We start from the raw sequence: 72,089 nt of genomic DNA on the forward strand, positions 1-72,089 counted from the left end.
TTTGTTCTTAAGTTGCATTTTAAGATACTACCTAAGGATACTAATCTTATGAAACAAAAAAATACTTTGGGCGCAACTTTTGAATTATAAGGAATTAATTACCATGATTATTACCATTCTTAAATGGCAATGCCATTGATTTTTTTTTCTTAAGTTGCATTATTGTGCTTTACTATGTGTTTCTGTTATGTATGCATAGTTTTGTGAGTGGGCGTAGAAGTTTGAATTATAAGGAATTTAAGGGCCCCCTTTTAAGGGTCCCTTTTCCAAACCCCAGGAATGCGAAACTTAAGAAATCCCTCTTAGACATTTCTATTGTATGTACAGTCGGGTAAACCAGTCAAACCTTTTGGGCGCAACTTTTGAATTAAACTTCAATGGGCTCCTGAACTATAAGCATCGCTAAGGTTACGCCCTTTAACCCATAAGCGTCGGGCTAGAGGACTATTGTCGTCCTCGCACCGCGCGGGCGGTGCTGATAGATTTTGTAAAATAGGTGTCTTTCATCAATGCCCCGTGTGGCAATTTCAAACGAAAATATAATAATTTATATTGTTTTTTCATCGCCAATCCTTCCTCTCCACGATTAAATAAATTTGAAGTGTCTACGTCGCAGCTCGGCATAGATATGATGTTGGGAAGAGGTGCTATTTTTGGCCAAGCCGTGCGCGTCGGATGGCGGGAACTCCCGCCACCCGACGCTTTCCGCCCGAGCGGGAATTCCCGTCACCCGACGCACACGGGTTAAACACACCCGAGAATTGCTGACGTCACTACTTTTCCCCTAGATCTTACCCCCCCTCGTGCTGGTTGAAAGGGACAGATTAACGGATTAACTCAGTACACTAGCCGGCGAGACGAGATGTGGATGTTGCGCTCTCAAGCGTTGATGAGTACCGGCGTGACCGACCGTCATCTGTAGTGTCGGCCGCAGAGGGAGAATCGAATTCCTTTAAGTGTCGTGAAAAATCTGGAAGCGAAAATTCCAACACGTGCAGATCATGGAACGATAATTCAAAGCCGCGGCTGACATGTGACGAGGCGGGCGACGGGCTGGCATGAGTGATGACCATCATTATTTACGTACGTATGTTTAATTATTCATTCATTTTACGATACAAGACACGAAAAATACTTCATGAAACACACGTTGATTGGATTTGACATTTATGATTTTCCGTACGTGTTTTTGTGTTTGTGGATGAGGGGAGGCATGTGTGTGTGTGTGTGTGTGTGTGTGTGTGTGTGTGTGTGTGTGTGTGTGTGTGTGTGTGTGTGTGTGTGTGTGTGTGTGTGTGTGGTGGTGGTGGTGGTGGTGTGTGTGTGTGTGTGTGTGTGTGTGTGTGTGTGTGTGTGTGTGTGTGTGTGTGTGTGTGGGTGGTGGTGTGTGTGTGTGTGTGTGTGTGTGTGTGTGTGTGTGTGTGTGTGTGTGTGTGTGTGTGTGTGTGTGTGTGTGTGTGTGTGTGTGTGTGTGTGTGTGTGTGTGTGTGTGTGTGTGTGTGTGTGTGTGTGTGTGTGTGTGTGTGTGTGTGTTTGTGTGTGTATGGTCTGCTGCGGGTCTCTATCGAGACAGCCAGCCGTTCCCCTACGGAAGAGCACAAAGCTCGTAGTATCGATCTTTGGGTAGGACTGAGACCACTCACACACAACACCGCATTTGGTCACAACTCCTCGCCTTACGTCGCGTACCTACTCACTGCTAGGTGAACAGGGGATACACGTGAAAGAAGATAAACCCAACTTATCTTCACCCGGCCGGTTCTTCTGGTTGTGAGGCAGACGCTCTGTCCACTGAGCTACCGGGCCGTGTGTGTGTGTGTGTGTGTGTGTGTGTGTGTGTGTGTGTGTGTGTGTGTGTGTGTGTGTGTGTGTGTGTGTGTGTGTGTGTGTGTATAAGCTAGCTAATAAATATATAAACAAAAATGATGTTTATGAGACTACAGTTTGTGTGGCTTCAACGTAATGTGCTCTTTTTTACCCACATTTTTTCTTTTTTTCTCCTCTCACTTTCCTCTCCTTATGTCATCTTCTCTCTCTCTCTCTCTCTCTCTCTCTCTCTCTCTCTCTCTCTCTCTCTCTCTCTCTCTCTCTCTCTCCATCCGGCAAAATCTTTGGAATAACGTTATGTTTAGGAGCGCCAGGTAATCAGGTTACGGGACACTGCTTTGAAGATGGGTTGTGATATGAACGGCGAAACCCTCTCTCTCTCTCTCTCTCTCTCTCTCTCTCTCTCTCTCTCTCTCTCTCTCTCTCTCTCTCTCTCTCTCTCGTGGTGGCAAGCAAGAGATGCTGTACCTGTTAAAACTTGACTGGGTGACGCGACCAAGGGCAGGGTGGGGAGGAAGGGCATCACGTGCATGTAACAAACAAAACATTGACGTAAAAAGTCGTAAATAGATGTAAAATGACTTAAATTGTATAAGGGACGTAAAGTGTAAGCTTACTGATATCAGACATTCTCGTCCCTGGTTCTAAACACATCTTATGAACGTAGTCTGATGTGAGTCTTTCAATGAGTTTCAGACAATTGCTGAACTGTAAACAAACGCACGTGCTAAGAGAGTGGCAGGCGAAGGTCACGCGAACAGTGCCAACAACATGAATGATGAAGGGAAGAGGAGGGAGGGCTCAAGGGAAGAGGAGGGAGGGCTCAAGGGAAGAGGAGGGAGGGCTCAAGGGAAGAAGAGGGATGAAGGGAAGATGAGGGAGTGATGAAAGGGAGAGGAGTACAAAGGAAAAGCAAACAGCAACAGACCTCTTGGTCCTTATAAGGCGGAGGGAGGGATGAAGGGAAGAGGAGGAAGGGATAAAAGGAAGAGGAGGGAGATATGAAGGGAACAGGAGGGAATGATGAAGGGAAGGGAAAGAGATGAAGGGAAGAGGAGGGATGAAGGGAAGAAAGAAGAAAAATATATAAAGTGTGAAATGATGTTTGTCGTTTTTAGTGACGTACGCAACACATCCTTGACTTGACGCCACGTGGACATTTTCTCTCGGTTGTTGGCGGATGTGATGTCATAGCGCTCACTGACGGTCCGCCACTCACGAGGCTGCGAGTGTTTCCCCGCGGGCCACGGTCTCCATTGCCTTGCTGTCCCACGCCAACACATCCCGTGGAGATTCGAGCAGGACACTCATGGCTCATAGATAGCGACATTTTCCCCATGACCTTTGATGGTGAAGTGCCTCGTAAATAATCTATAAATAGGAACGTTGAGTGCTCACGAATACATCTTGTTGTTAGTTCCGTCTCGATATATATAACTTGTCTGTGTTTAAGAAAGAAAAATATACAGGTTTGACACGTAGCAGGGAGTATAGTTCGATAATTTCCGGTTCAGAAAAAAAAGAGATACAGGCAGTTTCTGGAAGTGACCAATTACCAGTTAGATAATTTAAGCTTTAGAAGTAAAAGATTCAGCCATTGTTTCATTAACAGAATAGCGTAGTAATATAGTGCTGCAAACTAGTCCTGCGTATGTTAGTGTCTACCAGGGAGCGCTTCACAGGGAGGCCAGGTACGGGAGTGTTCTACGGGAATATCTATCTGTCTCTATCTATCTTTGTGTCAGTACCACTCAGAGGACCGAAGGAAGGTTAGATACGGGCGTGTTAGTGTCAGTAGGCCAAGGAGAGGATCACAGGGAAGGCGTGTTAGTGTTAGTAATAGCACTGAGAATAAGACAGGGAGGTTAGTTACGGGGTTGTGAGTGTCTTCACCACTCACGGGATCAAAGAGAGGTCAGGTAGAGGCCTGGCTGGGGATGGCAGGCCGAGATTAAAGGTTCCGAGGCACAGTCCGTCGTGTGTTTATCAACAGAACAGTGATCGAATGTTGCAAGATTAATCGTGTATATATTTTAGCAACCAATCATAATAGTCGTGTTTCAGCAATAGAACATTGGTCGAATGTTACAAGATTAATCGTGTATATATTTTAGCAACCAATCATAATAGTCGTGTTTCAGCAATAGAACATTGGTCGAATGTTACAAGATTAATCGTGTATATATTTTAGCAACCAATCATAATAGTCGTATTTCAGCAATAGAACAGTGGTCGAATGTTGCAAGATTAATCGTGTATATATTTTAGCAACCAATCATAATAGTCGTGTTTCAGCAATAGAACAGTGGTCGAATGTTACAAGATTAATCGTGTATTTCAGCAACCAATCATAATAGATGTTTCAGCAATAGAACAGTGGTCGAGTGTTGCAAAATTAGTAGTACTGCCCATGTTATTGTCTACCACTGAGCGTTTCACAGGGAGGTTTGTTACGGGTTGTCAGTACCACTCAGAGGACCAGAGAGAGGTAAGGTAAAGGCCTGTGTGTGTATGACAGACCCAAGCAGACCCGGATCAAAGGCTCCGAGGCACAGGCCGTCGTGTTTGCCGAGCGGCTGATCCGCGCCAAGGACCCTCGTCGCCCGTGTGCTCGCGTCCTTTGGGGTCCGGTTCGACATGTGCCACAACCCTCGGGGCGTCGGGCCGCCAGTGACATTCGGGTTACTGCCAATTTACTTTCGCTGGCTGCCTCGTGCGTCCATTTATCGACAGAACCATAAGACCGGACGAACAGCTCATGGGCGGGCGCTGTGCCGATTGCTTCTGCCGGGACAAGGACGAAGGAGGGAGGAGGCCGTGGAAGTGTAGCTTGTATACAAGTCATAAGTCCATTGCGTAACGTGAGGGAAAGAAGACCTGCCCAAGTAATAACATTCTCTCATAGTCAAGGAAGCAGCTCAAGGGCAAAGTAAAGTTTAAAGAAAAAGAACTTGGCGCTGCTCCTGCAAATAAGAGAAGGTCAGAATCAGATGGAGAGGCTTCTTGATATTTCCCGTTTGTATGCGTGAAGTCGTAGGCAGAAGGAAATACACACAAAAGAAGGCGAGTGACAGTGGCTAAGGGTCGGAGCCCAAGCACACATATTGACAAGTCTTTCGTAGGAGTTGCGGGCTTTTCCATGGATAGTTTTATGACTCTAGTGGTAGTTTGATGAGGTTTCTTTACTATGAACCAAAAAAATAACAGTCATAGTACCCCACTGATCTCCTTTTCGGCCTTTGGAAATAGATGATTTGAGAGAGGCGGAAGCGTCTGAGAATACCGACCCTTCCCTTTCCGTGGCCAGTTATCGTCGCTCCATCACTTCGGTAACGCTGTGAGGGGAACGCTTCAACACAACATATGCCGCGACACACGCACTTGTGGCTCCATCACATATGGGGGGGAGAGCAGCCTTGGTCCGGGGTCCTCAGTCTGTCCCAGCAAGTGCCCGATGAGTTATCAGTCCATCGATCGGTACGCCATTAGTCTGAATAGGAAATTGTCTCATATCAAAACAGATTCAATGTACACCACGGAGCTACTTCAAAGGCTGCTATTACGGGGTTGAAATTATGAGGACTATATTGAACCTTGTCATTACAGCAACTCAGTGATATTGCTCAGGAATGAAGCTGCAATTCCTTTATAAAGAGAATAGATTTATGACAGCCATTTAAGTAATCCCTGGAAACGCCGAGATAAGAACATTAGGGGTCATATTCTTAAACATTTCGACGCCCCAGCTCACACTTGACAAGGCTTTCGCAGGAGTTGTAGGCATTTCCAGGGGTAGTTTTATGACCCTGGTGGTAGTATGGCTGTTCTTCTGTACTGTGAACCGAGAACAGCGCTCATGAGAACCCGATTGATCTCTTTTCTGGCTTTTGGAAATAGTTGATGTGATAGGCGGAAGAGTCTGCAAGAGGCCGGTTGGTCTATACAAGGCAGCTCCTGTGTACCTAACCTCAATATCCACGAATTTATCTAACCTTGAATCTATCTATCGTATTAGCACTCACCACATGATTACTAAGCCTACTCCACTCATCCACCACTCTACTGATAAACTTCTATGTTTTTGTTGAATCTAAATTTATCCCGCTGGACACGACTTTCCACTCTTGCTGATCGGTATGCTATCTAAATCCCTTATGCAAGAGTTAACCAGCATCTTCACTCTTTTATCCCTTCCGCTGGTAAACTCTGGAACAGCCTTTCTTCACCTGTATTTCCTCCTGCCTACGACTTGAACTCATTAAAGAGAGTATAAAGACACCTCTCCTCTGACCTCTCGTTCTGTCTTCTTTTGTTGGAGCAGCGTCTAGCCGGCCTTTTCTGTTCCTTTTTTTTTTTTTTTTGCCTTGTGCTGCCTCCCTTGTTGTAATAAATGAATAAATACACCCATTGCCACGCGTCTGAAGGGAGTGTGGTGGTGTGGTCCAGGCAGCTGATCGGGCGCCCTCACAGTAACTCTCCTGCTTATGTCACGGACGAGTCTTTGGCTTGATTACATTTGTGATGCGCCGGGGAAGGTATTTGCTGGCGTGGGAGCGAGAGTTGTGGTTGTGTTGTGGTGCTGAATAACTCACTCTTTCCTTGATTCAGTACTGTCACAGGGGTCGTCACTATTACTACTATTGCTAATATCACATACTATTCATTCATTTATAATACTATCACAAGCTATTCATTCACTACTATTACTACTATCACAATTCAGTTTTCCTATACGTTACTACTACTACTACTACTACTACTACTACTACTACTACTACTACTACTACTACTACTACTACTACTACTACTACTGCTACTACTACTACTATTTCTATTAACTTTGGGGTCTTCACTAACTACCGTCACTACTATTATTATTTCATTAGTCTTTCTAATACTACTTTCTATTTCTAATACTATTCCTAATACTATATTTTATGAAGTCACTTTAGGTGTGGCTGGCGGGATCAGCGGACATGACATTCTCTCTCTCTCTCTCTCTCTCTCTCTCTCTCTCTCTCTCTCTCTCTCTCTCTCTCTCTCTCACACACACACACACACACACACACACACACTCATCGTTACACACATCGTTAACTATGAGCTATTTCTAAATAAGTCTCGAACACTGTATACATTTAAACATAATGATAGACCACATAATTCTACCCAAGATTCGTTTTCTGAGGACAAAACAACGAGTCTACCCGTCCTACGTTGTGGCAGCGTGGCCGGCCTGTGCGACTCTGCCAAGCAGAAGCATGAGAAGGACACCGCGCCGGGCAACTCTTACCTCATGTTGGTGAGGTATGAGATATTATAATAGGAAAAATGTTGAGAGAAAGAGGAAAATGGGAGAAAGGATAGAGTGGAAGAGGAAATTGGAAGCTGAGCGTTAGGAGGAATAAAAGAGAAGAGGAAGAGGAGAGGAGAGAAAGAAGAAAGCAGCGAGGGATCGGATAATGAAAGGCGGAGGATGCGACAAGTAAAATGTGATGTCCGGGATAAGAAGAAAAGAAACGGAGGAGAAAAGAAAATGAGGCGAAGAGAGAGAGAGAGAGAGAGAGAGAGAGAGAGAGAGAGAGTAGGGCGGGATGGAGGGGAAGTGAGTGAGAGGTGGGGTGAAGTGGCAACACAGCAAGCTTGAGGCAGCATCACTGTCGGCCACACCTCAAGTGACTCGCTAAAATGGAAAGACTACAGCGCCTTCCTTCACTACTATCTACTGTTACTATCTTACAGGCGTCTTCATTAACTCCTATCACTATCTTACAGGTGTCTTCATTCACTATCACAGGTGGATTCGTTTAGTACTTTTACAGCTGTTTCATCACCCAGCCCTAGTTAGGTGTGGGGTGATACTTGGGATGCAAAGGTGTGTGTGTGTGTGTGTGTGTGTGTGTGTGTGTGTGTGTGTGTGTGTGTGTGTGTGTGTGTGTGTTCAATTCCTTCCTTTCTTTTCTTTTTCTTTTTCTTATTCATAATCTAGATACTGTTTGTGAATAAAACTTTAATCAGTCTCTCTCTTTCTTCCTTCCCTCCTTCCTTCCTTCCTTCCTTCCTTCCTTCCTTCCTTTCCTCCCCTCTTTCTTCTTTTTTTCACACACACACACACACACACACACACACACACACACACCTAACCCCCCCAACCCCCCATCCCCCCAATACACAAATTCCAGCTCCCGGGGACGTGTGGCCAAAAAATGCGAGTTATTATTTTCCGGGAGTAATAATAAACGTTTGCCGATGGATTACCGCTGATCTACTTGTGTTTGTGTAAATATTGGAAAGCTGTTTATCGCCGGGCCCGACCAGTACGAGAGAGAGAGAGAGAGGAACAAGATATTTTCCGCACGTTCTTACTTTCACATGAATATTACGACCTACTACTACTACTACTACTACCACTACTTTAACAAACAGCTGCTATTACACAACCTCTACTGCTGTTTATGTTAGTACTACCACCATCACCACCACCACCTACTACTACTACTACTACTACTACTACTACTACTACTACTACTACTACTACTACTACTACTACTACTATTACTTTTCCTCCTCCTTTTTACCTTCCCTCTCCCCTTCCTGTGATCTCTTCCTCCTCCTCCTCTTCCTCATCTGAACATCATCTCCCTCCTATTTTCGTATATATTTGTGCCCCTCCTTCATTCCTCCCTTAAGCTCTCGACTTCCCGTTATCTCTTTCCTCCCTCTCTCTAAGTAGCACTCTTCCAAAACTCTCTTTCTCCTCCTCCTCCTCCTCCTTCTCTTCGCTATATCGTTATCTTCTCCCGTTTTTGTTTTCTTTCCTCATTTTTCTCCTTTCTGTAATCTCTTTCCTCTCTCACTACGGTACTCTTAACCTCCTCCTCCTCCTCCTCCTCCTTCTCCTCTTCTTATCTATACCATTATCTCCTTTCCTCCCTTCTTTCCTTCCCCTCTCTCTTGCCTTTGCTCTCTCCCTTCCTCTCTCTCTAAGCTTTACTCTACTCCTCCTCCTCCTCTCCCTTCTCCATTATCTCCTTTTCCTCTCTTTAAATATTAGTACCTCTCCTTCCTGTCCTCTTCCTCTTAATAAACAGCGCTCTCCCTCCATTTATCATTTCTCCTCCTTTCCTTCCGTCACGTAAAGTAGCTTTCTTTCCTTCCTTCCTTCCTTCCTTCCTTCCTTGCACTTAAGTCTGACGGCCACTTCCGTCCCCCTCTCCTACCCTCGCTGCATCATTGGGTTCTGTCTCTATCCCTCTGTCACCCTGCAAAACTATCTCCGCTGCTTCCCATACCACGCATCTCTATATATGCAACAACATCCTGCCAGCCGCTACCACTATCTTCTTTGTCTTCCTGTTGCATCATACATACTTCTGCTGCTAATACTTATATTGCTACTATTCTCCAACTTATTCTTATTCTTATACTACTACTACTACTACTACTACTACTACTACTACTACTACTATTATTATTACTACCACCACCACCACCATCTCCTCTATCATCTCTTTACTTTTGCCGCTAATAACCTGTTGACAGTCTGAAGAAGCACTTAAGGCTAAGCTCACAAAAGACGTTTAGTTACTTTTGGCCCCCGAGAGAGACGGAACAGTGAAGCTCTTTGCTCACCCATCGGCGCCTCGAGGTGTGTGTGTGTGTGTGTGTGTGTGTGTGTGTGTGTGTGTGTGTGTGTGTGTATAATTAGTCTTCTCTTGAGGGATCCCGCAAACAAGGCCGTCTTTCAATCTCGAAGATCAGCAGCTCCGTGTCATGATAATTTTTAATTAGCCATAACCCTGAAATTTAAATGCAGATGTTTGTTGTACAGACGTTTACAGAATTAATATGTAAGACACTTACATTTTCAATATACATTAATTGAAAGTTCATAAGATGGTAAATATAGTGCATACCAGCTTTTCCAATGATGCTAAGTGGTCGCGTGCCTTTCCTCCCAGTGTTGAGACAATTATCCCTCGCCGCACGCCATAAACACCGCATGTGTGAACGCGCCCATAGCAACACATGACCACCGAAACCGCTGTGCGGCATTTCTGCCGCTGCGGTCTTGCTGGCAGTCCGGCAGGGTGCGGTTGCCGGAGCGGCAGTCCTGCCGCTCCGGCTTCGTGTGAACGCACTCACAGGAGTCAATGTAAAGCTAAACCGTCCGGCACGTGCCGCAGCGGGAGAAGCCACTCGTGTGAAAGGGGCCTAAGTGTGTGTCAAGGGTTCTTTCACTCGCCTTCTCTCTCCCTCGCTTTATCTAGATGCCACGAGACAAAAGCCTGTATTCATAAATGTATCGGCGCCTCACTTTGCCTGCTTGAAAAGCCTCTCGTAGAAGTTGCTGGGCTTTTCATGGACTGTTTTGTGATGCTTGAAAAGCCTCTCGTAGAAGTTGTTGGGCTTTTCATGGACTGTTTTGTGATGTTTGAAAAGCCTCTCGTAGAAGTTGCTGGGGTTTTCATTTATTGTTTTGTGATCCTGGTGATAGTTTACTCGGCTTCTGCATCTTGAACTGGAATAATCACCATGAAAACCCGGTAACTCATTTCTGTGGCCCTGGGAAATGGTCGTAATGGGAGGAGGAAGGAAGGAATAATACGAGCAATAGGAGTAGGAAGGAATAGGAAGAAAAATAATGGACCTCTCTCTCCCTCTTTCTCTCCCCTCTCTAGACGCCGTGAGACAAAGCCAAGCGTGTTTTCTTTATGAGTTCAGTGCTGACTGTTTTCAGCGCTGATATAATAGTTGGTGACGGTGTTAGTTATGGCTTGTTCGGGTTACCTCACTGCTCAGGAAGACACTAGAGTTAATGCACTTCACTATAGGAGGATTTTACTTTCTCTCTCTCGCTCTCTCTCTCTCTCTCTCTCTCTCTCTCTCTCTCTCTCTCTCTCTCTCTCTCTCTCTCTCTCTCTCTCTGATATGGAGAAATCGGGCGTCGTAGGTTTTGCCAATACAACAAAGGCTTATATATGTAAATGTATGTGTGTTTGTTTGTTTGTTTGTTTGTGTGGGAGAGATGGTGTGGGGGGAGAGATATGGTGTGTGTGTGTGTGTGTGTGTGTGTGTGCTGGTGTGGGTGTGAGTGGGTGGGTGTGTGTGTGTGGGTGCGGGTGTGTGTGGGTGGATGGTCGAGAGAGAGTAACACTTCAAATAGGATCGTAGGCCTTTAAGAGATCTATTAGTTAAGTGGTCCCCAAAGTGGGCGGTATTACACACCTGGGGGCGCTGGAAAGGTCTGGGAGACGGTGAGGAAAACAGGCGCGGATGGGGGGCGGCAGGGTGGCATTAGCAGTAATTAACCCAAGTAGCAAACAGGACACAGAAAACACACGCACAGCTTAACACATACGTAATAGGACACGCAATCTACGCTGTCACTATGCAAACCACCTAGACGTCCACCAACCTCTTCTACAACTAAGTGAACGAACTAAGTGATGAGTGGAGCCAAAAATAATTGATAATCTTTTGTTTTTACGAAATCTGAAACACGAAATCTGCCACAGTCACCAAGGCCAAGAGAGGAGAAGGCTGAGTGGAGACGCTGATGTCCTTCTCTTTTGGCCACTCTTATAAGCTTCTTTTTTTTATAGAGGCAGTTCTCTTCCTCCTCCTCTTGCTCTGCCTGTCTTCGTTTCATCTTCCTTCGCCTGCAATTTCTACTCCTGTTCCTCTTTCTCTTTCTCCTCCTCCTCATCTTCCTTTTTCTTTCTCTTTCTTTTCCTCCTCCTTCTCCTCCTCCTCTTCCTCATTGATTTTTTTTTTTTACCCTTAAGCTGTTTCCTTACTTACTTCCATGATAACTGTGAAGAGAATAAACTTTGGTAACTTGTGAGATGTTGTTTTACCTTCCATGTTGCAGAAACAACTAATACTAATAAAGAAATTGGGTTACTAAAGCATTTTTTATTTGTGAAACTCATGGTTGTGTTTAATCTTGTTTCCAATTTCCTGCATACTAAATACCGAGAAAGAGGTGTGTGTTCGCATGTGTGTGTCGTGTGTGTGTAGTGGTGGTGGTGGTGGGGGGGGGGGGGCGCTAAGAAATCGCCTGGAAAAGTTTAGGAACTGTTGTGTTAGATAATCCGTCATGTGTACGTAAATATAAACAGGATCAGTATACAAGGCGATCCCACTCACTCACGGCGGGGAAGCTGGGCCGTGTTATTATACCCTCCGGAGCCCAAGCAATTCCATTAGGCTTTCGTGAGAGTTGTGGGCATTTCCATGTGTAGTTTAATGAGCCTGGTGGTAGTTCGACCCTTCTTCTGTGCCATAAACGTTAACAAACACTCATGAGGACGCGTTCAACCTTTTTTTAGTCCTTTAGAAATGATTGATGTAAGATAAGGAAGTTCTTACTCTAAGAATACCAGCCAATGCGTCCCGAGTCCTCCCCGGGCGCGGTGCAGCACATTCCCGTGACGGGCGTCACCGCGCCGGGCCGCCGCTGCGAGTACTTACTAAGCCTGAACTTGCCGATTAGCCCAGCCGTCTGTTTTATGGGGCACATTTATTTAGCAAGCTGGCCACTGACGATGTGTATGTGTGTGTGTAATTCACCACCCCCACGGCCTGATCACGAGTTGGACTCGCAATCGTCAGCAAGTACCCTCCCGATATGAGCAAGATCATACTCACTATAGTCGATCTCTGGGTACTGCCAGGGCCTCTCACACCACACACCCCATTCCCCTTGCTCAAGGGGGGGAAGATACCACTCCTTGCCAGCGGAAAGATTCCGGCCTGAGCGGGGCTCGAACTGCCGCCTATCAGGCCGAGTGGCCTACACATTGCAGCTCCAGAAATCCTGGCAGCGCAGGGCTCTAACCGACTGAGTTACGGAGCGGTGTGTGTGTGTGTGTGTGTGTGTGTGTGTGTGTGTGTGTGTGTGTGTGTGTGTGTCTCTCTCTCTCTCTCTCTCTCTCTCTCTCTCTCTCTCTCTCTCTCTCTCTCTCTCTCTCTCTCTCTCTCTCTCTCTCTCTCTCTCTCTCTCTCTCTCTCTCTCTCTCTCTCTCTCTCTCTCACACACACACACACATACACATACATATATATATATATATATATATATATATATATATATATATATATATATATATATATATATATATATCTTTATTTGCCAGAGAGAGTAATCCACGTTCATAAGGCAGGGATATGTATCTATCTATCTTTGTGTATTTATCTATCTATATATCTACCTATCTCTCTAGGATAGGATCGCAGCAAGGGAAAAAAGTAAAAAATAAAGGCCCCTCACATATCCCTGTTTCTGGGGGTCCTGCAACACAGTCCAATTATTTCCCCCGGTGAGTTTTCGAGGAACTTGTCAAAGGCAGTCCAGCCGGCGCAGTCCTCGGGTCGTGACTGGCCTGACGGAGTTATCGGAAAGGCCGCGACTACAAAGGAAAGCCACCGACTGTTTGATGTGATGTTTTCCAATGGTGGGTAAGAGTGGGGGCGAATGTGGATCAAGAAATGTGTGTGTGTGTGTGTTTGTGTGTGTGTGTGTGTGTGTGTGTGTGTGTGTGTGTGTGTGTGTGTGTGTGTGTGTGTGTGTGTGTGTGTGTGTGTGTGTGTGTGTGTGTGTGTGTGTGTGTGTTTTCGGCGTGGTATTTTTGTATTAAGTGAGTTTTGGGGCTAATGTCGGTTTTTTGTTACGCCTCCTATTTTTTTGCTATTTCATCTTTTTCATATTTTTTTCTTTTCTTGATTGTTTTTTGTTTTTGTTCTTGTTTTTTCTTCTTATCCTCCTCCACGTCGTCGTCTTCTTCGTCCATCTCTTCTTCGTCCCTTTCCTTATCTTCCTTTTCTTCTTTTTCTAGTTTTTCGTCTTGTATAGTTTTTTTGTTTTTCTTTTTAATGTTATTATTATTGTTGTTGTTGTTGTTGTTGTTGTTGTTCTGCGTTTTCTTCTACTTCTTCGTATTTCTATTATTATCATTATTATTATTATTATTATTATTATTATTATTATTATTAGTAGTAGTAGTAGTAGTAGTAGTAGTAGTAGTAGTAGTAGTAGTAGTAGAAGTAGTAGTAGTAGTAGTAGTGGGACGCGTGGTCGTGGATGTTGCCGGAAACACTCGGTCTTGGCCACTCACCGAAGCTCCTGTCAGGGGGCCACGTATAAGGGTGTGGGAGAGGGCAGGGGAGGGAGACTCACGTAACTCAAGCCCTGGATGTCGGCCAACGCTCTGCACCTCAGCCTCGCCCCTCCGTGACCCCACCCCCCGCCCCTTCTTCCCTCACACATACCTGTGGCGGGTTAAGTCATCTCGGCAGCTTTAGGCCTCAGATCAGATGAAGGGTGTCCGGTATAGCTTTTCAACAGCACGGATAAAAAATGATAACGATATTCCTTTAATTCTTTGGTGCAGTGGTTCGCGTGGCTAGCTAGGAATCCGCGGGCTTGACTTTGAATCCCGCCCCGGGCAGTCGGCGTACAGGTCACCCAGCAGTTCATACTTCCTTTCGGGCTGGTGGATAAATGGGTACCTGGGGAAGCCTGGGGAAGGTAAACTGTGGTAACCCTGATGTTACACTGATCCTGAGTCTCGGGGTAATGGGTTAATGCGACGGAGATGAGCACCAAGGCCACGCGCTCCAGCTTTAACTGATCTTTTTTTTGCTCTTTCTAATCTAACTCTCCTCTTCCATAGGCAGAGAATAAGTTCCTTGAATTTTTCTGTATATCCACTTTTCTCAAATATCCAGAGTCTATTACATGTAAATTTTCATCACAAAACTACTTCCTTATTTTCGCTAATGTTTTGTACGCCTCCAGAAAATTGTCCAAACTTTCCTCTGTTCCTGTCCCGATCTTGTGTGTGTGTGTATGTGTGTGTGTGTGTGTGTGTGTGTGTGTGTGTGTGTGTGTGTGTGTGTGTGTGTGTGTATGGGTGGGTGTGTGGGAGTGGCCGCCGTGGCCCATTGCTAACCTGTGTTTAGCAACGTGATTACCGCCCACACCTTGCCGAGTAGTTGTTTGTCACGTCACCTCTCTCTACCTGTCCTGTAAATACCAAGGGATGCGTCAAGGGATGCGTCAAGTTCTTTCTCATGTGTTGGTACTTGTTAAGCAGTTCCCAGACGTGTCATGATTACTGCCTCCCTCGTTGTCTCGTGGTGTGCATCCCTCTCTCTCTCCACCTGTCCTGTGCATACTAATCAGAACACCTCCCGAGGGATGCGTCAAGGTCTTTCTCTTTCATGTGTTGGTATTTGTTTTGCCGTTCCCAGACTTGTTTTTATCACAACCTCCACCTGGCAAGTAGTAGTATGTCACGTGACCTCTTTACCTGTTCTGTACATACTAATCAGAAGACCTACCTAGGGATGCTTTAATGTCTTTCTCTCTCATGTATTGGTATTTAACACGTGTTGTTAGTGCGTCCTTTCCCAGCCCCGCAGCGTTAGTGGCGACGCTTTGCTCTGTGGTGGCAATTTTGACGTTTACTTCTACGACAAAAGTAAACGACACAATATGGAAAGAAAACTCAGGGACATCAGTCTAGTATCCTAATCCATGGTGAACGCGACGATTGTGAACCTAATTCCTTACATTGGCACAATCTATAGGGAGGTGAACCAGGCAACCAGGCAGTGATTAGCGGGCTTTATTTTTCTTCCATTATGGTTTATTTTTTTCCCTTGAACTGCTTCCTTTGATGTAAAACAAATAAATTAGCACTTCAAGCCCGCGGAGATTGAGTGACGCCAAATATCGGAGGGGAAGGGAAGAGAAAGAAAACTTATATTACTGCATAAAAAAGAAGTGCAGAGAGTAGAGTAGAGTAGAGAGTAGATTAGAGAGTCCTTAGTCTGCGCAGGTTTGAGGTGGTGGTGGTGGTGATTGGGGGGGGGGAGGGGTACCTGGTTCATCGCCCTATAGCCTATCTTCAACCTCCTCTGTCCTCCGGCAACTCATCTTAGTATTTTGCAGCATATTCCTCGCCCCTAACCCTTTTATCGAGCCCCCCTCCTCTTCCTCCTCCTCCTCCTCCTTTTCCTTCAAGCCACTTCCATTTTTCCTTTCCTCCAAGTTTTTCCTTATTATTTCATTTCGTCTCCTTCGTTTCCTCAATTAATTATCCTCTGAAGTTACTCTCTCTCTCTCTCTCTCTCTCTCTCTCTCTCTCTCTCTCTCTCTCTCTCTCTCTCTCTCTCTCTCTCTCTCTCTCTCTCTCTCTCTCTCCTGATTTCTCGTTTATTTTCTCTATCGCCTTTTCTGTGTTGTCTTTTGTTTTGGTTTTATTCTTTGTTTTTGTTGTTCTTTTTCGTCTTCTTAGTCTTCATTCTTTCCACTGTTTCGTTCTTCGTGTTTTATTTTTTTACCTCCCAAATCTTAATCTTTTTGTTTTGTTTTCCTTCCATGCTGTTTTGCTCTTTCTCTCTTCTTTTCACCTTCCAAATCTTCTTCGTCTATCTCTCTTGTTTCTCCTTCAGTAGTGTCTTGCTTTGTCTCTTGTTCTCGTCTCTCAAACCTTCATCTTTATTTCTGTTTTGTTTTTCTGTTCCTTTATGGTTCTTCTCTTTTTTTTTCGTCTTTTCGTCTTCATTCCTGTTTTTCTTCGATGCCGTTTTCTTCCTTCACTGTTCTTTTCATCCAACACCTTCCTTTTTTCTTCCTGTTTTCCGTCCGTCCTGTTTCTTGTGTTCTTTCTTTTTGTTTTCCTTCCGTGCTGTTTTGCTGTTTCTCTCTTCTTTTCACCTTCCAAATATTCTTCGTCCATCTCTCTGGTTCTCCTTCAGTAGTGTCTTGCTTCGTCTCTTGTTCTCGTCTTTTAAACCTTTATCTTTGTTTTTTCTGTTCCTTCTCTTTTTTTCGTCTTTTCGTCTTCATTCCTGTTTTTGTTCCATACCGTTTTCTTCTTTCTTTGTTCTTTTCATCTTCCTTTTTCTTACTTGTTTTCCGTCTGTCCTGTTTGTTGTGTTCTTTCCGTCTCCCAAATCTTTATCCTACTTCCTGTTTTCCTTTCATACTGTCTTGTCCTTTCTGCATTCTCTCTTTATCCCCTGTCTGCATTTAAAACCTTCATCTTTCCTTATGCTGTTCGTCCTAAATCTTTCTCTTCTTTCCTCCTTTCCTTTTTCCTTTTCTTTCTTTCTCCTCCTTCCTGCTTTCTTCCATAATCTCTTTTCGCCTGCTCTTTTCCTCTTGCTAACGTTCATCTATTTCTTGTTTCCTTTCTATATTGTCTTATTCTTTATGTTCTTTTTATCTCTTTAACCCTCCATCATTCTTTCTCTTTTCCTTTCATACTCTCTTGTTTCCGTTCTTTCTGACTCCCGAATCTTCATCTTCGTGTTGTTTTCCTTTTATTCTGTCCTTTTTACCATGCTTTTCCGTCCCTCGAATCTTTATCTTACTTCTACTTCTTTATCTTACTTCCCCGTCTACCAAGCCTTCAATCTCCATTCAGTTTTCCCTCCATACCGCCTTGTTCCTCTGTTCTTCCTGATGGCTGAAAATTCATCTTCCCGTTTTCCTTCTCTACGATCTCCTCCCCTTCTCTCTACACGTCTTTTCATCCTCTGTTTGTCAAGGTTCTCAAGTCACCGGCCCCTATACATACATGCTCCCCTCTACCCCTCAGTGTTTCTTTTTTGCTTTACACGCCTCCAGATATCTTTCCTCCTCCTCCTCCTCCTCCTCCTCCTCCTCCTCTTCTTCTTCTTCTACTTCCATTTTGTCTCGTCTCGGCTTTCCCTTCCTTCCCTTGCCTCTAGGACATACTTAAGACGCCCTTACTATCTAATTTACTCTTCCCTAACCTAATTTAACTTAACCTAAGCTTCCATCGCCCATTCAGTGTACCCCTTCCTTCCTTCAGCCGTCTCTATACATACATACATGCATATATACATACATACATACATACATACATACATACATACTCAAGGGCCTTTTGTTTTTCCCCCATACTTCATTCTTCTTCGTTGTTTTCCTCTGTCTCTCTTCGGCTTTACTTCGATCAGATTTTCGCCGCTTCAATATCTAGTTTTTCTTCTGACAATGATTTTTAGTGTCTCTCTTTTTGGGTCCTCTGTAGATACATACACACTCAAGGTCCGTTTGTTTTCCCTCCTTAATTTATTCTTCTTCGTTCGCTTAGGCTTTCTGTTCCTCTTTTGGTGCATCTCGACTTTTTTTCTGATATTCCTTTGTACTTTTTCTTTATCTCCTCTATAGATACAGAGATATTCAAGAGCCTTTTGGTTTCCCTCCATAGACTTTCTTCTTCTTCGGTGTTTTATATCGATTTCTTTTGCATCACCTCGCCGCTTTCATCTCAAGTTTTTCTATTGATATTCCTGAGTACATATTTTTGTCTCCTCTCTATAGATACATCCATACTCAAGGTCCTTTTGAAATCCCTCCTTACTTCACTCTTCCTTTCCTTCGTCTGTTTTCCTTCAGTTTCCCCTCGACCAGATTTTCGGCGTTTTCATCTTTAGTTTTCCCAACGACAATCCTTCCTCCCTCTTTTCGGCTCCTTATATCCTCGGCCATCATTACTCGGGCTCTCTCTCTCTCTCTCTCTCTCTCTCTCTCTCTCTCTCTCTCTCTCTCTCTCTCTCTCTCTCTCTCTCTCTCTCTCTCTCTCATGTTGTTATTGACGTTATTGATATCACCTCCCTGGCCCAGACGAGGAGACAAACACTTACTAGACGTAAATACATCTTGAGTGGCGGGGTTTGTTGCTTCCTCCTTCAGAGCGCAACGCAAGGTACTTCTCATAAGGACTCGCACCTCACAAGGCCTCACACACACATGGCAATACACTCAAGCCCGTTTTAGCCTCAGTTCGCCTGTTTAAAAAGCCCCCCGTAAAAGTTTCTTGATTTTCATATACTGTTTTGGGATCCCAGTGATAGTTTTACACGTCTTCTGCACCTTGAACGGGCAAATTCTCCCATGCAAACCCGGTTAATTTTTAACGTGGCCTTGGGAAATAGTCGTGATGGGAGTCGGATTCGTTTATTAAGAATATGGACACCTGGCAGATCTGTATTCTCAAACATTTCGGGGCGTACACACCCACATTTTATAAGGCTTTCGTAGAGATTGTGTTACTATTTCCATGGGTAGTCTTATGAGTCTAGTGGCTTCTGCACCGTGAATCTACACACACACACACACACACACACACACACACACACTGACACACACACACACACACATACAGGAAGATAGATAGATAGATGGATAGATGATTGACCTCAAAGTACACACACAAAAAAATGATGTATAGTTGATTTAAAAACACAAAACAAGACACACACATACGTCCCCCTCCCATCCCCACACACGCACACACTAACACACACACACACGTCATTGCTAAGGAGGCACGCAATACTCCCGTATCCCGCCTCACACTGCTCCTCTGGGCTCATACGTACACTGCTTCACCCTACATGGCTCACCCCGTCACGAGAGGCCCGCAGACGCCAGCCCCGACTCACCCCATCTGGCCCCATCACCCCAGTTTTGTATTAGTCCCTCATCTACTGTTCCTTCCTGTTCTTCCTAGTAGTTCCTGTTCTTCCCAGTCTTTGCTTTAGTTTATGTTCTTAGTAGCCTCTTTCCCTCCCTGTCAGTCAGCACCCAGCCAGCGCCGACCATTTACCTCGCCCCGACTTGACTCGCCTCATCCCACTCCATATACTTACCTGCCTTTACCTCCCTGACCTCTTGCGCCCTTGTCTCGTTAGTCTAGAGGCAGAATTATGGTGACCTCCTGCCGCTCTGCCCCTGTGCGCCTGGCTGTGTGTCTGTGTCAGTGTGTTGGTTAGCCATTCAGTTGGTTACTTAATTAGTGTGTGTGTGTGTGTGTGTGTGTGTGTGTGTGTGTGTGTGTGTGTGTGTGTCGATTGCCCAGCGTGATTTTTATTTATTTATTTATTTATTTATTTATTTATCACGTTCTGCCTATGGCTGGGGTAGGCTTACTTGATGGGCATGGTGGTCTGGGCCCAGCCCGTTATGGCGCAGGCAAGTGTTTATAGTGGCGCCATCTTGCTTGCCTCATTTTGCTCCCCGGAGCTCATCTTTGATCCTCTTATTGAGAGAGAATCTGGAGTTCGGGTTGGCAGGGGGTCTTCAGGACAGCATGTGGGCAGTCCTCGGCCACGCGGCGGTGACTGAGAGTTCCCAGCTGTGGCGGCGGGCGGGACGTGAACCCACGTCCTCCTGGACGCCTTGCCCGCACGCTAACCACTCAGCCACCGCCTCTCCATAAATTATGTAAATTATGTTATAGATTATTATTATAGATTATTTAGATTATTTTCTTTACTCTTTATTAATTGTTTTCTCCTCTTTTGCAGGTAAGAAAGAGACCTCGGGGTCACCATCAGCAGTGACTTGAATCAAACAAAACACTGCAAGTCCGCCTGTAAGGAAGCCAATACAATGCTTGGGTTCATAGCGAGGAGCTTCGAATACAAGACGCCGGGAGTTATGTTATCCTTATATGAGTCGCTGGTAAGGCCCCACCTGGAATACGCCTTGCAATTCTGGTCTCTTAAATACAGGAAAGACATTGAATTACTTGAGAGTACAGCGCCGCGCCACGAAGATGATACCATCACTGAGGACGAAGCCCTATGAAGAGCAACTCGAGCGACTCAACCTCCTCACGTTGGAAAAGAGACGACTGCGGGGAGACATGATACAATTCTTTAAGTACCGGAACAAGCTCAGCAACGTTGATCACTCCAAACTCTTCACGCTACAAACTAACCTGAGAATAAGAAACAACGGAAAAACAATTCAATCAAAGCGATGCAATACCGACATCGGCAGGAGTTATTTCTCGAGTAGAGTTGTTCGCCACTAGAACAGCCTTCTTGCAGAAGTGGTTAGCGCAGAGACCATCAACTCCTTCAAGAAACGCATTGATCGCCACTTTGCTGCATCGGGAGTGAATTGAACGTTCCCGAGAGTAGATACACAAGTGCTTCAATCCTTCCCTGCAAGCCACTCCTATGGCAAACGGATTAATTAAATCACTGAACGCAGGCAGCCTAGTTATAAGCCAACAGGTTTTCTGCTACCTGCTAGTCCATGTTTCCATGATACCTTCCCTCCCTCAGACTGCTCTCTCTCTCTCTCTCTCTCTCTCTCTCTCTCTCTCTCTCTCTCTCTCTCTCTCTCTCTCTCTCTCTCTCTCTGTCTCTCAGTTGTTTTGCTCTACTTTCATTCTCGCGTAGCCTCCATTCTCCCTCCCACCTTCCCCCCGTTGTCTCCACCCTCTCATGAAATGCCTCTCTGTCTTCCAGTTCGTATTTATTTCCTTCGACTAAACGTTCTCCTCCTCTTCCAGCTCTCTTTGTTGCGTTCTACTTTCACCGTCTTCCTTTATCCGTTCTTTCCTTTTATATTGCTTCCTCCGTTTGATTACGTGTGCTCCTTCCCCTCTCCTATTTTATCTCCCTATTCCAGTCCTTTGTTTACCATGCACCCTCTTCGCCTCATCTCTTCCTAATTTCTACACCATTCCCTTTTGAGTTTGTCTGATCATTTACTGTGTTCTCTTATTCAGTGTTACTTCCTCCCTCTGCCTCTCCTCTCATTTTCATCTTATAGTCTTGCATCCTCATTTTTTTCCCCTCCTTCTTCACCATCCGACTTCATCCTCTCTCTTTCTTGTCTGTTTTTCCTACTAAGCGTCATCTATTCCCTTTCCTATCCCTCCTCTACTCCCTATTCCTCTCCTAACGATGCATCTTCAAAGAGAGACGGAAGGAAAAAACTAACTTCATTTACCACACAAAGAAAACACAAAGGTCGAAGCACACGTCATTAACAGGTATTTATTGTATCTTCTTTTGCCTTTTAAACATGAGCAATGTGTAGCCTGACTTCCTGTTTTCTTATGGGTTTTTTTTCTATATCAGTTGTTTTGTCTGTCTTCTTCTTTAGTTAAGCTCCATCCTCACTTCTGTCTTCCTCATTTTGTTTGCACCTTTCGATCAGATGCCTCTTTATCCTCCACTTTATACAACATTTAGACTGCCTCCCTCCACCGTTCCCTCCCACCAAAAGCCAGCAAGCAGCCCACCACAGGCCAGGAACGTTTGTTAGGAGGGCGGGGGCGGCAGGCGTGTTTCGGAGCAAGGGCACGGCAGCTGAGAGACAAATGGGCATAGTTCTTGTTCGACATTCAGCCAAGTCCCAGCCGAGTCAAGTTCTTAAGATTTACTTCAACAGCACTACGGGAAAGGGAATAAAAGGGAAGGAGATGAAGAGAAAGGAAAAGGAGAGAGAGAGAGAGAGAGAGAGAGAGAGAGAGAGAGAGAGAGAGAGAGAGAGAGAGCGCAAGGTGACACGTGCGAGATAGAGGAAAAAAGAGAGAAAAAACATTGTTAGACCGAGAAAACGAGAGAAATAAGGATGAGGAGAAAGAGAGCTTAATTAAGGGGCAAGGATGTAGCGTTCAGAGGATACTTTTGCATTATTTTCCGTAAGCATCTCGGTGTTGCCCCACGATTTTGTTACGAAGATAAAAAGTAAAATTTGGGAAATTCCAACTTTTCCAGCAGTGCTCGCGCTCCCCCTGCTATTTACTAACATACCCCGAGTTAAGAACCACTTATTTCGAGGATGGTGTATTTTGTGAAATTACCCCCAGTCGAGAGTGCGTGAGTGAATGTTTCCGTGTTTTAAGCATTTACTGGTCTACTATTTTGCATTATAAATTATAACTTTGCCAACAACCATGAATGAACACAACGGCCTCCTGTATATGAAGCGCTGCCTGCGACAAGGGGCCAAGCGCCAAAAGTAAACAAACGAGAAAACTGCATGTAAAGGTAATGACACGGCGTGCGTCGGTCGGTCACCATCGCTTTACTTTACCTGTCTCGTGTGTCCTAAACAGAGTATATGCAACTGTGTGTTATACTTCGTTAGAGACTACATTTTCTTGGCTTTTACTTGATATACATTGATTTCGTAATGTTGAATAACAAAAGAGTTATAAAATGATGACTAATGCAGTGTGTTAAGCAGGAACAATTTTCGGATTTTGAAAGTTTCACATGGCCCAGTAATTACTACCTTGGAAAAAACAATCAATTGATAGACAGCATCTCTTAATAGTTCATTTAGGACAGGTCTTAGATTCCTAAGTAAAAGATTAACTGTACGTATGTTCGTTGAATGACAATAATTTTAGTCCTCCCCGCAGGCGCCACCCTATCCGCGGTAGAAGGGACGACGCGTAACGCTGCCAGGCGTACGACAGCCTCCTCCTTGTGTTACCTTCCACTACACTTCTTCCCCGTTCGTCTCTCTCTCTCTCAGAATGCATAGGCACTTACCATTATCACATTATTTATTTATTTTTTTATTTGTTTTCATTTCACTCTATATTGTAACGTACTCATTTTCATTCCCCTTCGTCTCTCTCTCTCTCTCTCTCTCTCTCTCTCTCTCTCTCTCTCTCTCTCTCTCTCTCTCTCCCCTAGTCCTTTAGAATGCTTAGGTAATTAACATTACCACATTTTTTTGAATTTTACTAATATAAAAAAAATCATTATACCCAATAACTCCTACTATTGTCATAAATCTTACTGGTCAAACACCACATTTCAAACTCTTAGGCAGTGTTTTCGTTGTGTCCTCACAAGTGAAGTATTTTTCAAACAACCATAAAATACACGTCGTAAAAGTTTCTTTTGATGGTCATCCTTATAGTACACAATTTACTGTGAAACTGGCAGATAGACTGTGATGTTGATTGACGGACTGTGAGGTTGACAGCCGTGCACTGTGTGGTTGACAGACGGACTGTGAGGCTAATTGACACTGTAATGTTGACAGACACTGGGAGATTGACACCGAGATTGATTGGCACTGTAAGATTGACATTGTGAGAATGGTTGGCACTGTGAGGTTAATACTGAGAAGCCGAGACACTGAGGTTGATTGGGACTGTAAAGTTGAAAACTGTGAGGTTCATTGGCACAGTGAGATTGAACACAGTGTGTGAGGTTGACAGACAAAGTGAGGTTGAGAGACACTGTCAGGTTGACAAACAGTAAGGTTGACACACTGTGTGGTTGAATGAAACTGTGAGGTTGACAGACACTGCGAGGTTGACAGACACTGAGATTGAGAGACCCTGTGAGGTTGACACAGTGAGGTTAAGACACTGTGAGGTTGAATGACACTGTGAGGTTGAATGACACTCTGAAGTTGACAGGCACTGTGAGGTTGAATGACACTGTGATGTTGACAGACAATGAGATTGACACACTGAGGTTGAACGTCACTGATGTTGACATAAACTGAGGTTAATAGACACAGTGAGGTTGACGATCTGAGGTTAACACTGTTAGGTTGAATGAGTGAGGTTGACAATGTGAGGTTGACAGACACTGAGGTTGGCAGGCACAGTAAGGTTGACAATCTGAGGTTGACACTGTTACGTTGAATGACACAGTGAGGTTCAGATACTGCGGTTGACAATATGAGGTTGAAACTTTGAGGTTGACAGATACTGAGGTTGACAGACACTGTGAGGTTGATAGACACTGTGAGATTGACATACTCTGAGGTTGAGAGACACTGTGAGGTTGACAAACTGTGAGGCTGAATGATACTTTGTGGATGACTGGCACTGTGAGGTTGACAAACTGTGAGGCTGAATGATACTTTGTGGGATGACAGACACTGTGATGTTGAATGACACCGTGATGTCGACACGCTATGAGGTTGACAGACAATATGAGTATGAATGACACTGTGAGGTTGACATACACTGTGAGGTTGAATGACACTGTGAGGTTGACATACACTGTGAGGTTGAATGACACTGTGGGACTGTATGACACTGTGATGTCGAGACGCTCTGAGGTATACATGACAATATGAGTATGAATGACACTGTGAGGTTGAATGACACTGAGATTGAATGACACCGTGATGTCGACACGCTGTGAGGTATACATGACAATATGAGTATGAATGACACTGTGAGTATGAATGACACTGTGAGGGTTCAGGCACTGTGAGGTTGACAGACACCGAGGTTGACACACCGTGAGGTTAAATGAAACTCTGAGGTTGAATGACATTGTGAGGTTGACAGACACCGTGAGGTTGAATGACACCGTGAGGTTGACAGACACTGTGATGTTGACAGACACTGTGATGTTGAGACACTGTGAGGTTGACAGACACTGTGATGTTGAGACACTGTGAGGTTGATAGACACTGTGATGTTGAGACACTGTGAGGTTGACAGACACTGTGAAGTTGAATGACACCGTGAGGTTGACATACACTGTGAGGTTGACAGACACTGTGAGGTTGACAGACACTGTGAGGTTGACAGACACTGTGAGGTTGACATACATTGTGAGGTTGACAGACACTGTGAGGTTGACAGACACTGTGAGGTTGAATGACACCGTGAAGTTGAATGACATTGTGAGGTTGACAGACACTGTGATGTTGACAGACACTGTGAGGTTGACAGACACTGTGAGGTTGAATGACACTGTGAGGTTGACAGACACTGTGATGTTGACAGACACTGTGAGGTTGACAGACACTGTGATGTTTACAGACACTGTGAGGTTGACAGACACTGTGAGGTTGACAGACACTGAAGTTGACAGACACTGTGATGTTGACAGCCCCTGTAAGGTTGACAGACACTGTGAAGTTGACAGACACTGTGATGTTGACAGCCCATGTAAGGTTGACAGACACTGTGAATTTGAATGACACTGTGAGAGTTCAGACATTGTGAGGTTGAATGACATCGTGATGTTGACAGATAATGTGAGGTTAAATCACTTTGAGGCTGAATGACTGTGAGGTTGACAGGTACTGTGGGGTTGACACTGAGGTTGACATTGTATGGTTGACACTGAGGTTGATAGGTACTCTGAAGTTGAAGCATTGTGAGGTTGAAACTTGAGACACTTTGAGATTGACACACTTTGAAGTTGACACACTTTGAGGTTGACACTCTTTGAGGTTGACACACTTTGAGGTTGACACACTTTGAGGTTGACACACTGTGAGGTTGACACACTTGAGGTTGATGCACTCAGGTTGAACGACACGCTGTGAGGTTGATACTGAGGTGAGAGACACTTTAATGTTTACACTCTCAGGTTGAAACCTACTATGAGGTTAACACTGAAGTTGTAGATACTGTGAGGTCGAAAGACACTCTGAGGTTGACAGACACTGTAAGGTCGAAGGACACTGTAAGGTTGATTAGCACTGTGAGGTAAAAAGACACTGTAAGATTAACTGACACTGTGAGGTCGGAAGACACTGTATGGTTGATTGGCGTTGTGAGGTTGACAGACTAAGGTTGACACTGTAAGGTTGATCGGCACTGTGAAGTAGACACCCACTATAAGGTTGATTGGCACTGTGAGGTCGAAAGATGCTACGAGGTTGACAAAGTGAGGTTGATTGACATTATGAGGTTGACAGACACTGTGAGGTTTGAGACACTGTGAGGTTGACAATGTGAGGTTGACTGACACTGTGAAATTAACAAACTGTGAGGCTGACAGAATATGAGTTTGATACAGTGAGGCTGACAGATACTTGAAGTTGATTGACACCATGAGCGTGTTAGGTTGGCAGACACACTAACTCAAGACTGGCCGTAGAATGGAGTTGAGACGTTGACACTTGACACACTGGATGATGTAGTAGATTGAATGCCCCTGAGCACCTGATGTCAAGGTCGTGACTTTTTATTACGTCTAGGCTGACGCAAAAGTAGCATGGTGGTGTCCATGCCCGAAATGGAAGGTCTTCGGCTGAATTTGTTTTCTCGGACCCATTTACAGTTAATTTACTCGAAACATGGAATGAGTTGTCATCAATGAATATTAGCATGTGATAATATTGAATGTGACGATGTTGAATGTAGTCTGCCAATGACAATTTATAATTAATACATTGAATATTAGCGTAATACATAGGTATTTTTCACATGCAACCCTATTATGACACGCCCATTGTACCCTCTCTCGTCCTCCCCTCCCTCCCTCCTTCCCACCATGACTTCACCTACGTAACCTTTCCTCTCTCTCTCTCTCTTCTTCTTCTTTTTCTTCTTCTAATATTCATTGATAATTTGCACTGGAAGGACGGGTGATACTTTTTTTCTAGCGCCGCTGCATTCATCATTAACAAACGAAAACCCTAATGCATATTCCCAACTACAACACATGTAAAATTGCAGAAAACTAAGCAAACAAAAAAAATTGATGAGTGCCCGACACACGACGTGTTGGTGCTTCCCCGTCTCCCCCTCCACCACCCCCTCCGCTAGTGCCCCTCCCCCACCCCCTCCGCTAGGGCCCCTCCCCCACCCCCACCATCGCCGCCGCGCGCCATATTTGCCGGGGCTAGCTTCCGGCCGGCGACTGAAATGTTCGTATAAATGTCTTTGTGTTTTCAATATGTGGATATTTATCTGCATTTTAAGGACACTATCGTGTTCATGAGAGATTTTCCTACGAATTGCAATGTATATTTCAGCTTTCAATGAACCAACTTTCGAATAAAGCGAGCAAAAGTAAAACATGTTATAAACATTTTTTAACATCGTCACAGTTCAACTCATCGTAAAACCATTTTCTATTTTGTTTTGTCAAGTTTTTACACTACATCTTGATTCTACAGTTACTGCCGAGTCTGATGGTGTCAACCGAAACTGACTATCTCGTATATGAAGTTAGCTATGGCATGTAATATAGAAGCATGTCTCATTCAATTATGCAAGATGTAGCCTGCCATCAGTGTGCAGCCAATCAGCTGCGACCTTGGCCTTGGCGCCAGCAATGCCGTACGAAAGCTTGGGCTGGCTGGTGAGGCAGGTATTGCTAGAGAAACCTTACGTATCAAAGTCCCTCCAATAAAATTCCTTTATACTGCCAGTTAAAGAAACTTTCATGTATATGATGATAATTTTGGGGTAACAATAGTGTATACTAATGTTTTGTGTTAGAATTAACCACGATTATCAACAAGGATTTCTTCAAACGTGTGATATTTACTGAATGAGACGGTGATGGCAATGACATGGTTGATGAGCTACACACTACTGTGATTAATCAACGTTTGCTGCACGCACAGCACAGCTACGATCATATTACTGTTGTTTCTAAAAAGAAGGGGAAATTATAGAGATAAGTACACTATTAACTCAATTTCACGGTGGTTGGCGCTTGGCCCCTTGTCGCACGCAGCCACTCATATAGTGTATTTTTTTATTATGTTTGTTTCTATGTTTAACACACTCATACTCATTGTTGTTGTTTTTTCCCGTTGCAACAGGCGAGACTTCACACACGGAAGAATGGGAGGGAAAAGGAAGAGAAAAAAGAAAAAGAAGCTGAAATGGTGGATGGCAAGCTGCTTGAGATCATAAGAACATAAGAACATAAGAACGTAAGAGTCTGCAAGAGGCCGGTAGGCCTGTACAAGGCAGCTCCTTTGAACCTAAGCTCCCGTGTATCTAACCCCACCTAATATCGCTGCCCATGAATTTATCTAATCTATTTTTGAATATGACAATTGTATTGGGACTCACCACGTGACTGCTAAGCCTATTCCACTCATTCACCTCTCTGTTAGTAAACCAATTTTTGCCTATGCCCTGTTGAATCTGAATTTATCCAGTTTAAACCCATTACTTCGTGTCCTACCCGGTTCTCTTACCAACAAAACCTTATGAATATCCCCCTTATTAAAGCTCTTCATCCATTGATAAACCTGGATCATGTCTCCACGCACCCTTCGCCTTTCTAGAGAATGCAAGTTTAACTGTTTGAGTCTTTCCTCGTATGGCAAGTTTCTCAACCCCTGAATCATTTTAGTCATCCTCCTCTGCACCGATTCTAACATTTTGATATCCATTCTATAGTAAGGCTATGAGTAAGGTGACCAGAACTGAACCGCATAGTCAAGATGAGGTCTAACTAATGCTATATATAGTTTGAGGAAGACTTCGGCGGTTCTGTTGCTTACGCTCCTTGAAATAAATCCCAGTACCCTATTTGCTCGATTTCTAGCTTGAATGCATTTTGCCCTTGGACGGAGGTCAGAGCTCACTAAGACCCCTAAATCCCTCTCGCACCCAGACCTGCTTATGAGAGTGTCATTTAAGCAATAGTTATGTAAGGGGATGTTCCTACCTACACTCAGAATACTGCACTTCCCTACACTGAACTCCATTTGTCATTTATCCGCCCAGTCATACAATCGGTTTAGTTCATCCTGGAGAATACTAGCGTCCTGATCCGACACAATTACTCTACCGATCTTGGTATCATCTGCAAACTTACTGACATCACTACTAATTCCTGTATCTAAGTCATTGATATAAATAATAAACAAAAGTGGACCTAATACCGAGCCTTGTGGGCCCCCATTCGTAACATATCCCCAGTCAGATCTTTTACCATTGATTTGCACTCTCTGCTTCCTATTGCTAAGTCACACCGTGACCCAGTTCAAAACTTTACCCTCTACTCCGTGAGCCTGTAATTTAAGCAATAGTCGTTGGTGAGGAACTTTGTCAAATGCTGTACTAAAATCAAGATAGATTACATCATAGTTTTCATCTCTGTCTACCGCCTCAAATACTTTATTGTAGGACAAGAGATTGGTGAGGCATGACCTTCCTTTCGTGAACCCATGCTGCGAGTCGTGAATTGCGAAGTTCCTCTAGATGCTCCTGAATGTTCCTGCCTATTATGGACTCCAGCATCTTGCCTATAACCGATGTTAAGCTAATTAAGGATAGTCTGAAGCAGCTGACCTGTCCCCTTTTTTGGAAATCGGCGTCACATTAGCTACTTGTCATAGGCTCGGCACATAATTAGTATTTACCGACATCTTAAAGATGTCGGTTTGTGGGTCACTGAGTACATCACTAAATTCCTTTAATACCCTCGGAAATATCCCGTCAGGACTTGGCAACTTATTCTTCTTAAGCTTATCTATCTCATCCTGAACTACTTGCTTGGTAATGATTATATCCCTCAATTTATCGCCATCCCCGCCCTCGTACACCTGAACCCTTTCCGGAATAGTCGTTCGATCTTCCTGTGTGAATACTGAAAGGAAGTAGTCGTTCAGCAATGTGCTCATATTTTCGTAATTTTCTACTAGCTCGCCTGTGTTTGCTTTCAGCGGTCCAATTTTCTCCCTTGTTTTTATTCTATACATCTGAAAGAAGCCCTTAGGATTACTTTTCGCCTCATTTGCTACTTTGATCTCATAGCTCCTTTTTGCTATCCTGGTGTTTTTCTTCAATAATCTAGATAGTTCGACATACCGGCCCCTGAGATGTGTTTCACCATTCTTTATTTTCTGATAAATTCCCTTCTTTAACCCTATCTCGTGTTTTAGTCCACGAGTCATCCACTTTGGGTCATTGTTTTCTTTTCTAAGTGTTCGCTGTGGTATATGGTGTCCTTGCCCCTCTACTATTACTCTAACTAAATTATTGTAAGACATTTCTACCTGGTTTTCCTGGCTCTCCAAACCACAGTTCTGGCCCTCATGAATCCCTAAATTATCCCAGTTTACCCCTTCAACCACTGGGTTTGGTTCGCGGGTTACCGCCCAGTCTAAGCTAAAACGAACCGTTCTGTGGTCACTATTTCCTAACTCTCCGCCCACCTCCAGCTCACGTAGCAAGTTTCCATTATTAGTTAGGACTAAGTCTAATATGTTATCTCCTCTGGTAGGCTCAATAACTACCTGCTTAAGGAAATTACCTTGTATAACTTCAAGAAAATCCTCGGCTTCCAGGTAACCCACTAGGTCTTCCCAGTCTATATTCCAATAATTAAATCCCCCATTCTGCAGACATTTTTACTCCTACTCGCCCTGTCAATCTCCTGTAGTAATATACTCGTGTCCTGCCTGTTAAGGTTGGGTGGCCTGTACAGAACTCCTAGAGTTAGTTTTTCTTTCCCTTTGTAAACGTCCACCCAAACTGATTCTGAATCCATGTTAGTTTTGATTGAATTATTAACTAAACATTTAAGTGAGTCTTTAACATATAGCGCAACTCCACCTCCCTTTCTTCCCTTTCTGTCTTCGTGAAACATCTGATAACCCGTTATTTCAACTTCCGATCTAAAATTTCTATTGGCAGTGTCTATCCATGTCTCAGTGATCACTATTATGTAAAAATTTCCTGAACAAGCTTCACCCCTTAGTAAGTCTATCTTGTTTCTGAGACTCCTGCTGTTAGTATAGAAGATTCTTAGCCCGCCCTCTGTTACTCCCCTACAATTACTTCTAAGCTGCCTGGTTGTATTATGAGCTAGATGTCCTCTCCCATTACCAATTACCCCATTACCATTACCAAAGGGAGACTAGAAGAGGAAGAGGAGGGAAGAGGACGTCGTGTTTGGAGAATAGGTAAGACTAGCTGGAGGAGGAGGAGGAGGAGGAGGAAACATGGAAACATGGAAACATGGACTAGCAGGCAGCAGAAAGCCTGTTGGCTCATAACTAGGCTGCCTGCGTTCAGTGATTTAATCAATCCGTTTGCCACAGGAGTGGCTTGCAGGGAAGGATTAAAGCACTTGTGTACCTACTCGGGAACGTTCAGTTCACTCCCGTTGCAGCAAAGTGGCGATCAATGCGTTTCTTGAAGGAGTTGATGGTCTCTGCGCTAACCACTTCTGCAGGAAGGCTGCCCCCATCCCTCCAGCCAAAGCTGGCAGGAAAGGAAAAAGAACCATGCAGCATGGAAAAACTGCAAGGAAATTATGTAGGAAAGAGGACAGAACTACCATTACTGCTACCACTAAGCGGGCGATAAAAGCGGACAAGGATACCAGTATTCGAAAGAACTTAACGTTATTACGACAATGAGTAATATCTTAATTGATGATTGGATTCAAAACACTTGTCTAATCTATTCTTGAAGGCCGTAACTGTTGTACTATCAACGACATCACAAGGTAGAGAGTTCCAAACATTGACAACTCGATTGAAGAAGAAGTGTTTAGCTTCGTGAGACGAGAATCTTTTACCACTTATCTTCAAATTGTGATTTCTTCTTGTTCGATCAATTGTAAAGTAATCTTCCGCATTAATATCACTGAATCCTTTAAACATTATAAACACTTCTATTAGATCGCCTCGCATTCTTCGTTTTGATAGGCTGAATAAATTTACTTCTTTAAGCCTTTGTTCATATGACAAATTTCTCAACCTAGGAATCATCTTTGTTACTCTTCGTTGGACCCGTTCCAACTTTTCTATGTCTTTTCTGTAGTAGGGAGATCAAAACTGTACACAGTACTCTAGACGGGGTCGAACCAACGAATTATACAGTTTTAATATTACTTTTTCCGATTTATTATTAAAGACTCGTCCGATAAAGCCAACCAATTTGTTTGCAGTTTTAACTACCTCTGAACAATGCTGACCGGGCTTTAAATCGCTTGATATAGTGATTCCAAGATCCTTTTTTTTACTTACTGCAGAAAGTTGTTGGCCATTCATTACGTACCGAACGCGATTGTTATTTTTTCCGATGTGCAACACTTTACATTTGTCAACGTTAAATTTCATTTGCCATTGATTGGCCCAACGTGCAAGTCGATCTAGATCTGATTGTAAAGCTTCTTCGTCGAGTGTCGCAGTTACTTTACTAGCAATTTTTGTGTCATCAGCAAATTTTGATACTTTGCAAGTGAGCCCATCATCGATATCATTAACATAAATTAAGAAGAGCATGGGGCCAAGCACTGATCCTTGAGGTACGCCGCTTTTGACATCGAGCCAGTTAGATGTAACACCGTTTAGAACTACTCTCTGTTTCCGCTCAGAGAGCCAGTCCGCAAGCCAATTGTGAATGTTACCCGAGATACCGTGCGCCAGTAGTTTGCTGAGCAATCGTTGGTGGGGGACCTTATCAAATGCCTTTTGAAAATCCAGATATATGATATCTACTGATCTGCTTTCATCGAACACCTCAAAAATATAGTGAAAAAAATCAAGTAAGTTAGTCAAACACAAATGTTTACTACGGAAGCCATGTTGCGAATTATTTGTTATATTATTTTCTTCGAAGAATTTCACCATATTGTCGCGAATGATAGTCTCCATTAACTTACAAACAATAGATGTCAGGCTAATTGGTCGATAGTTTCCTGGATGAGACTTGTCCCCCTTTTTGAAAATTGGTGTGACATTTGCAAGTTTCCAATCCGACGGAACTTTTCCAGCTTTTAAAGATTTATTGAATATGATGTTTGATTTCTTTTAAGACCCTAGGGGTAATTTTGTCTGGACCAGGAGCTTTGCTTACTTTAATCTTTTCAATTGTGCGTAAAATGTCACTTTCTACGATGAGCACGCCACTTAACATCTTTTCGGCCCTTCTAACCTCCGGCGGTTGAGATGATAAACAATCTTCGTCGGTAAATACGGATGCGAAAAAGTTATTTAGGATTGTAGCCATTTCATTTTCATCGTTCGTGTGGTTACCATTATCATTAGCAAGCGGTCCGATACCACAAGTGAGTGACTTTTTATTATTTACATAGCTAAAAAATTCTTTAGGATTAGATTTACTTGTTTCTGCTATATATTCTTCTAGATATGTCTTGCTTCGTTTTATTAATTTCTTGGTTTCGCGGCGAATTCTGTCCAACTCTAGTTTGTCAGCCTCACTCTGAGTTGATATGTATCTACTGTATACGCGTTTTTTAAGAGATAGTCTATTTGAATTTCGTTATTCCACCATTTGGGTTTCTTCTTAAAAGCTGAACGTCTGTTACGATAGGGTACGCATATGCTTATGGCATTGTTCAATATTGTGGTGAAGGCCTACCAAAATTTATCAATATCTGTTTCCGCCGAGATTCCAGTCCAGTCAGAATTATTTAGAACTGATCGGAGTCTTACGAAATTCGCTCTCTGATAATCAGGCACCTTTTCTTTACTAGGAGTTACTTTACTTTCATATTGATGCTGAATGTGATTGTTCGGTGATCGCTAGAACTAAAAACTGGACCAACATTTACTTCGTTAAGTAGATCAGCTGTCGTTGAAAAGATAAGGTTAAGTATATTATTTTCCCGAGTCGGTTCTTGAACGTATTGATGTAAATCACTTTCTAGTAAATTTGTGTACAGGTCGAGCCCTGTATGACAGTTCAACGGTTCACCCCATCTTTTCACTGGCAAGTTAAAGTCCCCAACAATTACTGCCTCGCAACTGCTACTTGTTTCTAATAGTAATTCACTTAATAATGCGTGGTCGATATCAAGAGTCTGCCTTGGCGGTCTGTAGATAAGTCCAATTACTATTTTACGAGATTTATTTCTAATTTCAATGAAGACCGTGTCTACATTGGTTATAATATCTGTTTTCACGGATACTGGATGGGGAGAGTTGTGAATATAAAAGATAACGCCTCCACCCTGTCTGTTCTCTCTTTCATGACTAAAGGGAAGGGAAGGAGGAAAGGAAGGAAAGGAAAGGAAGGAACGCAAAGGAAAGGAAGAGAGAGAGAGAGAGAGAGAGAGAGAGAGAGAGAGAGAGAGAGAGAGAGAGAGAGAGAGAGAGAGAGAGAGAGAGAGAGAGAGAGAGAGAGAAGATTACATTGAATTACATAGAAAATGAGACCACACAGACCCCATGGTCCAGACTAGGTGGTCTGTCCTTAAACCTAAGTGAATTTACACTAATCAGATGGCTCCAAAACGTTGCTTTTCTACTCTAATTAATATTAAGTTCAAGGAAGTGACGGTCGAGCTTGTTTTTAAAGGAGTCAATCGTGTTACACTGGACCACTGACGGTGGGAGCTTATTCCATTCTCGCACTACAACGTTGGTGAAGAAAAATTTGGTGCAGTCTGAATTTACTCTCGTTCGCAAAGTGTCATCGATCATAAACAATGTTGATCTGTCTACATTCGTGAAACCATTAAGTATTTTAAAACATTCGATCAGTTTTCCTCGGAGGCGACGTTTCTCAAGAGAGAACATATTAAGGGTGGAAAGCTTATCTTCGTAGGATTTGTTGCGCAAGGAAGGGATCATTTTTGTTGCCCGACGCTGAACACCTTCTAATTTAGCAATGTCCTTTGCATGGTGAGGAGACCAAAACTGTACCGCATATTCCAAGTGGGGTCTGACTAAACTATTGTAGAGCCGAGGTATTATATCTTTATTCTTGAATAAAAAGTTTCTTTTAATGAAGCCCAACATTCTGTTCGCTTTATTTTCTGCATCGATGCATTGATGTGAGAATTTGAGGTTTGACGCAATTTTGACCCCTAGGTCCTTAACGCATTGAACGCTTGTGAGTTTAACGCCGCGCATTTCGTATTCGAACTTCTTATTTCTTCTTCCGACTTGAAGGACCTGGCACTTGTCTACGTTAAAGGGCATCTCCCATCTATCTGACCAAGATGAAATTTTGTGCAAATCCTCTTGGAGGCTTTGCCTGTCTTCGTCAGTGAGAACCGAGTTACCAATCTTTGTGTCGTTTGCAAATTTACTAATGCGATTATTGAGTCCAACATCCATGTCGTTGATGTAAATAATGAAGAGCACTGGGCCAAGAACCGAGCCCTGAGGGACGCCACTAGTGACCGGCGCCCACTCTGAGTTAAATCCGTCTATCACCACTCTTTGTTGTCTGTTGCTCAACCAATTCGCGATCCATTGGTTTACTTGAACGTCAATACCTATTTCCTTTAATTTATAAAGTAATTTATGATGTGGGACTTTATCAAACGCTTTCTGGAAATCAAGATACACTACGTCCAATGAGTTGGTTACGACATAAACTGAGAAGAGGTCGTTATAAAAGGTCAATAGGTTTGATAGGCAGGATCTTTTGTTACGGAAGCCATGTTGTGAATCCCCAATTAATGAGTGGCTTTCGAGGTAACTCACAATTTTGTCTCTAATTATGCTCTTAAGTAGCTTACCTACAATTGAAGTTAGACTAATGGGTCGGTAGTTACCTGGTATTTTTTTGTCTCCATTCTTAAAAATCGGTGTCACGTTAGCCTTTTTCCAATCCGAAGGGACGATGCCTTGTCGCAAGGACATATTGAATACGGTTGAGAGGGAGGAGAGTATTTCGCTCTTTGTTTCTTTAAGCAGTATAGGATATACTTTATCGGGTCCGGGACTTTTATTTGTTTTAAGTGAATGGAGAGCTTTAAGGACTTCATCGGTTGTTATTTCAAAATTAGGCAATGCATGCTCGAGATTTACATTAGTACTGGTGTTGGTGGTAGCGGGAGGAAGACTGTTAGTATCAAACACCGAGGGAAATTAATTGTTTAAGAGGTTTGCAATGTGTTGGCTGCCAGTCACTAGTGCACCGTCGCTGTTTGTTAAAGGTCCAGTTCCACTTCTGATCGCCTTTCTGTTGTTTATGTAACTGAAGAAAGATTTCGGATTATTTTTACAGTTGGCTGCAATATTTTCTTCGTATCTACGCTTTGCCTGACATACTAATCTTTTTACTCGTCGCCTGGCATCATTATAAAGTCTGATGTTTTCGGGCGTGCTTTGTTCCTTCTTTAACCTGTAAGACAATTTTCTCTCCTTGACTGAGTGTTTAATTTCGCTATTAAACCAAGGTGGGCTTTTATTAGTGTTATTTCGCTTCTCGCACAAGGGGACGAATGTGTTCTGCTGAGTGAGTAAATGATTTTTAAAGCTTAGCCAGGCTTCCTCTACATTGCCGTCATCTGATAGTTGTATTTCTGTTAGTTTTTGTTGGATTTCTACGAAGTTAGCTCTTTTGAAATTGGGCACCTTTACTTTATTTTCAGTCACTGATGTTTGAGCTCTAATGTCGACGCGAACTAATTTATGATCGCAAGAACCGAGGTGTTCTACCGTGACATTACTGACCAGGTTATCTTGGGTCGTTATAACAAGGTCGAGAATGTTATTTTGTCGAGTTGGTTCAGAAACCATTTGGCTTCGATAATTTTCTTCTAAAAATTCGATCATTCTATATGACTCGCCTTCTATACCTAATAGTGTCGCCCAGTCGATATGGGGAGGTTAAAGTCTCCTAATATCAGTGAGTCGCTGTTATTAAGTGACTGCCTTAAAACGCTGTACATTTCAAGGTCGTCATCGAGTGATTGCCCGGGAGGCCTGTAGGTGACAGATATATTTAAATTGACTTTTGCAATGTTTACTCGCACCCACAAATGTTGAACGTTAGTGTCTCCTGGTGTTTTGTCAGTGGGTTGCAAATAGCTTATGACAAAAAGGGCGACGCCACCGCCTCTACGGTTTACACGATCTTTGTTGAAGAGTCTGTAGCCATCTATGTTGTATTGGGAACTTAAATCAATGCTTGTGGTGTTGATAAATGTTTCGGTTATAGCAATTATGTCAAAATTTTCTGTTAGAGCAAGACATCTCAGTTCATCAAATTTGTTTCTTAGGGCTACGCGGATTGAAACTAAGGATTTTTAAGTTATCTAGAGGCTTGGTAATAGAGGTGGTGGTAATTGTGGGATCACGGTTACGGGTTTGTTGCGATGCATGGCGTCTATTTACACAGGCGGGGTGGGAGGGGGGGGAGAGAGAGAGAGAGAGAGAGAGAGAGAGAGAGAGAGAGAGAGAGAGAGAGAGAGAGAGAGAGAGAGAGAGAGAGAGAGAGAGAGAGAGAGAGAGAGAGAGAGAGAGAGAGAGAGAGAGAGAGAGAGAGAGAATCATTATATAATAATTGGTAAATAATCTGAATTAGTAATTTCACGTGAAAGTTTTTTGTCAAATCAATGAAGTGACTTTTGTGAGAAAACTTTCGAGGCGCAAAAGTCTGATTTATGACTAGTTAGCCTGCTGTTTGGGCCCTGGAAAAGTTGATATCGACACATCACACACACACACACACACACACACACACACACACACACACACACACACACACACACTTCAGGGCTCCAGAACTGACCGAGGTCAGACGTGGGTCACGGCGCTCCGAAAGGAGCAGCCAGGGGCCAGCCTGGTGGCCTCCCCCCTTCCCCTCCATCCCCCTCTCCCTTTTCATCAAAACCCAACACCGTAAGATATTTTTGTGACATCATGGTGACAGACAGTGAGTGCAGTGCGTTTGTGGTGCCGTGAAGACACTGAAGAGTAGAAATGGCCGGTGTGACGTCGCCGCGGCCGTACCATCCCACCGACGCCCCAGGTGCCCCCAGGTGCCCCCAGGTACACCAGCCCGACCATCATGCTGCTGGGAGAATTCGGTTCAGGTGCAGTGCAGTACTGAGGCCCGTCACTCAGGTGGACTCATGGTTGGGGCAATCAGGACGCCGCTCAACATGGAAGGCAGTGCAGACGTTATAGATTTTCCCACGCCAACTGCCGCGCGGTCCACGTCTTCCCATCTTGTCTCACCGGTTGGATAGATTAGCAGGTCATCGCTAAGCCCATAAGCTGAGTGACGGCCCACACCGCCTCTACCTGCATCCCTGACCCTTTTTGACCTGGGGTTGACCTTGGGCTTAACACCTGACCCGTCATCCGAAAAACCACACCGCCTCCTACCGCACCAACGCACTGCATTCCACCACCTCACCTCCCCCCCCACCCCCCCAGACCCCCATACCTTTCATATTGTACATTTTCCCTTTTTTTCTATTATATTTCAAAAGCGTATTTTTAACATGTATATTTTCAGCTTTACCGTTGCTTTCATTTAATCAACCGTTTATTATTATTACACACACACACACACACACACACACACACACACACACACACACACACAAGGAAGACACCTCACCCCCTAAGAATCGTATCAAATCTCACCAGAAATAAACGTTTCGTCCTCACAATACGAAGTAACGAGGAAAAAATATCTCAAGTCCTCACAGAGTCACGACGAAGGCAGACACTCCCGCCGCCGCGAGCTGCCGCCGAGGCGGCCATAGCCACTGCCACAGCGCACAGTGAAACATATTATAAGCGTTTATCGAAATCCATTTAACGCAACCCATGCACGTATAGCCTAAACTCGTCAAAGCCTACGGGGTTGTGCTTTAACTCGATTCCCCCCTTCCGTTAACTTGATCTAAACAAGACAAAAAGTGGCATAGTTTCCTACCAAAGAGCAACGCCGCCCCTCGACCCCCCACTAGCTTATGCAAATGCTGTCCCGCCGCGTTGGAGACTCGGCAAGAATAGAAACAAATGGCCACAAGGAAAAGCAGCCTTGCAGCGGTGCGCCGCGGGGAGTTTTCGAGTGAAAAAGTTGTTTTATCGTAGGAACGAGCAATTTCCGACGGAAATGGTTTAAAAGAAAGAAAGATCCATGAGGAGAAAATAGTGTCAGCCGCGAAAGTGAATTCAGTGTTTTACGGATACTTACGAAAATTTGCTCCTCTCGTTTTTGTGATCTACACTTTCTGAATGATGGCAGATACGATGAGTAAAAAAATACGTAGAAGGCCTTACAAAATGAGATCTAACAGTGAAAAGATAAAAGATACAGACAACTGAAATGAGTCTCTGGTAAATGGAAAACAATTTGATCTAACGAAAAACTATAGCATGTCACGGTAATTCGCTGATCAATGTCACACAAGGAAAGTTCCCAAAAAGCCCTCCTACTAACCGTGCACTTATTCTTCACTCCATCCCTCAGTCCCCTACGTCTCCACTTACTGGCTTGGTGTCCCTCACCCCTTCCACGTCTTTACTTCACTCTCCCTCCACCGCAGCGTTCACCATATCTCTCCACTTTTTTTTTCACAACTCCACTTCCCCTCCACCACTCTACACCTCTTTTCCTTCACCACCCTAACGCTCCTCCCTCCCTCCACCATCCTTTTTCGACCTCCCCACCTTCCTCCTCTCCCTCACAAATCCACCTTTTTCCATCCTCCTTCTCTCCTGACGTTCATAACAAATATTCCTCAAGATCCAGCGCCACTTATTCCTCCATTCCTTTCTACGCTTCTCAGGCAAGGGCTCCTCCATACTTTCCTTGCCCTCTTCGCCCTTTCCTCCACTTCTTTCTCCCTCCACCGCCTTCGACTGATTGCTTCCTGCCGCGTAAGCCTCTCCTTCGTCTCCTTCTTTCCTCTTGCAACATCCCCTTAGTTCCTCTCACCCTCAGATTCCTTCATCCCCTTGCTCCTGTATTCTTGCAGCATCCCCGCATTCCCTCTCACCTCAGATTCCTTCATCCCCTTGCTCCTGTATTCTTGCAGCATCCCTGCATTCCCTCTCACCCTCAGATTCCTTCATCCCCTTGCTCCTGTATTCTTGCAGCATCCCTGCATTCCCTCTCACCCTCAGATTCCTTCATCCCCTTGCTCCTGTATTCTTGCAGCATCCCCGCATTCCCTCTCACCCTCAGATTCCTTCATCCCCTTGCTCCTGTATTCTTGCAGCATCCCTGCATTCTCTCTCACCCTCAGATTCCTTCATCCCCGCGTCTCTCTTTTCTTGCAGCATCCCTCCATCTTTTCATCCCCTCAACCCTCTTTCTTGTTGCAGCTTCCTTTCCCTTCATTCCCCTCCGGCCCTAAGTTCCTGCCGTGCCTTGTGCCTAAAAAAACTTTTATTAAGGACGGTGACTTAAGACGCGAGTGCTTCGTAAGGGGATGTGAATCTTTTAATATCATTATTTACCTCTTCAGTCGTTCATTATGTTAAACGTTTCCAATGACTTTCTTCGACTCTCTGCTTACCTCCATGTGGATTAGTTTGGTTTGGCTTTCTTTATATCTTTCCTCCTTTCCTCCTTCCTTCCTTCCTTTTTACCACCGTCCCATAAGCCCACATCCTCATGAACAATGCAATGCCTTTACTCGTGATCATCCCACTAACACTTCTTCATGTCTTTCTTTATCACCGGCTCACCAGCCTACTCGTCCCTTAAATTACGCATGAGCCTTGAGGTCATTTCATTCCTCTCCTCTCAAACAATGCAAGCCTCTCACTCCTTCTCATCCCACCAACACTTTCTTCATCCTTCGTTTCTTTCTCTTTTTCCAGCTCACTAACCTTTTCCATCCTTTCTGCATGGGGTCGCTTTTTACCTTTCCTCCCAAACGGTGTAAGTATTTCACTCCCTCTCATCCGACGAACACTTTTTCTCAATTCTTTCACTTCTTTCTTTGTTTCCGGATCGCCAACCTTTTTCATCCTTTCTGCATGGGCTTCCTTCTTACTTTTCCTATAGCAAACAGTGCAAGCCTTTTTCTCCCTCTCATCCCACGAACATGTTTCACCATTTCTTCAAATCCTTCCTTACTGCCGGCTCACTAACCTATCCCATCCTCTCTGCGTGGGGTTCTTTTCACCTTTCTTCCCAAACAGTGTAAACCTTTTTCACCCTCTCATCCGACGAGAACATTTCACCATTTCTCGCTCTGCTGGTAAGCGAGCGTTGGAGCCGAGGCGCGAAGAGACCCATATGGAGCTCGGCCTCACTGCCTTCAGCGCGGCATTCTTCCTTATATATATGTTTATCGCCTCACCGCTCGCCCAGTCAGTCAGTGTAGCCAGTAACCAAAGCGCGGTTCACACGAGCAGTTTCCTCTGTGTACTGACTCTTGATTTCCTGGGGGTATATTGGAGAAGAGCTTTGCACGAGGCTTGAGTTTGGAGTAATCAGCATCGCTCGGGTCCCAGAGGCATCTATGCTCTTCTGCCATCTCGCACAGGGATTTTTCTACACTTTTAGGCCCCACCAACTCGTCTGATATTATAAATGACTGTAATTTTGACGTGAGAAGGCCACATGAGTTTCCCAAAACAGGAGCAAGATGACCGTCTTCACGGAACCACAGGAACACGGGTACTTGTTTACAACAAAGGTGCCGGAACTCAGTTTCGGTGCAACTTTGTGCCGCAACATAAGGAAAAATTCCTCGTGTGAACCGCGCTTTAAGAGAACACCGCGGCAGCTTCAGGGTTTGTTTTTTTCCCCGTTGCTGTTACAGAAAGCTTGAGATTGTGCCTCTAAAAGCAGATGGACTCATCATGCTCCCCTCACACACACACACACACACACACACACACACACACACACACACAGTTCATGCAGACTCGGCGTGATGAAACTTGTTAGTAAGTGCTGGTAAGAGTGACACACGTTTGGACAGGGCCAGGGGGCCTCTCTCTCTCTCTCTCTCCTTTTTCCTCCTCCTCCTCCTCCTCCTCCTCCTCCTGCTCCTCCTTCATCCTCCTCCTCCTCCTCCTCCTGCTCCTCCTTCATCCTCCTCCTCCTCTTCTTCGTCCTCCTCCTTTTTTCTTCAACGTGGCTGAAATTTTCTGTCTTTTCATAAAAATTCATGACAACCACTTTGCCTTCCCACCAACGAGACCACTGTCTTTATGAGCTGCGTGTGTGTGTGTGTGTGTGTGTGTGTGTGTACTAAAAATGTCATTATTAATTAATGATGATAGTAATAATGAGTGATTCATGCAAGCAAACAACCGTGAACGGACCAATAAGAGGAAAGAATGAAAATACAATACGAGAAAATCCCAATGAAAGAAAAAACAAAATCCAAACTCAAAATACAAGAAACAAATTATTCTTACAGTGTGTTGGTGATGGGACTCTTAGGGGCGGGTAGGGGAGAGGTGGAGGCTGCAGGGAAGGGGAGGGTTCATTTATTCCTGGGGGGGGGCGTTGATAAGCCTATCCTAATTAGTCCGAAGTGGGTGAAGGCTGTTGGGGGTGGGGGTCCTGCGGGTGGAGGGTGGGGGAGATATGTGTGTGTGTGTGTGTGTGTGTGTGTGTGTGTGTGTAATAATGACAATAAATAACGATAATAACACAAGTGCTGATTAATGATGCCGATAACAATAATGATACAACAAACACCAGCTCAGATTTCTCTCTCTCTCTCTCCGCACCACAAATCACTATTATCGCCACTGTCATTCCTCGCCACGACAACCCAACCCGTGATTAGTGTGTTCAAAGACATTCTATTAACGGGTCGTATTACAGAGAGAGAGACTGGGTCGTAGAGAGAGACAAACAGACAGACAGACAGAAGATACATTGGTAGATAGATAGACAGACATAAGGAGATATGAAGGTGTTAAGAGATTGAAAGCGAGAGAGAGAGAGAGAGAGAGAGAGAGAGAGAGAGAGAGAGAGAGAGAGAGAGAGAGAGAGAGAGAGAGAGAGAGAGAGAGAGAGAGAGAGAGGGGCCTCACGTGTCCTGCCTGACCCAGGAGGGGCCTGAGGGGGAAGGGGATTAGACTTCCTTTGGTGACGGTGGGCGATCCTGTCTGACCTATTCTGCTCCGGCTCTCACTCAGGTTGTTTTGAAATGTCCATTCCCTCACCCAATATCTGATCCACGATTACGGATACCCATTACTTTTTTGTGTTAGTAGACAGCAAATGTTTGTTGATGTATTTCATGCATTACAAAGAATACGAAGAAATTTTAGTAAATTAAGGAAGGCCTGTTGAGTGTCCGCTCTCCAATAGGTTTCACCCAAACCAAATCGGCTTAGCTGCCCATCACCATCAACCAATCACCAGCAACAGAGCGGCTATGCCCTTCCTACATCGCCTGGGGGGAGGGGCTTCTGGGCTCAACTCGAGGAAGTAGAGGGAGAGAAGGAAGGAAAACAGGGTAGGGGAGAGAAAATGAAAAAGGGAGGAGGCGGCGGCGGGGGCGGATACCAGCGGAGACGGAGGAGGCGGCGGGGGGCAGAAACAGGCAGCGAAGAGAAGAGATAGGAAGGGAAGGCAAGGCAGAGAGAGGGACGGAGACGGAGGAGGCGGGGGGCAGAAACAGGCAGCGAAGAGAAGAGATAGGAAGAGATGGCAAGGCAGAGAGAGTGGCGGAGACGGCGGAGGCGGCGGGGGGCAGAAACAGGCAGCGAAGAGAAGAGATAGGAAGAGATGGCAAGGCAGAGAGAGGGGCGGAGACGGAGGAGGCGGCGGGGGGCAGAAACAGGCAGCGAAGAGAAGAGATAGGAAGAGATGGCAAGGCAGAGAGAGGGCGGAGCCGGTGGAGGCGGCGGTGGGCAGAAACAGGCAGCGAAGAGAAGAGATCGGCAGGGACGGCCCGGCAGAGAGAGGGACGGAGACGGAGGAGGCGGCGGGGGGCAGAAACAGGCAGCGAAGAGAAGAGATAGGAAGGGAAGGCAAGGCAGAGAGAGGGACGGAGACGGAGGAGGCGGCGGGGCAGAAACAGGCAGCGAAGAGAAGAGATAGGAAGGGATGGCAAGGCAGAGAGAGGGCGGAGACGGAGGAGGCGGTGGGGGCAGAAACAGGCAGCGAAGAGAAGAGATAGGAAGAGATGGCAAGGCAGAGAGAGGGCGGAGACGGAGGAGGCGGCGGGGCAGAAACAGGCAGCGAAGAGAAGAGATAGGAAGGATGGCAAGGCAGAGAGAGGGCGGAGACGGAGGAGGCGGCGGGGGCAGAAACAGGCAGCGAAGAGAAGAGATAGGAAGGGATGGCAAGGCAGAGAGAGGGCGGAGACGGAGGAGGCGCAGGGGGCAGAAACAGGCAGCGAAGAGAAGAGATAGGAAGGGAAGGCAAGGCAGAGAGAGGGACGGAGACGGAGGAGGCGGCGGGGGGCAGAAACAGGCAGCGAAGAGAAGAGATAGGAAGAGATGGCAAGGCAGAGAGAGGGGCGGAGACGGAGGAGGCGGCGGGGGCAGAAACAGGCAGCGAAGAGAAGAGATAGGAAGGGATGGCAAGGCAGAGAGAGGGCGGAGACGGAGGAGGCGGGGGGGCAGAAACAGGCAGCGAAGAGAAGAGATAGGAAGGGATGGCAAGGCAGAGAGAGGGCGGAGACGGAGGAGGCGGGGGGCAGAAACAGGCAGCGAAGAGAAGAGATAGGAAGGGATGGCAAGGCAGAGAGAGGGCGGAGACGGAGGAGGCGGCGGGGGCAGAAACAGGCAGCGAAGAGAAGAGATAGGGAAGAGAAGGCAAGGCAGAGAGAGGGCGGAGACGGAGGAGGCGGGGGGCAGAAACAGGCAGCGAAGAGAAGAGATAGGAAGGGAAGGCAAGGCAGAGAGAGGCGGAGACGGAGGAGGCGGGGCAGAAACAGGCAGCGAAGAGAAGAGAGGAAGGAAGGCAAGGCAGAGAGAGGGACGGAGACGGAGGAGGCGTGGGGGCGGAGACAGCGGCGAAGAGATCGGCTGGTAAGGCAAGGCAGAAAGAGGGGCGGAGACAGAGTGTTATTGGGCGGGATTAAGGAGGACTCGCCGAGGTAACAAAAGGGGGGGAGGGGGTGCAGGGGGGGCGAGTCTTCTCCAATTAAGGCAACTAACTACAAATGAAGGGAAGGGAAGCTAAGCAGGCAAGGAAAAGGGAAGGGAGGAGAGTAAGAAAAAGAGACCACGAGAAGAATAGGGAACAAAGGAACGAAAGAGAAGAAAGGGGGTAAAGAAACGACAGAAGTTGGTGATGAGAGATATTTCTAAGTAAAGAAGAGCTTGGGACACGGGCGTAAAGACTTTCTCGTACTCACACACATTGAAAGCGATGCAGCAGGGACAGGAGGAAAAGTAAGGAAACGTAGGGTAAGGTAAGGTAAGGAAAGGTAAGGGAAGGGAAGGGAAGGGAAGCTAGGGAAGAGAAGGGAAGGGAAGGGAAGATAAGGTAATGTAAGGTAAGGTAAGGGAAACTAGGGAAGGGGAGCTAACGACGGGGAAGGGAAGGGAAGGGAAGATAACGTAAGGTAAGGTAGGGTAAGTTAAGGGAAAGTTGTGAAGGGAAGCTAGGGAAGGGAAGGAAGGGAGAATCCATAAGCAGTGGGCATTGGTGAGTAAGTTTTGGGGGCAGGTGAGTAAGTTCATGGGCTCAGGTGAGTAAGTTTATGGGCATAAGTGAGTAAATTTTGGGGGCAAGGTGAGTAAGTTTATGGGCATTGGTGAGTAAGTTTTGGGGGCAGGTGAGTAAGTTCATGGGCTCAGGTGAGTAAGTTTATGGGCATTGGTGAGTAAGTTTATGGGCACAAGTGAGTAAGTTATGGATATAGGTGAGTAAGTTTTGGGGGCAAGGTGAGTAAGTTTGTTTGCACAAATGAGTAAGTTATGGGGGAGAGAGAGAGAGAGAGAGAGAGAGAGAGAGAGAGAGAGAGAGAGAGAGAGAGAGAGAGAGAGAGAGAGAGAGAGAGAGAGAGATCTATACAGCAAGGTCTAACAATAGGTACATCCAGCCTGCCTGAAAGGAAGGATGAACATAACCTAACCTTACTCACCTACATACCTATGACAAAATTAATTCTTACTCAAATGTTTTTGGGGAAAATTCATAAGTGGGCAACAATTATATGACTGTCCAGGGATGGGGATTCCAACCCTGGCTGGCAGATTCATAGGTAGGCATGCTAACCACTACACCACGGAACCATAAGAACTAGCCACACTATACCAGGACAAATAATTCTTAGTGTGTGCCCTGGTAAGATTCAAATGTGCAGCCCTGGTAGTGAGTAAGTGTATGGGGATTGGTGAGTAAGTTTATGGGCACAAGTAAGTTATGGGCATTGGTGAGTAAGTTTTGGGGGCAGGTGAGTAATTTCATGGGCTCAGGTGAATAAGTTTATGGGCATTGGTAAGTAAGTTTATGGGCACAAGTAAGTTATGGGCATTGGTGAGTAAGTTTTGGGGGCAAGGTGAGTAAGTTTGTTTGCACAAATGAGTAAGTTATGAGAGAGAGAGAGAGAGAGAGAGAGAGAGAGAGAGAGAGAGAGAGAGAGAGAGAGAGAGAGAGAGAGAGAGAGAGAGAGAGAGAGAGAGATCTATACAGCAAGGTCTAACAATAGGTACATCCAACCCACCTGAAAGGAAGGATGAACATAACCTAACCTTACTCACCTACATACCTATGACAAAATTAATTCTTGCTCAAATGTTTTTGGGGAAAATTCATAAGTGGGCAACAATTAAATGACTGTCCAGGGATGATGATTCCAACCCTGGCTGGCAGATTCAAAGGTAGGCATGCTAACCACTACACTATGGAGCCATAAGAATTAGCCACACTATACCAGGACAAATAATTCTTAGTGTGTGCCCTGGTAAGATTCAAATGTGCAGCCCTGGTAGTGAGTAAGTGTATGGGGATTGGTGAGTAAGTTTATGGGCACAAGTAAGTTATGGGCATTGGTGAGTAAGTTTTGGGGGCAGGTGAGTAATTTCATGGGCTCAGGTGAATAAGTTTATGGGCATTGGTAAGTAAGTTTATGGGCACAAGTAAGTTATGGGCATTGGTGAGTAAGTTTTGGGGGCAGGCGAGTAAGTTCATGGGCTCAGGTGAGTAAGTTTATGGGCATAAGTGAGTAAGTTTTGGGGGCAAGGTGAGTAAGTTTATGGGCATTGGTGAGTAAGTTTTGGGGGCAGGTGAGTAAGTTCATGGGCTCAGGTGAGTAAGTTTATGGGCATTGGTGGTGAGTAAGTTTATGGGAGAGAGAGAGAGAGAGAGAGAGAGAGAGAGAGAGAGAGAGAGAGAGAGAGAGAGAGAGAGAGAGAGAGAGAGAGAGAGAGAGAGAGAGAGAGAGAGAGAGAGAGAGAGAGAGAGATCTATACAGCAAGGTCTAACAATAGGTACATCCAGCCTGCCTGAAAGGAAGGATGAACATAACCTAACCTTACTCACCTACATACCTATGACAAAATTAATTCTTACTCAAATGTTTTTGGGGAAAATTCATAAGTGGGCAACAATTATATGACTGTCCAGGGATGGGGATTCCAACCCTGGCTGGCAGATTCATAGGTAGGCATGCTAACCACTACACCACGGAACCATAAGAACTAGCCACACTATACCAGGACAAATAATTCTTAGTGTGTGCCCTGGTAAGATTCAAATGTGCAGCCCTGGTAGTGAGTAAGTGTATGGGGATTGGTGAGTAAGTTTATGGGCACAAGTAAGTTATGGGCATTGGTGAGTAAGTTTTGGGGGCAGGTGAGTAATTTCATGGGCTCAGGTGAATAAGTTTATGGGCATTGGTAAGTAAGTTTATGGGCACAAGTAAGTTATGGGCATTGGTGAGTAAGTTTTGGGGGCAAGGTGAGTAAGTTTGTTTGCACAAATGAGTAAGTTATGAGAGAGAGAGAGAGAGAGAGAGAGAGAGAGAGAGAGAGAGAGAGAGAGAGAGAGAGAGAGAGAGAGAGAGAGAGAGAGAGAGAGAGAGAGAGAGAGAGAGAGATCTATACAGCAAGGTCTAACAATAGGTACATCCAACCTGCCTGAAAGGAAGGATGAACATAACCTAACCTTACTCACCTACATACCTATGACAAAATTCATTCTTGCTCAAATGTTTTTGGGGAAAATTCATAAGTGGGCAACAATTAAATGACTGTCCAGGGATGATGATTCCAACCCTGGCTGGCAGATTCAAAGGTAGGCATGCTAACCACTACACCATGGAGCCATAAGAATTAGCCACAATATACCAGGACAAATAATTCTTAGTGTGTGCCCTGGTAAGATTCAAATGTGCAGCCCTGGTAGTGAGTAAGTGTATGGTGATTGGTGAGTAAGTTTATGGGCACAAGTAAGTTATGGGCATTGGTGAGTAAGTTTTGGGGGCAGGTGAGTAATTTCATGGGCTCAGGTGAATAAGTTTATGGGCATTGGTAAGTAAGTTTATGGGCACAAGTAAGTTATGGGCATTGGTGAGTAAGTTTTGGGGGCAGGTGAGTAAGTTCATGGGCTCAGGTGAGTAAGTTTATGGGCATAAGTGAGTAAGTTTTGGGGGCAAGGTGAGTAAGTTTATGGGCATTGGTGAGTAAGTTTTGGGGGCAGGTGAGTAAGTTCATGGGCTCAGGTGAGTAAGTTTATGGGCATTGGTGAGTAAGTTTATGGGCACAAGTGAGTAAGTTATGGATATAGGTGAGTAAGTTTTGGGGGCAAGGTGAGTAAGTTTGTTTGCACAAATGAGTAAGTTATGGGAGAGAGAGAGAGAGAGAGAGAGGAGAGAGAGAGAGAGAGAGAGAGAGAGAGAGAGAGAGAGAGAGAGAGAGAGAGAGAGAGAGAGAGAGAGAGAGAGAGAGAGAGAGAGAGAGAGATCTATACAGCAAGGTCTAACAATAGGTACATCCAGCCTGCCTGAAAGGAAGGATGAACATAACCTAACCTTACTCACCTACATACCTATGACAAAATTAATTCTTACTCAAATGTTTTTGGGGAAAATTCATAAGTGGGCAACAATTAAATGACTGTCCAGGGATGGGGATTCCAACCCTGGCTGGCAGATTCATAGGTAGGCATGCTAACCACTACACCACGGAACCATAAGAACTAGCCACACTATACCAGGACAAATAATTCTTAGTGTGTGCCCTGGTAAGATTCAAATGTGCAGCCCTGGTAGTGAGTAAGTGTATGGGGATTGGTGAGTAAGTTTATGGGCACAAGTAAGTTATGGGCATTGGTGAGTAAGTTTTGGGGGCAGGTGAGTAATTTCATGGGCTCAGGTGAATAAGTTTATGGGCATTGGTAAGTAAGTTTATGGGCACAAGTAAGTTATGGGCATTGGTGAGTAAGTTTTGGGGGAAGGTGAGTAAGTTTGTTTGCACAAATGAGTAAGTTAAGGGAGAGAGAGAGAGAGAGAGAGAGAGAGAGAGAGAGATCTATACAGCAAGGTCTAACAATAGGTACATCCAACCCGCCTGAAAGGAAGGATGAACATAACCTAACCTTACTCACCTACATACCTATGACAAAATTAATTCTTGCTCAAATGTTTTTGGGGAAAATTCATAAGTGGGCAACAATTAAATGACTGTCCAGGGATGATGATTCCAACCCTGGCTGGCAGATTCAAAGGTAGGCATGCTAACCACTACACCATGGAGCCATAAGAATTAGCCACACTATACCAGGACAAATAATTCTTAGTGTGTGCCCTGGTAAGATTCAAATGTGCAGCCCTGGTAGTGAGTAAGTGTATGGGGATTGGTGAGTAAGTTTATGGGCACAAGTAAGTTATGGGCATTGGTGAGTAAGTTTTGGGGGCAGGTGAGTAATTTCATGGGCTCAGGTGAATAAGTTTATGGGCATTGGTAAGTAAGTTTATGGGCACAAGTAAGTTATGGGCATTGGTGAGTAAGTTTTGGGGGCAGGTGAGTAAGTTCATGGGCTCAGGTGAGTAAGTTTATGGGCATAAGTGAGTAAGTTTTGGGGGCAAGGTGAGTAAGTTTATGGGCATTGGTGAGTAAGTTTTGGGGGCAGGTGAGTAAGTTCATGGGCTCAGGTGAGTAAGTTTATGGGCATTGGTGAGTAAGTTTATGGGCACAAGTGAGTAAGTTATGGATATAGGTGAGTAAGTTTTGGGGGCAAGGTGAGTAAGTTTGTTTGCACAAATGAGTAAGTTATGGGAGAGAGAGAGAGAGAGAGAGAGAGAGAGAGAGAGAGAGAGAGAGAGAGAGAGAGAGAGAGAGAGAGAGAGATCTATACAGCAAGGTCTAACAATAGGTACATCCAGCCTGCCTGAAAGGAAGGATGAACATAACCTAACCTTACTCACCTACATACCTATGATAAAATTAATTCTTACTCAAATGTTTTTGGGGAAAATTCATAAGTGGGCAACAATTAAATGACTGTCCAGGGATGGGGATTCCAACCCTGGCTGGCAGATTCATAGGTAGGCATGCTAACCACTACACCACGGAACCATAAGAACTAGCCACATTATACCAGGACAAATAATTCTTAGTGTGTGCCCTGGTAAGATTCAAATGTGCAGCCCTGGTAGTGAGTAAGTGTATGGGGATTGGTGAGTAAGTTTATGGGCACAAGTAAGTTATGGGCATTGGTGAGTTAGGTTTGGGGCAGGTGAGTAATTTCATGGGCTCAGGTGAATAAGTTTATGGGCATTGGTAAGTAAGTTTATGGGCACAAGTAAGTTATGGGCATTGGTGAGTAAGTTTTGGGGGCAAGGTGAGTAAGTTTGTTTGCACAAATGAGTAAGCTATGAGAGAGAGAGAGAGAGAGAGAGAGAGAGAGAGAGAGAGAGAGAGAGAGAGAGAGAGAGAGAGAGAGAGAGAGAGAGAGATCTATACAGCAAGGTCTAACAATAGGTACATCCAACCCGCCTGAAAGGAAGGATGAACATAACCTAACCTTACTCACCTACATACCTATGACAAAATTAATTCTTGCTCAAATGTTTTTGGGGAAAATTCATAAGTGGGCAACAATTAAATGACTGTCCAGGGATGGGGATTCCAACCCTGGCTGGCAGATTCAAAGGTAGGCATGCTAACCACTACACCATGGAGCCATAAGAATTAGCCACACTATACCAGGACAAATAATTCTTAGTGTGTGCCCTGGTAAGATTCAAATGTGCAGCCCTGGTAGTGAGTAAGTGTATGGGGATTGGTGAGTAAGTTTATGGGCACAAGTAAGTTATGGGCATTGGTGAGTAAGTTTTGGGGGCAGGTGAGTAATTTCATGGGCTCAGGTGAATAAGTTTATGGGCATTGGTAAGTAAGTTTATGGGCACAAGTAAGTTATGGGCATTGGTGAGTAAGTTTTGGGGGCAAGGTGAGTAAGTTTGTTTGCACAAATGAGTAAGTTATGGGAGAGAGAGAGAGAGAGAGAGAGAGAGAGAGAGAGAGAGATCTATACAGCAAGGTCTAACAATAGGTACATCCAACCCGCCTGAAAGGAAGGATGAACATAACCTAACCTTACTCACCTACATACCTATGACAAAATTAATTCTTGCTCAAATGTTTTTGGGGAAAATTCATACGTGGGCAACAATTAAATGACTGTCCAGGGATGGGGATTCCAACCCTGGCTGGCAGATTCAAAGGTAGGCATGCTAACCACTACACCATGGAGCCATAAGAATTAGCCACACTATACCAGGAGAAATAATTCTTAGTGTGTGCCCTGGTAAGATTCAAATGTGCAGCCCTGGTAGTGAGTAAGTGTATGGTGATTGGTGAGTAAGTTTATGGGCACAAGTAAGTTATGGGCATTGGTGAGTAAGTTTTGGGGGCAGGTGAGTAATTTCATGGGCTCAGGTGAATAAGTTTATGGGCATTGGTAAGTAAGTTTATGGGCACAAGTAAGTTATGGGCATTGGTGAGTAAGTTTTGGGGGCAGGTGAGTAAGTTCATGGGCTCAGGTGAGTAAGTTTATGGGCATTGGTGAGTAAGTTTTGGGGGCAAGGTGAGTAAGTTTATGGGCATTGGTGAGTAAGTTTTGGGGGCAGGTGAGTAAGTTCATGGGCTCAGGTGAGTAAGTTTATGGGCATTGGTGAGTAAGTTTATGGGCACAAGTGAGTAAGTTATGGACATAGGTGAGTAAGTTTTGGGGGCAAGGTGAGTAAGTTTGTTTGCACAAATGGTAAGTTATGTTAGAGAGAGAGAGAGAGAGAGAGAGAGAGAGAGAGAGAGAGAGAGAGAGAGAGAGAGAGAGAGAGAGAGATCTATACAGCAAGGTCTAACAATAGGTACATCCAGCCCACCTGAAAGGAAGGATGAACATAACCTAACCTTACTCACCTACATACCTATGACAAAATTAATTTTTACTCAAATGTTTTTGGGGAAAATTCTTAAGTGGGCAACAATTAAATGACTGTCCAGGGAGGGGGATTCCAACCCTGGCTGGCAGATTCATAGGTAGGCATGCTAACCACTACACCACGGAGCCATAAGAATTCGCCACACTATACCAGGACAAATCATTCTTAGTGTGTGCCCTGGTAAGATTCAAATGTGCAGCCCTGGTAGTGAGTAAGTGTATGGGGATTGGTGAGTAAGTTTATGGGCACAAGTAAGTTATGGGCATTGGTGAGTAAGTTTTGGGGGCAGGTGAGTAATTTCATGGGCTCAGGTGAATAAGTTTATGGGCATTGGTAAGTAAGTTTATGGGCACAAGTAAGTTATGGGCATTGGTGAGTAAGTTTTGGGGGCAGGTGAGTAAGTTCATGGGCTCAGGTGAGTAAGTTTATGGGCATAAGTGAGTAAGTTTTGGGGGCAAGGTGAGTAAGTTTATGGGCATTGGTGAGTAAGTTTTGGGGGCAGGTGAGTAAGTTCATGGGCTCAGGTGAGTAAGTTTATGGGCATTGGTGAGTAAGTTTATGGGCACAAGTGAGTAAGTTATGGATATAGGTGAGTAAGTTTTGGGGGCAAGGTGAGTAAGTTTGTTTGCACAAATGAGTAAGTTATGGGAGAGAGAGAGAGAGAGAGAGAGAGAGAGATCTATACAGCAAGGTCTAACAATAGGTACATCCAGCCTGCCTGAAAGGAAGGATGAACATAACCTAACCTTACTCACCTACATACCTATGATAAAATTAATTCTTACTCAAATGTTTAGCACATGATCAGGCCGTGGTGAACACATATCACGAGTCTAGCACATGATCAGGCCGTGGTGAACACATATCACGAGTCCAGTACATCAGGCCGTGGTGAACACATATCACGAGTCTAGCACATGATCAGGCCGTGGTGAACACATATCACGAGTCTAGCACATGATCAGGCCGTGGTGATTACATATCACGAGTCTAGCACATGATCAGGCCGTGGTGAACACATATCACGAGTCCAGCACATGATCAGGCAGTGGCGATTACATATCACGAGTTTAGCACATGATCAGGCCGTGGTGAACACATATCACGAGTCCAGCACATGATCGGGCCGTGGTGAACACATATCACGAGTCCAGCACATGATCAGGCCGTGGTGAACACATATCACGAGTCCAGCAAATTATCAGGCCGTGGTGAATACATCTCGAGTCCAGCACATGATCAGGCCGTGGTGAACTCATACCACGATTCTAGCACATGATCGGGCCATGGTGAATCCATATCACGAGTCTAGTACATGATCAGGCCTTGGTGAATACATATCATGAGTCTAGCACATGATCAGGCCGTGGTAATTACGACGTTAACCCCCGCCCCTTTTAATTATCAGCACGCAATTTACTGACCCTATTTACCCCTTATTCGCCACCGAACATGACCTAATTACGAATTCCACCTACTCCCATTAGCCCCACCCCATTACCATTAACCCCAGCCCCCATTAATTATCACCACGCAATTTACTCTCCCCGTTTACCCATTATTCGACACCGAACATGACCAAATTACGAATTCCACCTACTCCCATTAGCCACCCCCATTACTATCAACCCCCGCCCCCACTGATTATCACCACGCAATTTACTGACCCCATTAACCCAGTATTTGACACCTCACAAGACCCATTTTCGAGTTTCACGTACTCCCATTAGCCCCCCTCCACTACCATTGGCCCCCGCCCCCTTTAATTATCACCACGCAATTTACTGACCCCATTTACCCATTATTCGACACCGAACATGACCAAATTACGAATTCCACTTACTCCCAATGGCCCCCCTCCCCCATTACCATTAACCCCCGCCCTTTTTAATTATCACCACGCAATTTACTGACCCCATTTACCCATCATTCGACACCGAACATGACCTATTTTCGAGTTTCACTTGCACCCATTAGGCCCCCCTCCATTACCATAAACCCCCGCCTCCTTTAATTATCACCACGCAATTTACTGACCCCATTTACCCATTACTCGACACCGAACATGACCTAATTATGAATTCCACATACTCCCATTAGCACCACCCCAGTACCCTTACCCCCCGACCCCTTTAATTATCACCACGCAATCTACTGACCCCATTAACCCCTTATTTGACACCGAACATGACCTAATTATGAATTCCACCTACTCCCATTAGCCCCCCCCCATTACCATTCACCCCCGCCCCCTCTGATTATCACTACTCAATTTACTGACCCCATTAACCCAGTATTTGATACCTCACATGACCTATTTTCGAGTTTTACCTACTCCCATTAGCCCCCCCCCATTACCATTAACCCCCGCCCCCTTTAATTATCACCACGCAATTTACTGTCCCCATCTACCCATTATTCGACACCGAACATGACCAAATTACGAATTCCACCTACTCCCATTAGCCCCACCACATTCCCATTAACCCCAGCCCACATAAATTATCACCAAGAAATTTACTCTCCCCTTTTACCAATTATTCGACACAGAACAGGACAATATTCCGATTTCCACCTACTCCCATTAGCCCCCTCCATTACTATCAACCCCTGCCCCCTCTGATTATCACCATGCAATTTACTGACCCCATTATTCCAGTATTTGACACCTCACATGATCCATTTCGAGTTTCACGTACTCCATTAGCCCCTCCATTAACATTAGCCCCACCCCTTTAATTATCACCACGCAATTTACTGTCCCCATCTACCAATTATTCGACACCGAACATTAACAAATTACGATTTCCACCTAATCCCAATGAGCCCCCCCCCCATTACCATTAACCCCGCCCTTTAATTATCACCACGCAATTTACTGACCCCATTTACCCATGATTCGACACCGAACATGAACAAATTACGATTTCCATCTACACCCAATGGCACCACCCCCCCCCATTACCATTCACTCCCGCCCCCTCTGATTATCACCACGCAATTTACTGACCCCATTTACCAAGCATTCGACACCTCACATTACCTATTTTCGAGTTTCACCTACTCCCATTAGCCCCCCCCCCAATTACCATTAACCCCCGCCCACTTTAATTATCACCAGGCAATTTACTGACCCCATTTACCCATTAAACGACAACGAACGTCACCTAATTACGAAATCCACCTACTCCATTAGCCCCCCATTACCATCAACCCCCGCCCCCTCTCATTATCACCACGCAATTTACTGACCCCATTATTCCAGTATTTGACACCTCACATGATCCATTTTTGAGTTTCCCCAACACCCATTAGCCCCCCCTCCATTACCGTTAGCCCCCGCCCCCTTTAATTATCACCACGCAATTTACTGACCCCATTTACCCATTATACGACATCGAACATGACCTAATTACGAATTCCACCTACTCCCATTAGCCTTCCACGCCCGTGCACACGTGGGTACATGAGACTAGTGCAGGAAAGATCTATTTTAGCCGTGAAAACGAAAACTATGTTACGGGCTAAGTATCTGCCCCAAGCCCGCCATGAAAAATATATATCCTTATTTTCTCACAAAGGAAGACACTTAAGATTACGCCCGTACGCCCACGTCAGCCTTCCACGTCAGGGGCTTCCACATGCCGGGCAAGCCATCCATCACGGACATCAGATCGTGGTATGGCTTCGTAAACCAGCTCGCCCCCTTCCTCGCCACCGTGCCGATCATGAACGCCTTCCGGGAGTTACTGAAGAAACCAACCGGAAGACACGTGTACTGGGACGACCAGCTTCAGTAGAAATTCCGCCAAGCCCAGGACACTATATGCCAGCTGGCCAAGGACGGTCTGACGACACGATAAACCCGCCCCACCGCTGCCATCACCGACTGGAGCCGAGAGGGCATCGGATTCGTCATCCTCCAGCAGTACTGCAGTTGTGCATCGGCCTCCGCCCCATACTGCTGTAAGGGGGGTGGCACCTGGCCCTGTGCGGCAGCCGGCCCCTCACCACCGCCGAGGCTGGATACGCAGCTGTGGAAGGGAGGCTCTGGCGGTGGCGTGGTGCCTCCAAAAGGCGAGGTTGTTCCTGCTGGGATGCCCAAACCTCACCATCGTGACCGACCCCCTTGTGAAGCTCCTAGGAGACAGCTCTGACGAGCGTTGTCAACCCCAGGCTCTTCAGGCTCAAGGAACACTACAGTTCGATTCCAAATCAAATACCTCCCTGGGAAGAGCAACACCGCCGCCGACTTTCTGTCCCGCTACCCAGCTCTCAGGGCACCCCCGACAACAGCGGACCTCGACTCGGACGAGGATATCATCGGGGCAGTCGCCGCCGCAGTCACAGCCTGCACCGATCGGGAGGGACGCGTGGTGGACGAAGAGGAGGTCAAGCGGAAGGCCGCCGACGACCCGACGTACTAGATGTTAGTCGCCAAGGTCATGGCGGGTGACTGGCACCAGCATAAAGCACAAGAAGTGGCATCCCTGCGTTCCTTCTATGGGGGCGAGGACAGGCTGGCAGTGATGCACGGCGTAGTGACATACATGTTTGACCAGGGTACGTCGCCTCGTCATCCCGAAGCTCTCCGACAGCAGGTAGCAGCAAACCTACACGCCAGCCACCAGGGCCTCGATTCCATGCAGCGGAGGGCGAGGCAGTGTGTATACTGGCCGGGGATTGAGGGTGACCGGCGGCACCACCGCTCCGCATGCACAGAATGCGAAACCCGCGCCCATCGCAGCCCGCAGAAACGCTGGCGATGACGCCGCCCCCTGAGTACCCATTCCAGCAGACGGTGGCCGACATGTTCCAGCACGAAGGACACACGTACATGGCCTACGCCGACAGGCTTGCCGGCTGGCTGGAAATAGCTCACTTCCCACACGGCGCCACGTCCCAGAGAATCAAGACGCAACTGCGGCGATACTTCACCCGCTGGGGGGCCCCGGAGCAAGTATCCACGGATGGCGGCACGAACCTGGCCAGCGACGAGATGATGGAGTTCCTGAAAAAGTGGGGCGTGTTGGTGCGCATGTCCTCTGCCCAATACCCACAATCCAACGGAAGGGCCGAGGTCGCCGTCAAGACAGCCAAGAGGCTCATCGTGCCCAACACTGGCGATGGAGGCAAACTCGACACTGACAGGATGGCGCTGGCTCTGCTACGGTACCTCAACACCCCGCTAAGAGGAGGAGACAGGTCCCCAGCCCAGTTTGCAGCGGGCAGGCAGCTGCGAGATGGAGTACCGACGGCCCGCTGGCAGCTCATGGTTGACGGACAGTGGGGCTGGACGCTCCGCAGGCGAGAGGTGCAGATGGCGGACGACAACAACGCCCGGGAGGCAAGCAGCACACCCAGGAGGCTCCTGCCCCTATCGTCCGGTACGCGTGTGAGGGTCCAAAACCAGTCATCTAACCTGTGGGACCGGACGGGCCTCGTGGTGGAAGCCAGACCCCACAGACAGTATGCTGTCAGACTGGACGGCAGCGGGCGCGTCTCCATAAGGAACAGAAAGCATCTGAGGCCATCCACGACGCCTAACCCCCACGGAGACAGGCCAGAGGTACAACAGAGTGGCTCCGGTCCTCCACGACCTGCGGCCGCCCCGTCTACAGCACTGACGCGTGACCCGTCACCGCAGCTGTGCCGACCGCGGAGGCACACACGGCGGCCTCACTGGCTGGATGACTTTGTATGAACACACACACACACACACACACACCATCCCCCCGTTATGCTCCCACCCAGTCCATAGCATTGTATTCATTTCTAGTAGGAATAATAATTTTCAGATCCATTGTTGGGCACAGATGTATCTTGGAGGGGGGATGTTGGATGTACGAGATGTTTTCCGCCAGCGCCGGCACCCGCGAGGCGAACCTTTGTCAGTTACTCACTCACTCAGTAAACGGGAGCACACACGCCCTGCGTTTCCTTAGCCGGACATCTTACACTCACCAAGAAGCAGCAGAGTCACACCAGCCAGTCAGGGGCAGGAGAGCCTTCTTGAGGAAGTGCCGGGCAGTGCCACCGCTCTGAAAAACCAACATTACAATGAGTGGATGAGCCCAGAACACTGCTGCTGCCCAGACTGACAACACAGTGCAGCCCGGCACACTACATGTGCTGCTATAAGCCACCACAGGAGGAGGAGGAGGAGGAGGAGGACTGGTTCACAGAGCCATGACATTCTTCTTCCAAACAACAAAACTGTTTCCTCAAAAACTTTTCTTACAAATTTCTGGTTCTTATAATTCCAATCTAACACTGACAGGTGTAGCCAGAACACTTTTCTGAGGACAAGGAAAAAAAGCTGCATGTCCCGGCCCCTGACCTGACCTGACCTGACCAAAGAAAAAGCCACCAAAAGCTGTCCACTCACTTCCTTCCTTTCTCTCTTCTTTCCTTCCTCTGGACACTCTGTTGACAGGAAAACAGTTAGGACGCAAAAATACAATAAACTAAGAGTCAACACACACACACACACACACACACGAAGAGGAAGGCTGTGAAAGGCAGGCAGGCACTTGTGGTGCACTACATCTACCAACACAGACGTAGTAACAGCACCTGACCCAGTACGAGCACCATAAATAAATAAAGAAGAAGAAAGCGATGTAGAACGCTAGAATTCATCTAATAATAAGAACAATTTGAAGAACACAGCACAGCGAGGCGACTGTGTGAAGAATAAATCATTATCGAAACACACAGGGAGTAAAAAGGGGCGTCTCAGGCCACCACATAGCTCTGCCGGAAACCACCCACTTCACCCAACGACAGCACCACGCTAAAGGACGAGAATCATGTAAACCCAAGCCATGTAGACTACTCATGAATATTCACTCTTATGTACTTATGAGGATGTAACCATATCATAGAGTGCACCCTCAGTGCCTCATGTGTAAAGTCAATGGTTATGACGTAGTAATGACGTATAGTGACGTAGGCAACCGCCCATATAAGGGGGTTCCTGTTGGATGTACAAGATGTTTTCTGCCTGCGCCCGCACCATGAGGCGAACCTCTGTCAGTTATTGACTCACTCAGTAAACGGGAGCACACACGCCCTGCATTTCCTTAGCCAGACATCTTACATGGCACAGTGAACGGAAGTCTGGACCTACTAACTGACCACTCCTCCCCGGCCGTCACCAGCCTCCGCTCCAAAGAAGTGCGAGCTGGAGATGTCGCCAGCCGCCTTTAAGTCACGGAGGAGGTCCATGGAGTGCTGGCTGCTTCTGTGCAGGTGGCCGCCACAGGAGGCAGTGCAACACGTCAGGCTCCAATGCGTCCCTGCCCTGCATTGGGCCCTGGACGCACGCTTCACTATGGACCAGTGGAGCACCCTGACTCCAACCACGGCCTTGGACGCCATCGGCAAGCTCGTCCTTCGGCCATATACCCAGGCAGTGCAGTGGGGAGAGTTCTTCGGAGCGAGGCAAGAGCAAGGGGAGTGTGTCAGTGAGTACATAATTAAGGGCACACAGAAAGCGATAGACTGTGCATTCAAATGCCTACAGTTTAGCAACGATTTGTCGGAGTACTTGTTGCTCAGAAAGCTAATAGGAGGCCTCCATGACATGACACTGAGGCAACAAGTATATCAGGCGTGTGACTCGATCGGCAGTATCGATGCCCTGAGGCCCATGTGTTGGGCCTACGAGGCCGCCCGTCGCGACACCACAGGTGGAGGAGACCCGGGGCGGGAGGCTGCTCGTACGGCTGGCACCGCGCAAAGCGAGGAGACTGAGTGCGAGGAAGAGTAGCTGTAATTTGAACTGAGCTATAAGATTAACAGTATTTATAACTGTTGGTGGAATTGAGGTTTTAAATCCAATAATTGTAATTCAGCTTAAGAGTTGTAAAAAGTAAACTAACTCATGTAAACAATATTCTCATGAGTAAATACACTCATCATATATATAAGGAAAAAAGTGCCCACCACCTCAGACAATTTGGTGGAAGACACTTAAAAATCCCTCCCTGACACCTACCCTGACGGTGGTAAGGGTATACAATATACATATTAGCGACGTTTCACAGGAGGTTTAATACATTATGTTAGTATCTTAATGTAGTGACACGACTTGCCTGATGGGCGAGCCTCGCATAACCCACTTAGCCAGGGGGGTACCTCTTTGGCCGACTGGTAAAGGAGTAGCTCTCCCGTTACGCTGGTCGCGGGTTCGATCCCTGGCGCCGGCAAACCTTTCCTTGTCTGGATTAATTTCTCGTGTGTTTCGTTACACGCGGTTTGTCGTGTGGGAGTGTTGTGAAGAGAAAATTCTGGCATTTCATTAATACTAACTAACAGCTTACAGAATATTGAAAACTTCTGAAAAAAAAACCGAAAAGTTTTATAACAGCCATTGTATTCTGGCAGAGACACAGGTCAGTCAGGTGTCATGTTAGGTCTTGTTCATTAGGTTAGGTTAGAATTAAATAACACTAAAGTTCCTAGCGATCCGATCACACCTCGGACAATGTATTGCATCAGCGGCACAAGTTAGGTTTTATGAGGTAATAATTCTTGCTTTAAACAGAACCAGCTCATGGGTAATGTATATGACAACAATATTGCCCACCTAGCTGTGTGCTGGATAACCATTAACAGTGGTATGCATTTCTTACTAATTTATGCCGGAAGGTCATGACGCAGGGCAGGGCGGGTCATCTCAGGCATGGAAGAGTCGGTCATTTAGGGGTTTCTGGAAACTATAACCTTATAAATAATAACAGGCATCATATATTTATCAGAAATGAACAGTCAGTGTCTCAAAATTGGTATGCAAAGCTAATATGCTACCTAACTCCTACTCCCAAGGTTAGGTTAGAATTGTTTTGAATCTTACAGTACAGGGATGCAAGTCAAGGGTATTTATAACAACACACCCCACATAGCTATGGACTGGAATATCCATTAACAGCAGGCATTTCTTACCAATTTATGCCAGGGGGCGGGCAGGCCAGGAAGGTGGGGCGGGGCGGGGCGGGTCGGGTCATCTCCGGCATGTAGTGGTTTCTGTAAAATACAAGGAATTACCAGACCTAAACCACTATTACACAAGCCCACTACACACCACAAAAAATGTCCACATATGCAAACTAACCGCCCCCCCCCCTCCCAACCCAGCAGGGGGCTTCGTGGTGCAGTGGTTAGCACACTCGGCTCACAAACGAGAGAGCCCGAGTTCAATTCCCACGACAGCCTTCCACGCCCGTGCATACGTGGATACATGAGATTAGTGCAGGAAAGATGTATTTTAGCCGTGAAAAAGAAAAAAATATGTTACGGGCTAGGTTACTGTCCCAGCCCGCCACGAAAAATATATATCCTTATTTTCTCAAAAAGGAAGACACTTAAGATCACGCCCATAAGCCCACGACAGCCTTCCACGCCCGTGCACACGTGGATATATGAGACTAGTGCAGGAAAGATGTATTTTAGTCATGAAAACGAAAAAATATGTTACGGGGTAGGTTACTGTCCCAGCCCGCCATGAAAAATATATATCCTTATTTTCTCAAAAAGGAAGACACTTAAGATCACGCCCGTACACCCACGTCAGCCTTCCACGCCCGTGCACACGTGGATATATGAGAGTAGTGCAGGAAAGATGTATTTTAGCCGTGAAGACGAAAAAATTGTTACGAGGTGAATGTCAAACTGCCCCGCCCCGCCCGCCGAGAACATTTGAGCTTGTTTTCTGCAATATTACATCATCTACGCTAACGCCAGTGTAGGCAAGCCTTTCCCCATCGACAGTGAATGCGTGGGGCGTTGTGGCGACTCTTGCAAACGACAATTAGTGACACAACGTAAGAAAAACTGTCTGTACGGGGCTGGTCCGGCGGCCCCCGATGACGCGGGTGTTAGAATCGCTCCTAACGGGGTAACTAACGCTGGCACACCTGACCTGGCACCTCACACACCTGCCGGCACACCTCTAAATTATGTTGTAATAGTCCACGCCCCCCAGTGGCCAGTATTTGGGCCACATTACCTCATATTGCACGAGGCAACTCGAAGCCGTTCGTCCATAATCAAGCAAACGTTCGTGTTTTTTCCAAGTCAATGAAAAAAATGCATAAACGTCCCTTATTTCTAAACGTACACCAATTCTGGTGACACCACTGGAATACAACAGAATAGACAACAGAATACATTAAAATACAACAGAATACAACAAAAAACAACGGAATAGAACAGAATACATTAAAATACAACAGAATACAACAGAATAGAACAGAAAACAACAGGAAACAACAGAAAAAAACAACAGAAAACAACAGAAAAACAACAAGAAACAACAGGAAACAACAGAAAAACAACAGGAAACAAAAGAAAAACAACAGGAAACAACAGAAAAAAAGAAAAGAACAAAAAACAGAAAAACAACAGAAAACATTAGAAAACAACAGAAAAATAATGGAAAACAGAAAAACAACAGAAAGCAAAAGAAAAACAACAGAAAACAACAAAAAAACAACCAAAAACAACAGAAAAACAACAGAAAATAACAGAAAAACAACAGAAAAAAAAACAAAAACAGAAAGCAGAAGAAAAACAACCGAAAACAACAGAAAAACAGCAGAAAACAACAGAAGAGAACAGAAAAATAACAGAAAACAACAGAAAAACAACCGAAAAACAAAAGAAAACAAAAAACAACAGAAAAAACAAACATAAAACAATAGAAAACAGAAAACAACAGAAAAAACAGGAAACAACAGAAAAACTACAAAAAACAACAGAAAAATAACAGAAAACAACAGAAAACAGAAAAACAAGAAAACAACAGAAAACAAAAAAAACAACAGAAAACAAAAGAAAAACTACAAAAAACAACAGAAAACAAAAAACAACAACAGCAAACAACAGGAAAACAACGTAAAACAACAGAAAAACAAAAAACAGAAAATTACAAAAAAACAACAGAAAACAGCAGAAAAACAATGGAAAACAACAAAAACAACAGAAAATGACAGGAAAATAAAATAAAATGACCTTATTACAAATTCTACCTACTCCCATTAGCTATTAATCCCCGCCCCCCCTTTATTTATCACCACGCAATTTACTGTCCCCATTTACCCCTTATTCGACACCGAACATGACCTAATTACGAATTTCACCTACTCCCATTAGCCCCCCCCCATTGCCATCAACCCCTGCCCCCTCTGATTATCACCACGCAATTTACTGACCCCATTTACCCAGTATTTGACACCTTACATGACCTATTTTCGAGTTTTACCTACTCCTATTGGCCCCCTCCATTACCATTCACCCCCGCCCCCTCTGATTATCACTACTCAATTTACTGACCCCATTAACCCAGTATTTGACACCTCACATGACCTATTTTCGAGTTTTACCTACTCCCATTAGCCCCCGCCCCCTTTAATTATCACCACGCAATTTACTGTCCCCATTTACCCATTATTCGACACCGAACATGACCAAATTACGAATTCCACCTACTCCCATTAGCCCCACCCCATTACCATTAACCCCAGCCCTCATTAATTATCACCACGCAATTTACTTTCCCCGTTTACCCATTATTCGACACCGAACATGAACAAATTATGAATTCCACCTACACCCAATGGCACCCCCCCCCCCATTACCATTCACCCCCGCCCCCTCTGATTATCACCACGCAATTTACTGACCCCATTTACCCAGTATTTGACACCTCACATGACCTATTTTCGAGTTTTACCTACTCCCATTAGCCCCCCCCATTACCATTAACCCCCGCCCCCTTTAATTATCACCACGCAATTTACTGTCCCCATTTACCCATTATTCGACACCGAACATGACCAAATTACGAATTCCACCTACTCCCATTAGCCCCACCCCATTACCATTAACCCCAGCCCTCATTAATTATCACCACGCAATTTACTTTCCCCGTTTACCCATTATTCGACACCGAACATGAACAAATTATGAATTCCACCTACACCCAATGGCACCCCCCCCCCCCCATTACCATTCACCCCCGCCCCTCTGATTATCACCACGCAATTTACTGACCCCATTTACCCAGTATTTAACACCTCACATGACCTATTTTCGAGTTTCACCTACTCCCATTAGCCCCCCCCCCCAATTACCATTAACCCCCGCCCCCTTTAATTATCACCACGCAATTTACTGACCCCATTTACCCATTATTCGACACCGAACATCACCTAATTACGAAATCCACCTACTCCCATTAGCCCCCCCCCCCCCATTACCATCAACCCCCGCCCCCTCTCATTATCACCACGCAATTTACTGACCCCATTATTCCAGTATTTGACACCTCACATGATCCATTTTCGAGTTTCACCAACACCCATTAGCCCCCCCTCCATTACCGTTAGCCCCCGCCCCCTTTAATTATCACCACGCAATTTACTGACCCTATTTACCCATTCTTCAACATCGAACATGACCTAATTACGAATTCCACCTACTCCCATTAGCCTTCCACGCCCGTGCACTAATGGGTACATGAGACTAGTGCAGGAAAGATCTATTTTTGCCGTGTAAACGATAACTATGTTCCGGGCTAAGTATCTGCCCCAAGCCAGCCTTGTAAAATATATATCCTTATTTTCTCACAGAGGAAGACACTTAAGATCACGCCCGTCAGCCTTCACGTCAGGGGCTTCCACATGCCGGGCAAGCCATCCATCGCGGACATCAGATCGTGGTATGGCTTCGTAAACCACCAGCTCGCCTTCCTCGCCACCGCGCCGATCATGAACGCCTTCCGGGAGTTCCTGAAGAAACCAACCGGAAGACACGTGTACTGGGACGACCAGCTTCAGTAGAAATTCCGCCAAGCCCAGGACACTATATGCCAGCTGGCCAGGACGGTCTGACGTATTACGATAAAACCGCCCCGCTGCCATCACCGACTGGAGCCGAGAGGGCATCGGTTCGTCATCCTCCAGCAGTACTGCAGTTGTGCATCGGCCTCCGCCCCATACTGCTGTAAGGCGGGTGGCACCTGGCCCTGTGCGGCAGCCGGCACCTCACCACCGCCGAGGCTGGATACGCAGCTGTGGAAGGAGGCTCTGGCGGTGGCGTGGTACCTCAAAGGCGAGGTTGTTCCTGCTGGGATGCCCAAACCTCACCATCGTGACCGACCACCGCCCCTTGTGAAGCTCCTAGGAGACAGCTCTGACGAGCGTTGTCAACCCCAGGCTCTTCAGGCTCAAGGAACGAACACTACAGTTCCGATTCCAAATCAAATACCTCCCTGGGAAGAGCAACACCGCCGCCGACTTTCTGTCCCGCTACCCAGCTCTCAGGGCACCCCCGACAACAGCGGACCTCGACTCGGACGAGGATATCATCGGGGCAGTCGCCGCCGCAGTCGTAGCCTGCACCGATCGGGAGGGACGCGTGGTGGACGAAGAGGAGGTCAAGCGGAAGGCCGCCGACGACCCGACGTACCAGATGTTAGTCGCCAAGGTCATGGTGGGTGACTGGCACCAGCATAAAGCACAAGAAGTGGCATCCCTGCGTCCCTTCTATGGGGTGAGGGACAGGCTGGCAGTGATGCACGACGTAGTGACATACATGTTTGACCAGGGGTACGTGCGCCTCATCATCCCAGAAGCTCTCCGACAGCAGGTAGCAGCAAACCGACACGCCAGCCACCAGGGCCTCGGTTCCATGCTGCGGAGGGCGAGGCAGTGTATACTGGCCGGGGATTGAGGGGGACCTGCGGCACCACCGCTCCGCATGCACAGAATGCGAAACACGCGCCCCATCGCAGCCCGCAGAAACGCTGCCGATGACGCCGCCCCCTGAGTACCCGTTCCAGCAGACGGTGGCCGACATGTTCCAGCACGAAGGACACATGTACATGGCCTACGCTGACAGGCTTGCCAGCTGGCTGGAAATAGCTCACTTCCCACACGGGAGCACACACGCCCTGCGTTTCCTTAGCCGGACATCTTACACTCACCAAGAAGCAGCAGACTGTCACACCAGCCAGTCAGGGGCAGGAGAGCCTTCTTGAGGAAGTGCCGGGCAGTGCCACCGCTCTGAAAAACCAACATTAAAATGAGTGGATGAGCCCAGAACACTGCTGCTGCCCAGACTGACAACACAGTGCAGCCCGGCACACTACACGTGCTGCTATAAGCCACCTCAGGAGGAGGAGGAGGAGGAGGAGGACTGGTTCACAGAGTCATCACATTCTTCTTCCAAACAACAAAACTGTTTCCTCAAAAACTTTTCTTACAAATTTCTGGTTCTTATAATTCCAATCTAACACTGACAGGTGTGGCCAGAACACTATTCTGACGACAAGGAAAAAAAGCTGCATGTCCCGGCCACTGACGTGACCTGACCTGACCTTAGAAAAAGCAACCTAATGCTGTCCTCTCACTTCCTTCCTTTCTCTCTTCTTTCCTTCCTCTGGACACTCTGTTGACAGGAAAACAGTTAGGAAGAAAAAATAAAAGAAAATAAGAGTCAACACAACACACACACACACACACACACACACACACACACACACACACGAAGAGGAAGGCTGTGAAAGGCAGGCAGGCACTTGTGGTGCCCCGCAATCACTACATCTACCAACACAGATGCAGTAACACCTCCTGACCCAGTACGAGCACCACAAATAAACAAAGAAGAAGAAAGCGATGATGAACGGGAGAATTCATCTAATAACAAGAACAATTTGAAGAACACAGCACAGCGAGGCGACAGTGTGAAGAACAAACCATTATGGAAACACACAGGAAGTAAAAAGGGGCGTCTCAGGCCACCACATAGCTCTGCCGGAAACCACCCACTTCACCCAACGACAGCACCACGCTAAAGGACGAGAATCATGTAAACCCAAGCCATGTAGAATACTCAGGAATATTCACTCTTATGTACTTATGAGGATGTGACCATATCATAGAGTGCACCCTCAGTGCCTTATGTGTAAAGTCAATGGTTATGACGCAGTAACGACGTACAGTGACGTAGGCAACCGCCCATATAAGGGGGTTCCTGTTGGATGTACGAGATGTTTTCTGCCTGCGCCCGCACCGGCGAGGAGAACCTCTGTCAGTTGTTGACTCACTCAGTAAACGGGAGCACACACGCCCTGCATTTCCTTAGCCAGACATCTTACATGGCACAGTGAACAGAAGTCTGGACCTACTAACTGACCACTCCTCCCCGGCCGTCACCAGCCTCCGCTCCAGAGAAGTGCGAGCTGGAGATGTCGCCAGCTGCCTTTAAGTCACGGAGGAGGTCCATGGAGTGCTGGCTGCCACAGGAGGCAGTGCAACACATCAGGCTCCAATGCGTCCCTGCCCTGCAGTGGGCCCTGGACGCACGCTTCACTATGGACCAGTGGAGCACCCTGACTCTACCCACGGCCTTGGACGCCATCGGCAAGCTCGTCCTTCGGCCATATACACAGGCAGTGCAGTGGGCAGAGTTCTTTGGAGCGAGGCAGGAGCAGGAGTGTGTCAGTGAGTACATAACCAAGTGCACACAGAAAGCGACAGACTGTGCCTTTAAGTGCCAACAGCGTAGCACAGATTTGTCGGAGTACTTGTCGCTTAGAAAGTTAATGGGAGTCCTCCGTGACGTGACACTGAGGCAACAAGTGTACCAGGCGTGTGACTCAATCGGCAGTGTCGACACCCTGAGGGCCATGTGTTGTGCTCACGAGGCCGCCCGTCGCGAAGCCACAGGTGGTGGAGGCCCGGGGCGGGAGGCTGCTCGTGCACCGCGCAAAGCGAGGAGACCGAGTGCGAGGAAGAGTAGCTGTAATTTGAACTGAGCTATAAGATTAACAGTATTTATAACTGTTGGTGGAATTGAGGTTTTAAATCTAATAATTGTAATTCAGCTTAAGAGTTGTAAAAAGTAAACTAACTCATGTAAACAATATTCTCATGAGTAAATACACTCATCATATATATAAGGAAAAAAGTGCCCACCACCTCAGTCAATTTGCTGGAAGACACTTAAAAATCCCTCCCTGACACTTACCCTGACGGTGGTATACAATATACATATTAGCGACGTTTCACAAGAGGTTTAATACATTATGTTAGTATCTTAATACTAACTAACAGCTTACGGAATATTGAAAACTTCTGAAAAAAATGTGAAAAGTTTTATAACAGCCATTGTATTCTGGCAGAGACACAGGTCAGTCAGGTGTCATGTTAGGTCTTGTTCATTAGGTTAGGTTAGAATTAAATAACACTAAACTTCCTAGCGATCCGATCACACCTTGGACAATGTATTGCATCAGCGGCACACGTTAGGTTTTATGAGGTAATAATTCTTGCTTTAAACAGAACCAGCTCATGGGTAATATATATGACAACAATATTGCCCACCTAGCTGTGTGCTGGATAACCATTAACAGTACTACTCATTATTTACCAACTGATGCCGGGGCAGGTCGTGACGTGCAGGGCGGGGCGTCAGGGAGTGGACCTCCAGCATTAAAAAGTCATCCATTCAGCGCACGGTTTCTGTAAAATAGCAGCATCCCCATAATAAAGAGCATCATAGACTGACCAAAGCAGGAATAAGTATTTCTATGTTCTTATGTAATGAAGTCATTTTCCCCCACAGCTTAGGTTACCAGTAGTGTAAGTTAAGGGTAGTAATTTCCTCTTATTTCTCTCTTTACTGTAAAATTTCCATGGCCCTTTCTTCCTTAAAGGTACATGAGAGAGAGAGAGACTGCGAGCTCCGGGGTGAAGAAAGGGAAGAGCCCGCGTGGAAAAGTACCCCCCTTGTGACATAAACACGTCTGCTGGCTTGTCAAAACCAGGTTGGATGTGCTAGAAATGTTGTAATTACCACCACACCCCGCCCTAAACGCACACCCACGAAAGAGCTTGTGGTGATGATAAGCGAGGGTTGTTTTGGTAGGTGACAGCCCTGTGTGACCTGCTGTAGCCTTGGTCAGGTCAGCCTTGATGTGAGATTAACTTTAATTAACAAGAGTACTACATCACAGCAGTGCGAATATTCCCGAAGCCTCTGTACAGGGTCCTAGGGTCACATGGGTGTTATTCTATACATTTGCCGTCCCCGGCACAAATGGCTGGCATCACACTGATTCTGGCACCACACGAATCTATGCCACTGTGAACACTGCCTGGTAACATAACACTGTCTGTGGCACTGCATATTAAACACCCTGGCTGAGCCCACATCACAGGAGGGGGGTCACACCAGGTAGGTGGTTAACAAGACACTGTAACACTGGGTAACTAATCTGTCTTGCATCACGTAACACCTGCTGAACATGGAGCTGTCGGTGGCACTGTTAACACTGCATAACACCTGAGAGCCCACGTCACAGCCCGTCACCTTAACACAGTGACGTAACAGCCCTATCATGTGTCCAGGTAACAGAATACTACTAATGTCACAACGTGTAACACTCTCTGGGATCACGTAACACATTTAAACACTGCTGCTGCCACGTCACACACTCGTCCGTCACATGACGTAACTCTGTACTATGAAGGGGAGAAAACACTCACGGGAAAGCGATTAATCTTTTTTTTTCACCTTTTAGAAGCAGAGCAGCAGCAGGGCCTGAAACCTCATCAACGGTAACATGATTTTGGGGGCGGTTGATGCTTGAGGTCAATGAGTCACATATTTGACAAGGCTTTCGTAGGCGTTGTGGGGGACATTTCCAGAGGTAGTTAATGACCCTGGGTATAGTTTGACCCTTCCTCTGTACCATGAACGTTAAAAGACACTCACGGGAACACGATTCATCTCCTTTGTGACCTCTTAAGAACAGCTGATACGGCGCGGGGTCAAAACTCGTCACCTATAAACACGTATTTGACAAGGCTTCCGTAGGCGTTGTAAGCATTTTCAGGGGTATTTAATGACCCTGGTGGTAGTTTGACCCTTCCTCTGTACCATGAACGTAAAAATACACTGTCTTACCGCCAAAAACACTGCAAACACCTCTCAAAACACGTCGTGAAGGAGGAACTGCGTGGACGATCAGCTGTGTTATGATTTTTTACCGCGCACCGATGCTAGATTATCGTACTCAGAGCCGCGCATTTACCGGCTTCTGACCCATACCTGATGCCAAGAAGCCCTAATAATTAACCCTTTAAACAATAACCATATGTGAAGGCGGTTATTTGGGTGATAAAAGCAGTGTGGGGCTCAGAAATCGCCAGGTGTCCCGCACTGGACTCTCGTACTTGAGGTGAAAGTGTTATACTTTGGGTCCCTAGAAAAATAAAAAAAAATAAAATAAAAAGCGGCCATGTCCTGCAAAAGGCGACTTAACGGGAAGGAAACGAGACGAGGAATCCATTTCTGGCCTCGGCATAACGATACACTAAATATTAAGGGAAATATCGGCCCGGAAAGCTAGCGTGAAATTCTCAAAAAAACATGAAAATCAACTATATTTATGTTATTTGAAGCTATTTTCATGCAAACGGCGACTCATCTTGGGTAAAATAAGACGAGGAATCCATTTCTGGCCTCGGCATAACGCTGCACTCAATATTAAGGGAGATATCGCCCCGGAAATCTCGTGTGAAATTCCCCCCACCCAAAAATATGAAAATTAGGTATATTTATATTATTTTCATGTAAACGGTGACTTTTTTTTGTATTTTGTTGTATTTCATAGTATTTTGTTGTATTTCATTGTATTTTTGTTGTATTTCATTGTCTTTCATTGTATTTTGTTGTATTTTGTTGTATTTTGTTGTATTTCATTGTATTTTGTTGTATTTCATTGTATTTCATTGTATTTAATTGTATTTTCTTGTAATTTATTGTATTTTGTTGTATTTCATTGTATTTTGTTGTATTTTGTTGTATTTCATTGTATTTTGTAGTATTTCATTGTATTTCATTGTATTTTGTTGTATTTCATTGTATTTTTTTGTATTTCATTGTATTTCATTTTATTTTGTTGTATTTTGTTGTATTTTGTTGTATTTCATTGTATTTCGTTGTATTTCATTGTATTTCATTGTATTTTGTTGTATTTTGTTGTATTTCATTGTATTTCATTGTATTGTGTTGTATTTTGTTGTATTTCATTGTGTTTCATTGTATTGTGTTGTATTTTGTTGTATTTCATTGTGTTTCATTGTATTGTGTTGTATTTTGTTGTATTTCATTGTATTTTCTTGTATTTCATTGTATTTCATTGTATTTTGTATTTCATTGCATTTGTTGTATTTCATTGTAGTTTGGTGTATTTCATTGTATTTCATTGTAGTTTCATGTATTTCATTGTATTTTTTTGTATTTTGTTGTATTTCATTGTATTTTGTTGTATTTTATTGTATTTCATTGTATTTTGTTGTATTTTGTTGTATTTCATTGTATTTCACTGTATTTTGTTGTATTCCATTGTATTTTGTTGTATTTTATTGTATTACATTGTATTTTGTTGTATTCTCTTGTGTTTCATTGTATTTTGTTGTATTTCGTTGTATTTCATTGTAATTCATTGTATTTTGTTGTATTTCATTGTATTTTGTTGTATTTAATTGTATTTTGTTGTATTTCATTGTAATTCATTGTATTTTGTTATATTCAATTGTAGTTATTTGTATTTTGTTGTATTTAATTGTATTTAGTTGTATTTCATTGTATTTTGTTGTATTTCATTGTATTTTGTTGTATTTCATTGTATTTTGTTGTATTTTGTTGTA

The 72,089-nt window shown here is 45.4% G+C and overlaps 1 long non-coding RNA gene across 4 annotated transcripts; it reads left to right on the forward strand.

Moving 5' to 3' along the window:
* The first annotated feature begins 48,223 nt into the window (after nt 1–48,223).
* Nucleotides 48,224–53,828, forward strand: LOC126989814 (uncharacterized). Of its 4 annotated transcripts, XR_007743731.1 has the most exons (5): nt 48,224–48,642; nt 49,861–50,466; nt 51,075–51,266; nt 51,838–52,137; nt 52,955–53,828. It is a non-coding gene; the product is annotated as an uncharacterized LOC126989814 (long non-coding RNA). The 4 variants fall into 4 exon arrangements; XR_007743728.1 differs by lacking the exons at nt 51,075–51,266; nt 51,838–52,137 and having other exon boundaries at nt 52,463–53,828; XR_007743730.1 differs by lacking the exons at nt 51,075–51,266; nt 51,838–52,137 and having other exon boundaries at nt 48,224–48,533; nt 52,463–53,828.
* Nucleotides 53,829–72,089: the final 18,261 nt, after the last annotated feature.

Source organism: Eriocheir sinensis, unplaced genomic scaffold (genome assembly GCF_024679095.1).
Source record: "Eriocheir sinensis breed Jianghai 21 unplaced genomic scaffold, ASM2467909v1 Scaffold1310, whole genome shotgun sequence".
Taxonomy (NCBI): domain Eukaryota; kingdom Metazoa; phylum Arthropoda; class Malacostraca; order Decapoda; family Varunidae; genus Eriocheir; species Eriocheir sinensis.